Source organism: Bactrocera neohumeralis, chromosome 3 (genome assembly GCF_024586455.1).
Source record: "Bactrocera neohumeralis isolate Rockhampton chromosome 3, APGP_CSIRO_Bneo_wtdbg2-racon-allhic-juicebox.fasta_v2, whole genome shotgun sequence".
Taxonomy (NCBI): domain Eukaryota; kingdom Metazoa; phylum Arthropoda; class Insecta; order Diptera; family Tephritidae; genus Bactrocera; species Bactrocera neohumeralis.
Genome location: NC_065920.1, coordinates 57,925,871 through 57,997,959, shown reverse-complemented (window position 1 = coordinate 57,997,959; position 72,089 = coordinate 57,925,871). Strand labels below are relative to the sequence as shown.

At 37.9% G+C, this 72,089-nt stretch overlaps 2 protein-coding genes across 2 annotated transcripts in view; both read left to right on the top strand.

The window, feature by feature from the left end:
• LOC126753210 (glutamate receptor ionotropic, kainate 2) overlaps positions 1-12,978 on the top strand; it is a 15,706-nt gene extending 2,728 nt beyond the window's left edge. The window contains exons 2-14 of the mRNA XM_050464458.1: positions 1,679-1,828; positions 3,685-3,747; positions 3,978-4,184; positions 7,739-7,956; positions 8,027-8,176; positions 8,305-8,487; positions 8,558-8,820; positions 8,888-9,065; positions 9,128-9,351; positions 11,654-11,791; positions 11,853-12,283; positions 12,345-12,604; positions 12,668-12,978. Of these exons, the coding sequence (XP_050320415.1) occupies positions 1,679-1,828; positions 3,685-3,747; positions 3,978-4,184; positions 7,739-7,956; positions 8,027-8,176; positions 8,305-8,487; positions 8,558-8,820; positions 8,888-9,065; positions 9,128-9,351; positions 11,654-11,791; positions 11,853-12,283; positions 12,345-12,604; positions 12,668-12,916 (2,714 nt within the window). The 3' untranslated portion in view covers positions 12,917-12,978. The remainder of the gene's footprint in view (positions 1-1,678; positions 1,829-3,684; positions 3,748-3,977; positions 4,185-7,738; positions 7,957-8,026; positions 8,177-8,304; positions 8,488-8,557; positions 8,821-8,887; positions 9,066-9,127; positions 9,352-11,653; positions 11,792-11,852; positions 12,284-12,344; positions 12,605-12,667) is intronic.
• A 3,848-nt stretch (positions 12,979-16,826) lies between these two features.
• Positions 16,827-42,787, top strand: LOC126753217 (glutamate receptor ionotropic, kainate 2). Its single transcript, XM_050464468.1, has 14 exons — positions 16,827-16,972; positions 17,042-17,188; positions 23,744-23,806; positions 34,799-35,008; positions 35,114-35,325; positions 35,392-35,550; positions 35,723-35,881; positions 39,314-39,588; positions 39,659-39,848; positions 39,918-40,141; positions 40,213-40,350; positions 41,646-42,076; positions 42,211-42,473; positions 42,548-42,787. The coding sequence occupies exons 1-14, from the start codon at positions 16,885-16,887 to the stop codon at positions 42,740-42,742; spliced, it is 2,754 nt and encodes a 917-aa protein (XP_050320425.1). The 5' UTR covers positions 16,827-16,884; the 3' UTR covers positions 42,743-42,787.
• The last annotated feature ends 29,302 nt before the right edge of the window (positions 42,788-72,089 follow it).

Below are 72,089 nucleotides of genomic sequence, written 5' to 3'. Positions count from 1 at the left end.
GGTAGCACCATCTATGTGTGGGCCGGGGACTTTTCAGTTGACCTGTTACGATGAATCAAAAACAAACTTGTAGAGAGAGATGCTTTTACTTAGAGCGGACTATTCCCTTAAACTATTTCAGCTTTCATCTTATTTATTTTTTATAAAGATTTTGATGTAAACTATTGAAGATTTTCAATATATGGTATTGGTTAGCATATGTCCATACAGGCTTTAAAATATCCTTGTAAAGTTGAACTTAGTTCTGCAAACTAAGCTGCGTTTTTCTCTCAAGCAGCCAGTAACATTTCTTTGTTTTTATATTGAGTTTCTTTGTCAAGCTGTTAATATGATTTTTCCAAATTAATCGATTTATATCGAGTCCAAGATATTTTGCAGAATCACTATAATGAATTTGTATATTATTAAAAAAAAAATATATATATCATAAAGCCGATCCGGTTCTGTTAAAATTTGGACGGCTTTCATAATTTTCTTTCACTCTCATATATGATACCTAGTAGAAGCTGTTTTCTACTGATTCAAATCATTATTTTTGGTGGCGACACTTGCCCGCAGAATGCGGCTGGCATAGCGAGAAGACTGCAGGAAATGTTTAGGCATCAGGGAAACAAAGGAGCATCTCTTGTACAAGACTACGCTGTAAGCATCTGAGGTCACCTAATACCTAGCTCCATGTGGTATCGCAAAGGCAAGGGACCAAAACTGGGCTATGCGTGACTCATTGGCCTACCGGACTAACCTAACCTAATCTTTTATTTTTTTTGTTTTAAGTATGGTGAGGCATTGAAAGCCGGATACCTCAAGTCTCTCTTACGGAACCATCTGATTAAGTATTACTTCGTAAAAATGATAAGACACTTAAGTCCACTCTATCATACGGCCTGACGGACGCTTAATATGCTCCGTATATCTCAGTTTGGTCATGATTAACGCTGCCGCTTTACTGATGGGTTTTAATTTCTCACTGGACTTATTTATTGTCTATTCACGATCTGTCTATGGGTGAACCGTCGTTTGAGTGAGGATAGCTATAATTGTTGACACATTGTAAAGCGTTTGACTAACTCCACTTTTTTGGCTCAGGATTTTGGTCGGTTTGCCTGAAGTGTATTCTAGGTGCACCTTAAATTTGCGCCTTGAGTTTAGTATTACTATCATATTTTCTTTGTGGCTGTGAATGAATCCCAAATTCCCCTATGTTGAGAGATATTCCTTCATCTACGTTCTAGTACTAGAGCTCTGTCTTGTATTCAGCCAGTTCTAAAACATTGGCGCAGTTCGTTTATGCACTCATTGCATTAGCTCCGTAGGTCATCCAGGTGTTTATCCACTTCCACCACTATAAAGTCATGCGCATATGCGTCTAATTTCATGGCTTTTGGTTGGTGTCTTCTTAGCACCCCTCAAGCATCAGGTTGCATAGAAAAAACCTAAAAAAATTGATGTGTCTCTAGATGTACATATGTATCTGGGCAAAGAGAGACAACAAAAAAACAATCCTCTTTTTAGTAATTTTTCTTCAATACTTCTCAGAGTGATTCACCTCGGTATAAAATTGAACTATATATTTTACGATATATAATCTGTTTTTATCTGGATGTTTATTCATTTTAGTGTTTCCTCAAAGCAGAAAACCTGATATTACCTTACTCACCTCAATTTCTTGCTGTTTCAGGTGTACTCTTCTTTCGCGATGAATACGAAATTGAATTGAGCTTTGATGAGGCATTCCTTGAGATAAATAATAACAAATTGTTTGGCTTAAGTTTTCAGCTGATAAAACGTTTTGTACCCAGCGATGATAGCTTCATATTGCAGCAGTTAAGTGAGTATATTAATAAAATAATAACTAGATAATAAAAAAATTGTAGAACTAACTAAAAACCAAGATAATTACTCATAAATGTCAGTTTCGTCTAAATAAAGTACAAAAGTTTTAACTAACGTGTTATCACCTTAATAACGGGTGATTTTCTTACACGTGGTTTTCAATGAGGCAATACTCTTTTCGGAGTTGGTGTCTTTAACAGCTGTTACATGGCCCGTACTTTGTTTGGTTTGTCATATGGCAGTCTGCATAACAACCTTTGGTCGCTGTGTTCAATAAACGCCAGCAGAGTCTGTAATTCGCGTAACCATGGATCGGTTTCGTACCACGTTGACCTCGTGGATAATGTACAACGTCAGAGAAGCCGTACAATGCGCACCATTGCTGCTGTGGAGTAGAGTATCGAAAAATATCCAAATAGCCATCCATTTATGAAAAAACTGCGGATGGATCTTGGTTTGCAAGCTTACAAAATCCAGCTCGTGACAGCATTGAAGTCTAACGACCATCAAGCTCGTCGCACGTTTAGTGAATGGACCTTAAACGAAATGGCCACCAAACACGATTTTCACAAGAAATTTTTATTCAGCAATAAATGGTTGAATGGATACTTTAATAAACAAAATTGTCGCATTTAGAAGGATGATAAATTTATTGGAAAAAACTGCATTATTTTTTGTAAGATTATGCCAAGACAAGTCTACGTAGATTAACCTGAGACGATTGACGCCTCCGCGTAGACTTTAGACTTTACATATCCCCACAGGAGAAAGTCTAATGGTGTGTTATCACACGATCTCGGCCAATCGACCGGCCCAAAACGTGAAATTTCTTACTTCTGCTCACAGAAGTCTTCTCTCAATAAATACTTTGGTTGATACGATGTGTGGGAAGTGGCTTCAATTTCAAGCATCAAAAACCATAATTTTTGAAGAAATGTTGACCGATGATTCCACCGGCCCACAAACCACACCAAACCGTTGTTTTTTTAATGAAATGACAGCTCTTGAATCTCTTCAGGTTTTCTTCGTCCCAAAGGCGGCAATTTTGCTTGTTTACATACCTATTGAGCCAGAAATGTGCCTCATGGTTGAACAAGATTTGGCTTGAAAACGTCGAATCTTTTTTCAAGAGTCCATAGAGGAAGCGATATCGCTTGGGAAGGTCGACCGGCTTCAGTTCTTGCACAAGCTGTATTTTGTATGCTTTTTAAGATCTCGACGTAAAATGCACCAAATCGTTCCATAAGTCAGTCCAAGTTACAGCGCCGAAACGACTCTCCATGATCTTCGTGTCTACTCTCAGCTACGGCTACTACATTTTCTTCACTGTGTGCGGAACGTGATCTATTCGATTGAACATTATCAAATAATGAATGCTGGGTCTTAAGATGGGTGTTGGTGTTGCGAATAGTACGCTCAGTAGGCCGATTATGTTGACCATAAGTTGAGCGAAACGCGAGTTGCGTCGTCAGATGACAGAAAACGTAACTCGGCGAAACACATTCTTTACAGAACGTGAGTTTTCGTAATAAAGTTGAACGATATGAAAACGTTGTTCAGGCGTAAGTCTTTCCATGATGAAATGTCAAACAATACTGAACGAAAATTAAATGACAACTTTACATGACTCAAGCGAGATCTGTCAAAAAAAGCTTTTGAAAAAAGTACCTCAGATACCTTTCATATTTAGATGTTTATTTAATATTTTAAAAAACCCAGATTTATTTCATTATTAGAGGCAACAATTTTAGTTGAAATGTTCTCAGAGCATTTTTATTAAAATTCCGTTTTTTTTTTAATTTCACATAAAATTAAAATCACTGACATATGTGTCTCTTCCAAATATTTCAGCATGTGAACTGATTTCAGATGGCGTTGTTGCTATTTTCGGACCAAGTTCAAAGACGTCTACTGGTGAGTGTTGTAAAATACGACGAAAAATATGATAAATTTACATACCACACATACATACATACACAATGGAGGACTTGCGAGCAACCTCAGCAATAAAATTGCGTCTAGTTTGTTGCAGTGCATTTTGGAAAGATAATTAAATTGCTTGTGTACAATAATCAGAAACTGGCTGAAATTAAGTAATTTCCGAGTGAATTCGCTTATTTACAAAATTTTCGTCCATCTCCTAGATATCGTTGCGGTTATAGCCAACGCCACCGGTATACCGCACATGAAATTCGACTGGAGAATAGAGTCGCCAACTCAAGATCGCCTTAATAACCGAATGACCATCAATGTGGCACCGTCAGTATCGATGATCTCAAAGGCTTACTACAGCATAATTAAATACAATTATGAGTGGCAGCAATTTACGCTTGTTTATGAAACGAAGATTGGTGAGTGAACTCAAATAACAGAACTCAATATTCAAAAAGGAACATCATTTAGGTTATTTCATAATTGAATGTAAAAAAAGCGATATAAATATGGAAAAATTACTAATTGACTAAATTAAGAATTATTAATAATATCGCTAACTAACTAAAATGAGCGCCAATAGGCTGTTAATTACTAACTAATGAAAAGAACTGCGCTGGCTTGACGATCTTGGCCAATCAAGCTCTGTTCTGATGTGAACCGTATTTCAGTGAGCACGTTCTGCATCGAACGACACAAATGTGAGTTAGAAGGGAGATTTGGGATGTTGTGTAGTTGGTAGGGTTTGCCATTCTTTACTTCTTATCTCACTAAAGACTGAGCATTGCCTTGACGTCATGCATATGTGGGTTTACCGTTGATTTACCTGAGTGGTGAGATTTCTCATATGATTTTTTTATCAGTAGTCACAAATCGATGCAAAATATATTAGGTTGTCAAATATCTCCCTTCCGCCTTTTTGTCTTTTGAATTTCGCGGCTATGTATCAAGCTCTACAGAGCTCGTATCTATCAATACTATACATCTTTGAAAGGTCTTGACAAAACCTACAAAACGACGCTATGCATGATTAGTTTGGATATTGCGTTCAACAGTAATAGACGTGTAAACATGGAGTTCACTAACGCCGAAATTCGCGCTATTCTAAAGTTTTCCTTCGTTAATGGCAAATCAGCTAGAGAAACGTTCCGTGAGATTAATAGTGTTTTGGGGGATGGTACTCTTTCACTTCGAACTGCGGAATGGTTTCGACGATTCAGAGCGGGTGAAAACGACACCATGGATTAGTCAGCCGACGAATACCGATCAAATCATGGAAAACATCGAGTTAAATCGGCATGTGGCATCTCGTGACATCGCCCAGAATATGGGAGTTAGTCACCAAACCATTTTAAACCATCTGCAGAAAGCTGGATACACAAACAAGCTTGACTTTTGGATATCGCATGATTTGACGCAAAATAACCTTCTGCACCGAAACAAAGCCTGCGATATGCTAATTGAAACGGAACGAACTCGACCCATTTTTGAAGCGGATGATAACTGGCGACGAAAAATGGATTACATACGATAACATCAAGCGAAAACGATCGTGGTCGAAGGCCGGTGAATCGTCCCAAACAGTAGCCAAGCCGGGATTGACGGCCAGGAAGGTTTTGCTGTGTGTTTGGTGGGATTGAACTCGTCAGAAGCTACCGGAGCTCGGAAGGGAGGTTTTATCGCATCCACCATATAGCCCGGACATAGTGAGTGATGATTACCAAGTGATTACCACTTGTTCCTGTCCATGGTTGAACATCAAAAGAGGCTTGTGAAAAGTGGCTGTCTTCGCAAATAAGGAGGCAGGCTTCTACGAGGGGGGTATTATGAAGTTGTCGTCTAGATCACCGTAACACTTTTTATAAATCATTGAATAAAGAGCAAAAAAGTGGAAGCGAGATATTAAATTACGTTTTTAAATCAGTATTTCTTACATGCGAAATCGTCTTTCAACGTATCTTGGCTTCAATTCATATGGCGCCTGATTTCATTGTTTTGACATGAATGCGGCTGCTTTTTAACGCTCTGAAATGGTTGCGTGTCTCTCAAATATTCTGAGAGCCCTTTTTGCGTGTTGCCAATAATCTTCATCGAGTAATGCCACCAGTTCCTCATTTTCGATGACTTTCGGAAGAGGTTTACTTTATACTAAAGGTGTGAAGAAAAACACGCTTTTAAGTGGTACAAGAAGCTCAAAGCATGCCGAGACGTGCTAAAAACGTGCCATCAACCTCTATTGAGAAATTGGCACCAAAGTTCGCCAATTTTATGCGATCACCTCTTCATTCGACAAAATTGTTACAAAACGATGGAAAACCTCTTCCCGAATATCTCCAAAAACTGGTCCGAATAATCAACAACCACGTTTTTTTAGGTCAAAACTGAGCTCGCGCGGCAAAGTCACAGCAACGGTATCTAAGGAACCGTCAACCACCCTGGATCCGCGTTTGCATTACTTCAGGGCGGCGTTTCAATTTTCTTTTCCAGAGATTTACATTTGCGCAACTGAGACCAGGTCCCGCTTTTGTTGCGCATTTCTGGATAGTTCTTTAGTTTGCTTTACTCTACAGCATGACATTGATTAAATTTATTTGGCCAACCAGGTTTTCAAATAATGTGTGTTCAGCGTTGTCTTCTTTCCAATCGTTGTGTAGGTATGACAGCTCTTCGACGTTTACCATTCTGTGAGGTACTTTTTAAAGTTTCCGTGAACGGGTAATAGCTGAGTTGTGTAAAAGTCGACTTCTCCGAAGTTACGGCTAGTCTATAAGTTCAGGTCTTCATTAGTCAGGTCGTCCATCTGCCGTGACTCTCTATCTCCCATCTTCCTTGCCACGTTGTTATTGTATCTTTCTTTATTTGTTCTTTTGCGCTCTTGTTATTTTCGGATGTTTTCTTTAGATCCCGCAGCTTTTTTCTCACCGCCACTTGGCCACTATCTCTTGCCGGTTTTCCTTTTTAAGTATATCTGCCTAGACCTCAGCTCCTTTTAATATTCCGCTGATTATGGTTGGCATTAGAAGCTTTCTCTTTCCTGCGGCGTGCTGGACTTGTGCTAGCGCGTCTTTTGTGTTTCGTACTGTAAGTACTGCTGCAATGTTGTCCGCGGAGCCGATTAAGTACGAATCGTCCGTTCAAGTTTAAGTATAGCGTCGTAGCTGATGTTCACAAATCTGCGCCTAGAATGGATTCTTGTGCTGCACCCGACGTGACCGCTATCTGTCCTGATGTTTGGTACAGCAGTTTTCTATTACTAAAGTTGTTCCACAGCTCTGAGATTGTAGGGGATTTTTCAGATTTTTTCGAGAGCCTCGATTATATCCACCCATCTAGCGATGCTGAAGGCTTTTCGGGCATTTAAAGTCACCAGCAACACTATTTTTTTGTATTTATGCCATCTACGCTGTGCGGCTTCTACACTTTCTCTGACACATTTTATAGCTAACAGAGTTGATCTGCCGGGTTTAAAGCCGTGTTGTCTAGCTGTGGCTAATTGAATTTTATTTGATAATCGGTTGTCAAAAAAAGTCTTGCAGTATTTTCGCTAGTTGGCGCTGAAAGCATGTAGTTCTAGTTTTATTCGTCGCATCGGGTCATGCTATAACTTTTCGGAAAGCTCATTTCACGCACAACGATGGTTTCAACGTTTTCGTTCTGGTGTAGAAGTGGTCGAAGATGCGTTTTCCATTTCCACCGCAACGATGGTTTTCAACGTTTTATTTCGAAGATGCGCCACGCTCGGAAGGCCTGTCGTCGAAAATTGCGATAAAATCGCTGAATTGGTCGAAAGAGACCGGCATAGTAGCAGCCGTAGCATCGGTCAAGAGCTGGGCATGAGTCATCAAAAATTCATTTCAATTTCAATAAAAAAAAAAAATCAATAAAAATACCGCAAGACTTTTTTGACAACCCATTATAAGCACATTTTTACATATGAATACTTATTAGAAAGCTTACCATCACTTATTTCTAGGACTCGCTCGCCTACAAGATCTCATGAATATCAATCCCTTGGATAGTGAACAAATAAAGATTCGTTACATTGAGGATTATAAAAGTGATTTACGTGTACTTTGGAAAGAGATTAGTGAGACCTTACATGAAAATAAAATCATACTCGATTGCGAGGCGGATTCGCTGAAAGACTTGGTGTTGATTGCAAAGGAATTCAAGATGTTGGGTTCGTTTAAGGTATACTTCCGTATACATATATGTATTCATAACTGAACCTTATGTTTCATTACATTTTTTTGTTTTTTAGTACTTGTTTTTGTCTCACTTAAATACGCACAACTCGCCATTGCAAAGCCTGTATGATTCCAGTTACAGGGCGAATATAACCTCTGTGAGATTAAAATTAGTCGATGAGAATCCTTTTCGGCGAAAGAAGATGCGCTTACGGCCAATCGATGTGAGCATGTTTAAATATATTAGCTCAGTACTTAAGTACCTTGATACTGAGTTCTGATCTCAATTGAAAGTATTTAAGAATAGAATGCGGAAAATATAACCTTAAAAATTTTCAAAAAATATTTACAGAAAATCTTTCAAAATCAAATCTTATTACCGGTATTAATGTACGACGCTGTCGTGTTATTTGCGAATGCCGCTAGAAATGTAATTACCAAAGCAAGGTCATATGCGGAACCACAAAGGCGTTGCGAGTTTGAGTTCGGTCGGCCCTGGTATATTGGTCGCCAAATTGTGCGCGAAATGAAGTCTGTAAGTCGAGGTTATTTTTAATTGATTTTTTCATATTTATACATACACATATCTCTTAATTTGTTTACAGATCTCCGAAGATGACGTTGAACCGCCTTTTAAAACGGAAAATCTTAAAATCGACGAAAACGGTCAACGCACACAATTCAACTTGGAGATCTACAAACCCACCACCAATGAAATCTTAGCTGTTTGGAAGTCGGATGGCACAATCTCACCGCCAACTTCGATTCAATTTGGCACCGGTAGTTCTTCAAATACGCCCGATTTCTCATTAGAGCGTAAAAAGTTTATAGTGACGACACGCTTCGAGGCGCCCTATTTCATGTTGAAGTGAGTTTTGTCCGATCGACTGCATTGTTGCATCGAAAAAAAATATTGTTTCCGAATAACTTTTTAGAGAGGATTATGAAAATTTGCGTGGTATGGAGCGATACGAAGGCTATGCAGTGGATTTGATACAAAAACTCGCAGATATAATGGATTTCGAATATGAATTCTTAATTGAAAGTCGTACAGGAAAGCTGAATCCGGATACAGGCGAGTGGGATGGCATGATACGGCGTTTAATTGATCATGTAATGAGTTCTTTTGTTTTTGTAATTATGAGATGCAATAAATAAATTTTTTCGATTTTCAGCAAGCACAAATTGCTATCTCTGATATAACAATTACTCAGGCACGTCGGCAGGTAGTGGATTTTACGGTGCCTTTCATGCAATTGGGTATTAGCATACTGTATTATAAAAGACCACCGGCAGCTAAGAATGAATTTGCATTTTTGGAACCCTTCGCCGAAGAGGTGTGGTACTATTTGATGTTGACACAGCTGATTATGACGTTGCTGTTTGTAATATTAGCGCGGTAAGTTCTAGTGCTAAAGAGAAACTTGTGAGTTCCGTTGCAGGCAGTAAAGCTAAACTTCAAAATTTACGCGTAACTCTTTTCCAAAAAATCCCTTAATCGTAATAATTCTTCAAAACGTTTCGAGGATAGGTACCGACAACAGCAAATAACGAACGCCTTACAAAGTGGCGTTAAATGATTAGAAAATCCTTTAAGAGCTCCACAAAAACCCTTGATCATTAGTCATAAGTTAGGTTAGATGGCTGATAAAAGATCGCACGTGCACTACTATACGTAGTCCTTTGTGAGCCCATAGAAAAGAAGAACTGCTGTGTTCGAACTTATAAACTTGTAAAACGCTTCGTAGAAAATAAACATATGCACAGGCGTTTAATTTCCATTCCCGCCAGTTCCGTGGTATGTCTGCGCTCCCAAGTGTCTCAAGTCTTGACCTCCCAAACGCGAGTTGATCAAGAAGGCCGCTTAAGTTGTTTTCACAGCTTCTGCATGTGACGTCTGGTAGGATTCTTAGCCTTACTGTGTGGACGCCAAAGCTAGGGAGTGGCTAGCCTTACAGAGAGCAAAGAGATCAGCAGATCTCTTGCGATCGATTTTGGGCCAAAAGGCTTTTGCGATAGCACATGTACCAATGGTGAGGTGCCCTTTCTTGCTAGCTTTACAGTCTCCTGCGATTCTGCTGTGGTCTGGCACTCATACCAATCTTATTACAAATACACTCGATGCTATTGATAGCGAGGTTAGGCACTCTTTGACCAGCCCTGAATGCACTGTTAATGAGTTCAAGGCTAGATGGCCGCTCTTCTATCTGAGTGGATGATCATTTCTCTGAAGGAGGCTGCACTCCGCCCCAGTAAATCTACTGCTATTTTAATGACTGCAACCTCGGCTTGAAAGACACTGCTGGAAGCTGGAGTTGATAGAGAGCTCCTAACAGTAAACCTCTCCACCAACTCTCCCACCAAGCTTTGACTCATCCGTAAAGAAGCTCGCTGCCCCTCTCCTCCAACGGCTTCTTCACACCCACAACTCCCTTGCCAGTATATGGGTAGAGATGGAGCCGCCTGAGTTCGGTTTGGCGACTCCATGATCCAGATGTTCCGGTAAGAAGTCAAAGTGAATGAGGATTGGAAAGCGAGTGTTCAGACACGTGTTCTTGTAGGAACCCAGACTCTCTGAGTCTGAAAACAACTTTCGCAGCCATAAACTCTCCAACGATGTCTACGGTCAATATGTGCAAGATGGTGTTAACTGCCATGGTTGGAGTGGACATTGGTGCACCACACATGCTGACGAGCGCCGCCCGTTAAACGTCGTCGAGTTTTTTTGCAAGTATGGTCTTTTCTAGAGCCCTTCCCCACATAAAGATGCCTTAGAAAATAATGGGCTTGGCTGTGGTGTCGTGGAGCCAGAGTACCCCTTTCAGTGAGAGCACCCACCGTTTTGCGAATTGCTTCTCTACAGCAGCGCACGGCAATCGATGCCTTTTTTGTTTTTTTTTTTTGATATTCGGCTTAGTCATAAGTTAGACCAATGACTTATTAAGTCTTAAATCCGACAAGGTTCCTCATAATTCTATTTCTTTCAAAAGTTGCGTTGAAAATATGCTCTTTACCCATTTCCTCCAGATCGAAATATATTGCTGCAATGACCCATTAAGATTCCTATAGCAGTCAAAAATAAATGAAAACTTGGAGCAATACGATTCTTTCTATCAGTCAGAATAGAACTCGCTGAATTAAGTTTTTAGTAGTTGCAGGTCGACTCGTCAGCGACGTGCCCTCGAACAATCCACGAAAACTACTAATTCATTTTCGAAATTATCACACAAGCCACAAGGTTACAAGTACATTTTTCATAGCATAAAAGGGTATTCAAAGATCTTAAACTCGATTTTGGTCTGTAAGTCTCGATTTTGGTCTGTAAGTTTATATGCCAACTATATGCTAGAACGGTCCGATTCGAACAAAATATTCGGAGACTGTAGCGATGCCTAAGATAATGATCTATGACGAATTTCGTGACGATACTTTGTCAAATAAAAAAGTTGAAAGCCTACAAGGGCTGGAGTTGGATCGGTCAGTTGGTATGGCAGTTGTATGCTATAGTAGTCTGGCATTTCAATTTTAAATCTAAAGTTGACTCTGGTACCGTTCCTGACATCACCGCTATTTATCGTGATATCTGTCTATTGTGATAAAACAGTTTTCTGTTATTAAGCATATAATTAAAGGAAGATAACTTTGGAGCTTTGGAGCAACATTTCTTATTTAAATGTTCCAATTGCAATGTATTTTTCTAGTTTCTCACATCATGAGTGGACGAATCCGAATCCAGCTGATTCCGATCCCGAAGAACTCGAAAATATATGGAATAATTCAAACTCTTTTTGGTTGATGATTGGTTCTATTATGCAACAAGGTTGCGACATACTACCGAAGTAAGTAACACACATTAAATTCCAAAAAAATAGTACTCAAAAATAGTTTTGCTCTCTACAGAGGCCCACCGATGCGCATACTCAGCAGTATGTGGTGGTTCTTCACATTGATGATGGTCAATGCTTATATCGCCAATTTGGCTGCGTCGCTAACAAACAATAAGCTGCCGAGCGAATTTGACAGTCTTGAGAGTCTTATCGATCAGGATAAGGTTAAGTATGGCACTTTAGCTGGTGGCAGTACATCGGTTTTCTTTTCCGAATCGAATGAGACTGAATACAAAAGAGCATGGAATCAAATGATCAGCTTCAAGCCATCAGCCTTCACATCGAGTAATAAGGAAGGTGTCGACCGTGTACGTAAAGGTAATGGCAGTTATGCTTTTCTCATGGAAACGACAACATTGTCGTACAATATTGAACGGGATTGTCATCTAAAACAAGTTGGTAGTCAATTTAGTGAGAAGCATTACGCTTTAGCGGTACCATTAGGTAATGTAACCAATGAATTTTTGATATTGATTGATTCAGTTGCGCAACTTTATACCAACAGGTGCTGAGTATCGTTCCAATTTGAGCGTTTCTTTGCTGCAACTCAGCGAGAAGGGTGAACTTTACAATTTAAAGCATCGCTGGTGGACTCCGACCGTTAAACCCGAATGTCCAAGTGAAGATGAAGCCGATGGTGATGAGCTCTCTATTATCGAATTGAGTGGTGTGTTTCTGGTGCTCGGCGCCGGTGTGGTGGTCTCTTTCATTATAGGATGCTGCGAGTTTTTGTGGAATGTGCAAACGGTTGCCGTGAATGAAAAGGTAGCAGCGTAGACATACACAACCATTGTGATTAATGAAATTAATGAAATATTTTTCTCCCAGACTACACCATGGCAAGCTTTTAAGGCCGAACTGTGCTTTGTGTTAAAGTTTTGGATAACCAAAAAGCCTGCGATTATTTCGGAGAGTACAAAGTCTTCAATTTCATCGAATTCCTCTTCGAAACGTTCGTTTGATCGTTCACACTCTCGTTCTCACAGTCGTGTGAGTGGTCGCTCACGGCGTACTAAATCGAAGACACGTGAACGTGAGCGTGAACGCAGTGTACTCAGTCGCCGTTACTATGACTAATATTTGAAGTATTTTTGAATACATTTGATTATTTTCCGATTTGGTTTTTCTCTTCACTTAATTTAAAATAAGTACTTAATTTTTTCTAAGTTAAATATACAATTTTAGTAAATTTGCGTAAAGTTCTTTTATATATTGGGTCTATAACTACTATATGCGTACATAGTATTATCATTCTTGAATTTGTGGATTCCATTATCAAAGGACAGTTAACTTAAAAACAACTGCGTCGGCTTGACGGCTTAGAATAAATGAAACCAATTTTGAATACCCTGTTTTGATGTGAACCGTGCTTTAATAAGGGTCTTCTGCAGCGACCGGAACAAGTGGTAGTCAGCAGTGGTAAGGTCTAGGTTGAAAGGCGTGCGAGGCAAAACTTTCCAGCCGCTGTTTTCCAAATAATTTTTACCTATCTTGCAACATGAAGCCGATCGTTTTCATGCTGGAAAATTATTGTCTCGTGTCTAGTGTAAATTCAGTGAGTTTATCGTCAATCGCTCGCTTTGCGGAGTTGTTGCATGTAGCATTCCCCATCAATAATTTCACCCGGTTTTAGGAACTCATAATACAGCATGCTCTTCTTATCTCACCAAAATAAATTGGCTGGTTTGCAGGTTTCAAATACATATAATTTTGCGTATTTAGGGTTATCGTAATCGATCTCCGAACACTCTGTGAGCTTTTCTTGTGTTTGGCAACAATATTCATTAAGTATTACGGAGGCTGCTAAATATATTTCTGTCCTAGGCAACACTAAGTGTGCACCATGACAATGCGAGCTCTCACACATCGGCTCAAACCAACGCCTTTTTGACCGGCCAAAACGTCGAATTGATGGGTCATCCGCCGTACAGCCCTGACTTGGCACTCACTGACTTCTTTTTATTCCCACACATCAATAAAATAATGCGTGGTCAATGATTTTCGTCGCCAGAAGATGCTGTTGAAGCATTCAAAAACCATGTTTTGGAGGTGTCTCAATCGGAGTGGAAAAAGTGCTTCGAAAATTGGTTTGAGCACATGCAAAAGTGTATAAATCTTGATGGAGAATATTTTGAAAAACAATAAAAACCATTTTCGTTGATAAATATTCCTATTTTCACTATTAGGCCAGAAATATATATAGCAGCCCTCGTATATCTAGCTCTTCGTCTTTCGAATCGTATTTTTCTGCCTCATTTTTATATGGTTCTTAATTATAGGGATGACATGTCTTCTCTAGAATAAAACTGAACTTATGAACTGTAAAGAAGGGAGGTCACAATAGTACGGAGATTAGTGTAAACCATATTAATCCATAGAATATCTTTCAATGCCTTTACAGCTGTAATGCCATCGGCCTGCTTCAGTTATAGGAACCGGATGGAAATATAATCAAATAAAAGTTGATGCTTAAAAGAGAACATTTTTTATTGCGGGTTCCTAAGCATGCAAAATTGTCTACCATCTCAAAGCTAAAACTATCATTAGGAAATGGAAACTTCTTTATTACTAGACCAGTTGTTACCGTTCTAGTATATACATACATACATAGATTGAGAATCCTTAGCGAAACAAATAGTCAAGGCATGTTCGAAACGTGAAAACCTTAAGCCGTTGGAACATTACTAAACCTTTTAAAAATTGATGAAAAATGTGAATTATCGTATTCGTAGATCATAAATTGTATAACTTGGAATATTTAACAGTTATTCAATAATTGTTTTTTATTCCAAGAAAGCTCAAAATTGATGAAATTAAACTCAACCCTACAAATGCTTCACAACTACAACTATATATAAGATATTTCCAACAATACTTCTACGCTTACATATACATATATGTACAATGTACATACTATAGACGAGTGCGGTCGGATAAATACATACGCATATACTTAGGTAGACTTCAAAAGAAAACAGTAAATTTTGAAACGCTGCTGTTTTTTTGTCAACATAATCGCCTTCTGGTATTTGACTCAGTGTGGTTTATCCTTCTATAACTCCGAATTTCTTTAACCCTGTCTGAAAAATATGTTTTCATTAGAAAATAGGCCTCTATTGCAGCGATAACATCTTCATTCGACTAAAATTTCTACTTGGCGAGTATAGTAGATGGCGAACAGATACGTTCGTGGATTATTTCGACAAACTTGGCCATGACGAAGGGGGAGATGAGAGTCAGTGCAATATCAGGATAGAAGAAAACGATATTATTTGTTTTTTTTTCAGAGACTTTCCTCATGTTATCCTCCATGGTAGCCATTTTTATGGTATATGGGTTTGGTTTATCAAAAACCAATGTGTAATATTAAATCTCTTTAGAAAAATTTTTGGACGATCGCCCACGAAAGAGTAGAGTCGCAGTCATCTAGAGACATCCATTGAGATACTTGCCTTTTATATATTGCTCTTTTTATATTGCTCTTTTTCTATTTTTATAATATAAACAGTCTGTATTAAGTTTGCCACAAATGGAAACTTCTGAGACTCGTTTAGTTGAATGGTTTTAGCCACATTCCAGCTGGATTGTATGGGAATTAGCTGGACTGATTGACGTTTACATATTAGCGGTGTGATGTCCACTAGTCGAAATGCCTTACAGTTAGGGTCGTTTTTGAAACTTGACTGGTAGTAGTTTCGGGAGCAGAAGCTCTTGGAGTTCTTTCCAACCTGCTCATGCGGACTGGCACCTCGAGAGTATCGTGGTGGTTGTGGTTAAAACCCAAATGCGGGAAGAACTAACACATTGACAGTTGAATGTGCATTGCAACCGGGTGCCTGACCCAAAGTACCGCAGAGGTTTTAGATGGGCCTCGAACCCTATCAATGTGGTTAGAGTGCCCATTCCACCCTGCCAATTGGTACTGAAAATCTGGCTGTCGTCAGCAGGTACACACCGGACGTTGTCTGCATATACACGAGAAATCAACTGCTTGCATAGAAAGCTTTTGCATTTGACCAAATATCTTGAGTTATTGTCCAAGCCAACGGAGCAGTCTTCGTACCCGCCTACGAGATTTGATTGTATTTTAGTAAATTTCTCTTGCTGAAGTGGCGTCGGGGCTGTGAAATTAAGTACTTATCGGACTGAACTCGTATATAGATACAAGTAAAAGCATAGCACTCAAGCGGAAGGCAATTTGGTAGAGACTTACGGTGCGACGAAGTAGGGCAGCTGCATGAACACGACACGGCTAATGACGATCGCGACGAATTTTCCAAAAAAATATGTGCACATACATACATATGTACTATGTTGTGTTGATTTCATCTTTTTGTGGGATTTCTGTCTATTTGTATTTTTGGCTACACATTTTGACTGCCAAACAAACACCTACGAAGACTTCGCGTAGACAAAACAGACGCTGACGTTGGCTAGCGCTAGCGCCGTTACGTCCACCTTCTGGACTGTATACTTATAGATTGACTTGTGATTTGGCCGCGCCGGTATACAAAATATTGTATTGGCCTCTTTCATTTTTTAAAAGAAGGAAAATTTCGATTTCATTCTCATTTTAAAATGCGAACGCGTCGGTTGGCTTGGATTTTCCGCAGATAAGTGGCGACGGCGCGGGATTTTAAATATTTATATACATAGTATATTCATAAAATTATCGAAACAACAACAACGAAATATGTGAAATAAAAGCAGAGTATATATAAATATAAAAAAATAGCAACAACAAGAAGTCGATGCTCGCGGTTCGCCTAACTATTAGTTAACACGAACTAATTGCGCCATAAAAAGTGATATTTATATAAGTTCTACCTCAAGTGGTTACTATAAAGAAGTGTGGAGTTGTGAATACTATATTTATTAAATTTATTCTTTAATGTTTTGCCAGAAAAATCTGGAAGGAAAGATGGCAAAATTATTCAAAAATTGAAAAAAAATCTTTCCTGTTTCATCGAACAAAAAAATGCGTGCCTCTAAGTGCTGATCTTTATGCATAAAATTTTTGAGGTTAGGTTGCGCGCGTAGTGAAAATGAGAGTGTCACTTTATGTTTTACTTCCTTTTGTGTTTTTCACACAAACTGCGCAGTTCACTAAGGATTTTCAAGTTGTGAAAGTTGGTATGTTTTTGTTGTGTAAATTCTTGTGTTTTTCTATAATATTATATACATACATGTACATATGTATAGGTGTGATATTTTTCAACAATGAACTGGAGTTGGTGCGCGCTTTCGAAACGGCCATACGTGATATTAATACACTTGAGCTGGATGTACGCTTAGAGCCATTAAAGCATTTTGTAAGCGAGGACGATAGTCTTACATTGCAGGAGTTTGGTAAGTGGATATGACAAAGTTTTGATGAGATAAAGAAAAACGTTAAATTCGGTTGCACCGAAGCTATAATACTCTTCTCAAATACAAAATATTTCTTATAAGAAATTTGGTTGATTGACCAGACATCGTCAAATGAAAAAGTGTTCCATAAAAGCACTTGATTCTGGTGATCCAAGCATAGGTACTTTTTCAATAGCCTTTTTTTGGCGGATCACGTGTGAATCGTGTCAAGCTGTCATGTTATTTTTGTTCAGTATTGTCTGGAATTTCATCATGGAAAGAGACTTACGCCTGAACAACGTTAAAAATCGTATAACTTTATTTTGAAAATTCACGTTCTGATAATCGGTCTACTAAGCGTATTATTCGCAACACGGGACGTGGTCTATGGGTGACCCAGCATTCAGTTTGGCATAATATTCGACCGAATAGCCCACGTCCAGTATGCAGTGAAGAAAATATAGCAGCCGTAGCTGAGAGTGAGCCGGAAGTTGGTGGAGAGTCGGCTCGGCGCCATTCGCAGCAACTCGAACTGACGTATTGAACAACTTGGTACATCGGTATCTTAAATTGAAAGCTTACAAAATACAGCTTGTGCAAGAACTGAAGCCGCTCAACCTTCCCAAACGATATTGCTTCCTCTCTGGGCTCTTGAAAAGTTCTAGGAAGGTCCGACGTTTTCGAACCAAATTTTGTTAGGCGAAGAGGCCTATTTTTAGCTGAATGGGTATGTAAACAAGCAAAATTGCCGCATGGGATGAGGAGAAACCTGAAGAGATTCAAGACTACCATTTCATACAGAAAGAACAACGGTTTGATCATCGGTCCTTCGTTCATATTTCTACGAAAATGATGTCGGTGAGAACGTAAACTTCTATCCCGATCGTTAGCGCGCTATGATAACAGACTATTTGTTGCCTGAAATTGAAGCTTATGATCGATTGGCCGATATCGTGTGATATCACACCATTAGGCTTTTCCTGTCGGGAGATGTAAAGTCTAAAGTCTATGCGAACAAAACATCATGCGTGTCATTCGCCAATTACCAGTCAAAATGCTCGAACGAGTCAATCGGAAATTGGACTTAGTCGCGGCCAATATTTGAAAGAGATAATCTTCAAAAACTACATACCAAAAAATGTTCTTTCGAATGATAAAAAACAATCTCGTATGCAAAATTTTAGAGCGATATCTTAGAAACCGTGGTACTAGTTTAACCACATATAAATAGACGGGTATGATTAAATCAACTCAGGTCATCGCGCTGATCTACTATATGTGGTCTATTTAATAGCATCTCTGACATTTCCTTCTGGGTGTTACAAACCCCTGTTCAGGATGTAGATATATGTATATATAATATTTTTGGATGAAAGTCGTTCTTATTTAATTAATTGTAAAAATTTTTGGATCAGAGAAAATATTTTTTCATACCCTTTGGATTTGGATGTCTACATAACATGGTTCAGAGAGAATCTTTTCTACAAATACTCCGCAGTTTTGTCGTTTAGTTTTCATTGGTACTGTTTTTTACGTGGCGAGTCCCAAACCCAGCGCATAACCCTGTGGAGGGGATGTTTAGCCTTTTCACTTTAGTTCGCCTTCAAACGGATTTGTTAGGCTACCCTAATGTCAAAGAAAGTTTTAGTGAATTTAGACAAAATCGTTTCTGGCATATAATTTAATGTTCAAAGAACATTTTCCTATGAACATTAATTTAGTAATACTAATTTTTCCAACATAATGGCATATTATAATAGAGATATAATATGCCATTATGTTGGCAAAAGTACTTCGGAAAAATGACCGTCGTGACTGTTCGAGTAAATTCCTACCGAGAGGCTCAATTTTCGACCACTACTTGTAGCCGAACGTCAGCAAAAACCCGCCGAATATTTCCTTCCAACCTCATGCTTATCTGCGTAGACACACGACTTCACATAACCCCACAACAAATAGTTCAGTGGTATTAAAGCAATATTGGGGATCACAGGGCCAAGACGTGAGATAATGTGCTCACCAAAACTTTCCTTAAATAGATTGATTGTTGGAACCAAAGGTGGTCCTCATTAAAATTCTACAACATACCAAAAGTGACCTTCATCGGTGAACAAAATTTTATTGTGAAAATCGGAATCGTAGGTCATTCATCGAACGTGCGACGCTCTTGTTGATTGTTTGGCTTCAATTCTTGCATGGGTTGGAGTTTGTAAGCCCGTAAACCAAGCTCTTTCCGCAAAATCTTCCATAAAGTACATGGGAAAAGTTTTTGCGGACGTGAAGACTCTTATCATCGTCTTCGGTGCGCATTTTATGGCGTCTATGAGGATTCCCATTATCCACCAGAGTAAACATGTATATAAAGCGTTCCATTGTAGCTCGAATTACCGACTCTGTCGCTCGATTATGTCGACTGAATATTGAACGCGATGCATCGTTTCGGAGTAAGTCAATTATGAAATGAGGGGCTGAGTATAAATAATGTAACCGCTATGAAAAAGACCAATTCCGAAAAAGTTCTTGCCTCAGTTAAAGTCGTCCGTCTAAGAAAACACTCATCATAATCGATAGCAGCGGCTGTGCCTTGGATAGTTTGAGTACTCTAAGAAGCGGTATAGGTATATTACATTCTTTTTGTCAGTTCCTTATGGAATTTTAGGAGGTGAAGAAATTAGTTGCTAATCTTAAAATAGTATATAAACTGAGTTTTGTCATGTGGCATGTTGGCATGTACATTGTCTTTGACAATATATCTAATTTTAACTTTACATAAATCTCCTAGCTGAGAACTGTGTGTGTTTCCAATCGAAATAGAACACAAGTCAATCAGATAGGTTTTCATAGGTTTGTTATAAGGTTAAAATTTTGTTTTCTCCGTTTTGTCTTACCTTTGATATTTACTAGATTGTTGGAAACTTTTAACGTCATATTCATAAACCCAAAATTAGTCACCAGTAACGATGCATTTGAAAAAAGTAGAGTCCTCATTTGCATTGTCAAGGATCTCTTTTGCGACTTCTACTCAACATTGAGTTTACAAAATATTTCAAACTTTTGGTACGAATCAAGCATTGACATGCTTCACATCTAAAAAATGTGACCAAAATAAGTTGAGTTGATGCACGACCTTCACTGAAGGTTTTATGCCACTCAAATATGTATAAATCTTTTTTATATTTTGTAACGAAACTCACCATACTTCATTTGGTTCTTACAATTCATTTATACTATTTTTGAATGCAACAGGAATGTAGCCGAATTTATATGAAGCTCACAGCAAAAAGAGGTATTTCGCTAAATCGTCTGAATGGTAGAGTGATGATTTTGGACGAATGTTCGTTTTGAGCTCGTTCATTGCTGGTATACACTTTGCCGTTAATACATTTATATTCGGTATAGGGTGTATAAATTTTACGACGAAGTTTGTAACATCAAAAGGGATGCCGGAGACCCCAAAACATACACGCCATATAAAGGGTGATCCATTTCGTGGTTCCCTACTTTTTTTTTAAGAAAAAACAAAGAATCTTCAAATTTAATGGAGATTGTTTATTTTCATTCGAAAGTGCATTCTTCGACATTTACTTTTTGAATATTATCTCTTTCAAATGTTGACGGCGGCTACGTCTCAGATGGTCCATCCAATGAGTTCAATTTTCTGTGACCCGTTCGAGCATTTCGACTGATAACTGTCGAATGACGCGTGTGGTGTTCTGCTCCAAGGCCTGAATCAAGCCTGAATCGAAGTGGGATTGTTCGCATAGACTTTATACTTTACATATCCCCGACCGACCCAAAACATGAAATTATCTGCTCACCGAAGTATTCTCTTAAAAAATACATTGATTGATGCGATGTGTGCGAAGTGGCGTTTTAATAGTCGGTTATTATGGTGCGGTAATGGTCGCCATTGACGGCTATGTTTTCACCTTCGTAATGTTTGAAGAAATATGTTTCGATTATTCCACTGGCCCACAACTCAAACCAAATCGTTATTTTTATTGCTTCTGGATGAAATCGCAGCTCATGAATTCCTTCTGGTTACTCTTCGTCCCCAATGTGATAATTTTGCTTCTTTACATACCCATTGAGCCATTATTTGGTAGTCGGATTTTCTTGGAACTTTTCAAGAGCTCATAAAGCGAAGTAATGTCGAAGATGTCAATGTAAAATGCGCCAAGTTGTTATATACGTCAGTCTGAGTTGGTGCGAACGGCGCCGAACCGATTCTCCACGGTCTTCGTGTACACTCTCAGCTGCGACTTCGATTTTCTTCACTGCTTGGACTTGGTTTATTTGGTCGAATATTATCCAAGAATGAATACTGAGTTTCAAACTGGGTGATGGTGTTGCCAATAGTACGCTCAGTAGGCCAATTATGTTGAACATAAGTTGAGTGAAGCGCGTGAAATACATTCTTTACATAATGTGAATTTTCGTAGCGAAATTGAACGATTTGTAAACGTTGTTCAAGTGTAAGTCTTCGACCTTGGATCACCCGTTATATGAAACAAGTAAGGAAGGGCTAAGTTCGGGTGTCACCGAAAATTTTATACTCTCGCATGATAAAGTGATAATCGAGATTTCATTATACGTCATTTACATATTTTTCAAATACCGTATTTTTGTAAAGTTTTATTCCGCTATCATCATTGGTTCCTAATGTATATACTCGTATTATACAGAAAAGGCATCAGATGGAATTCAAAATAGCGTTATATTGGAAGAAGGCGTGGTTGTGAACCGATTTCACCCATATTTCGCACATGTCATCAGGGTGTTAAGAAAATATTATATACCGAATTTCATTGAAATCGGTCTAGCAGTTCCTGAGATATGGTTTTTGGTCCATAAGTGGGCGAGGCCACGCCCATATATATATATATTTTATATATATAGCCTGGGTCTCCACTTTGCAAATTTCTTCTCGGTTAACGCACTTTTAGTGATTTTCAACATAACCTTTGTATGGGAGGTGGGCGTGGTTATTATCCGATTTCTTCCATTTTTGAACTGTATATGGAAAAACATGAAGAAAACGATCTGTAGAGTTCTCTTGAAATACATTGATTAGTAGTTTCCGAGATATGTACTTAAAAACTTAGTATGGGCCATTGGGCCACGTTTTCCCTTCATAATGTTTGAAAAAATTGCGTCCGAATATTCCCCTGGCCCTAATGCGATCCTTTATGGTAAATTTCACTTTAATATCTTTATTTATGGCTTAGTTATGACACTTTATAGGTTTTTCGGTTTCCGCCATTTTGTGGGCGTGGCAGTGGGCCGATTTTGCGTATCTTCGAACTTAACCTTCTTATGGAGCCAAGCGTGTACCAAGTTTCATCATGATATCTCAAGTTTTACTCAAGTTACAGCTTGCACGGACGGACGGACAGACGGACGGACGGACGGACGGACAGACGGACGGACGGACAGACGACATCCGGATTTCGACTTACTCGTCACCCTGATCACTTTGGTATATATAACCCTATATCTGACTCTTTTAGTTTTAGGACTTACAAACAACCGTTATGTGAACATAACTATAATACTCTCCTTAGCAACTTTGTTGCGAGAGTATAAAAAGGAGAGAATTATTAAAGGGTACAGCTGTTTCTTTCGATGATCGAGGTAACTTGCTAAAAGCTTCTTAAACAGTTTATAACTCCTTAACTCAATTTTGGTTGATAATTATTTCGTTTGTGTGTTATAGTCATCACATAACATACGAGTATAATTAACTCGTTCTGCTGTTTGCAACAATTTAGGTGAAACTTTATTTAGTTTACGTATGACGATTATAAAATAATGTATGCGAACTATTTCGCACTAAAAAGCTATCCGCTAGGTGGTGCTCTGATCGTATTTGACTCGTTTTCAAAATATACATCCATTGAACTGGGGGAAAGATTACGAAATTCCTTTCTTTAATAATAATGGGCTGTCAAAAAAGTCTTGCGGTATTTTTATTGAATTTTTTTTTTTTTTTTTTGAAATTGAAATTAATTTTTGATGACTCATGCCCAGCTCTTGACCGATGCTACGGCTGCTACATTGCCGGTGTCTTTCGACCAATTCAGCGATTTTATCGCAATTTTCGACGACAGGCCTTCCGGAGCGTGGCGCATCTTCGACCACCTCTTCACCAGAACGAAAACGTTGAAACCATCGTTGTGCGGTGAAAATGGAAACTGTATCGGGTCCATAAACTGCACAAATTTTATTGGCGGCTTGAGATGCATTTTTGCCTTTATCGTAGTAGTACTGTAAAATATGCCGTATTTTCTCTTTACTTTGCTCCATGTTTGCGACGCTATAACTCACGAACGACTTAAAAGAAACGACAATCAATCAAACACGTGTTAGCGCGTGAAATGAGCTTTCCAAAAAGGTATAGCATGACCCGATGCGACGAATAAAACTAGAACTACGCGCTTTCAGCGCCAACTAGCGAAAATACCGCAAGACTTTTTTGACAACCTATTATATAAAATATCTTTAGAAAATTTTTTACATTTCCGTAGTATATTAAATCTTGTCATTTCTTTCCAGCATGCGAGTTGATCGACAATGGCGTCGCCGCTATATTTGGCCCAAGTGCGAAGGCGAGTAGTGGTAAGTGTTGACTTTGACAGAAACATTGGTTTTCTGCGAAACAGGCCTGCATAAGTATTTTTAAAAATATCACAAAAGTTTCCTATGCATACATAATCCATTACATGTGTATCGCCATTTCATGCTTTTGTGTCGTCATAATAATTGATTTGCTTTTACTTTGTTTCAAAAATTCGTTTCATTAACATAACTAATATATTTGAAATACGAAGGCTCCAAAAGTTTGTAAAATATTTTTCCTTATTTATTTGCACTTTTTTGTTATTTGTGGGAATTTTCCGTTCACGCTTTTTGTTTGGTTTATTTTTAATCTCCACTAATAAGCGACACGTGTGTGGCTTTGTTGTGTGTACTAAAAATATTGTAAATGCTAAGAATATAGTTTGAAAGTTTTTAGTTTCCATGCTAGCTAAGTTTTATTAATAGATAAACAAATATGAACTATCTGACGTCTCTTCGTATTATTTCACTTTCAATAAAAGCTTATTATGCCACTTAATATCACTAAAGTAAACACAATTAATGCTTGTGTTTATGAATGTTTTGCATTTCTTACTTTGAAACATTTACTATTTTACGTTCAAATAAAATGGGTGGTTCTAAAGTAAAAAAAAAACAATTATGAATAAATGTGTATAGCCTAAAACAAGTTTACAAGTATTAAGGGTTCACATGGGTTTCCTCGGGTAAAAAAACAGAATTATTAAATTTTTTTTATTGTTACAAACATACACTATTAAAAAAGAAATTCTGAAAGTTTTAGAAAAAATATTTTAAACTCGTACACTGCGACGCCATTTTCGGTATTCCCTCGCAAAACAAATTGCGCACGCGTTGGTAAGATAACTCCTTACAGCTTCAGCTAAAATGAAAAAATGCGTATTTTAGTTAAAAACCTTAAAATAGAACTTAGAACATTTTTACAAAAACACTGAAAATTTCAGTTAAAATTTCGCTATATTTGTTTTGTCAAGTAGTAATGGAAAAAATCCTGCGTCCAAGTCTTTAAGAATTGTATCTCAAAGAGCTGGGTAAAATTTTATGAAGATCGGTTGAGCAGTTCCCGAGAAATCTTGCCAATCAACCAATCAAAAACACAGTTTGGAGAAAAACGTGTTTGAAGAAGGCGTCCTTAGCCTAGCTAACTTCTAGTGCACAAGTTCTCAAAGCTGTATCTCTGAAAGTATTACTCGGATTAAATGGAAAATTTAGGTTAATATTCTTGAGATGTTGTAGTATTTAATAAGGAAATAAAAAATGTCGATTTTAGAAACCCGTAAACTCATGTAACCCTTAAGCTGGCCGTCAAGTCTGTAACTCCTGTCGGAAACCTAAAATATAAAATTTTTGGTATACAGCTTGACGACATAACTCGATATAGCCATGCACATCGGTTCGTCGACAGATATTTTACATACGTCCTTTTTTACCCAAAAGCGATTGACTTGTTGGAACCACCAATTTCGCACCACTTTAGCATATTACACATTTTTTTGGCAAAACAATTTTTTTCATTCAGCATAGTTCCCTTCAAGGGTGATATAGCGACCCTTTAACTTTTGGTACCATTTTGGTGGAATGATTTGTCCTGTGCTTCAAAAGAGGCTTCTGTTTCGGCGATCGCTTTTTCATTCGAAGAAAATTACATCCAAGTGAGCATTATTTTCAGATCTGAGAACAAGAAACAGTCGCTGGGGGCCACATCTGGAGAATATAATGGATGCGAAAGTAATTCAAAGCCCAATTCATGGATTTTTGCCAATACTTTCACTGTCTTGTAACACGGTGCATTGTCTTGGTGAAGCAGCACTTCCTTTGCCTTCAAATGCGGTCGATTTTCGGGGATTTCATCCTTCACACGGTCCAATAACACTATGTAACAGACGTTCCCGTTTTTAGCTTCATTTTTCAAGCTAGTCAATAAAAATCATTCCATTTGCATCCGAAATACAGAACTTACTAGCTGACTGTTGCGTTTTTCTACGCATTTGGAGCGGGTTCGTCTTGTGGCGTCCACTCGTATGACTGTCGATTGGACTTCTGTAAGTTATGACTAACTAAAAATCATATAGATTTAATTCTAGTAGCGCCATCTATGTATCAGGCAGGGGACTTTTTAATTGATCTCTTACCTATCGGACTGAATTTCTTATTAAGAGGGGAGCAGTACGTGTAAAATAAGGCACATTTTTATAATTTTTTTTATGAAAAAGTTGAAATATATTTTTAAAGATCAATGATGATTATAGTATGATAATTGAAGAATTTTCGGTTAAATTTTCATTAAGAAATATTAAAAGATGTGGCCGCAGCAGCAATTACTCTGAATCGTCCCGGAAGAAAGTTTTTCACAGTGCTTATTTTAACGGTGCTGAAGCAACTGAAAAAAAGGTTAACTTCGGTTGCTCTGAAGCCATAATACCCTTCACAAATAAAAAGGTTTCCGTACAAGAACTGGATATTGATCGATTTATTTGCATCACACAATATTCTTGATATATTATGCATTAATTTAAGAGACACAGGGATAAAAAAGTCTATATCTTTCTTAATTAAATTAGCTAAACAAGGCTTAAATAGTTTTTTTGTCTTCAGATATTTTCCTAAAGTACAGATACCGAAAATCCCCTCGCTCTTGAATAATAGGTTGTCAAATATCTCCCTTCCGCTTTTTTGCTCTTTATTCAATGCTTTATAAAAAGTGTTCGGATCAGTGATCAGATTTAATTCAAATCTCTCTTTTGAGTTCAACTTTACACCAACAAGGGCGTTCGCCATGGTCAGGAAGAGGTGGTAATCACTTGACACTATGTCCGGGCTATATGCTGGATGCGATAAAACCTCCCATCCGAGCTTCCGCAGCTTCTGACGAGTCATCAACGAAATGTGTGGTTTGGCGTTGTCTTGGTGCAACACTACACCCTTCCTGTTGGCCAATTCTGGACGCTTCTGGTCGATTGCTGTTTCAAGCGATCCAGTTGTTCGCAGTAGATGGTGGAATTAAGCGTCTGGCCATATGGGAGCAGCTCATAGTGGATGAATCCCACCAAACACACAGCAAAACCTTCCTGGCCGTCAATCCCGTCTTGGCCACTGTTTGGGACGATTCACCGGTCTACGACCACGACAATTTAGGCTTGATATTGTCGTATGAGATCCATTTTTCATCGCCAGTCACCATCCGCTTCAAAAATGGGTCGAGTTCGTTCCGTTTCAGTAGCATATCGCAGGCGTTGATTCATTGCAGAAGGTTTTTTTGCGTCAAATCATGCGGTATCCAAACGTCAAGCTTTTTTGTGTATCCAGCCTTCTGCAAATGGTTTAAATGGTTTGGTGACTAACTCCCATATTCTGGGCGATGTCACGAGACTCCACATGCCGGTTTAACTCGATGTTTTCTATGATTTGATCGGTATTCGTCGGCTGGCTTATCCATGGTGTCGGTTTCACCCGCTCTGAATCGTCGAAACCATTCCTCCGCAGTTCGAAGTGATAGAGTACCATCCCCCAAAACACCATTAATCTCACGGAACGAAGGAAAACTTTAAAATAGCGCGAATTTCGGCGTTAGTGAACTCCATGTTTGCACGTCTATAAATGTTGAACGCAATATCCAAACTAATCATGCATAGCGTCGTTTTATAGGTTATGTGAAGACCTTTCAAAGATGTATAGTATTGATAGATACGAGCTCTGAGCTTGATACATAGCCGCGAAATTCAAAAGACAAAAAGGCGGATGGGAGATATTTGACAATCTAATACATTATTTTCATTTCGTATGAAATTACCATGTAAGTCAATTAATAGCTTCTAAATTGAAACTAAGATCAAATTTCTCATGAGGTAGTAATTTAAAATTCTAATTTGAGTGTATATGGTGCATAGGGGGAGTATTTACCCAATTCTATATTTTCAGCTTAAAGTCAGCCATAGGCTCTGTGGTCCACCGATCGAGGGCTTTGGAAATTTTTGGTTCGATTGGGAATACCTAGAAGGACTAGGCCTAGCCAAAGAACGGTGCGGAGGTGTTGCACGTCAACCCCTTGAAGACGACCGTCGTCCCGTTTACGAGACGCAGGTCTCTGCCTGGCCTCAGGAACATAATCTTTGTGGGCAGAGAGATAGAGATGACTAATATGATCAAATATCTTGGTCTCACACTGGATTCCACTTGGTGGAAGCAACAACAGCACTTATGTTGTAACGACTCGCTAGAGTCTGCGTGTCTTTCTGAATCTGCTGCACCTAGTAATCGGTCAGGTTACCAAACACACAGTGCTCTAAATGACAATAGAAGGGTTCGGCAGAGGTAAAGTAATCTCTTCCCAACGCATGAGGGACCTAAGTGGAGAAATTTCACTAGCACTTCTCCCAAGTGATAGTGATACCAAAAGTGTAAACTTCACTAGGAAGTTCAAGGTTACCCTCAGCAGTAAGCCTGAATGGAACGGTTCTGCTCTCGAGCTACTTCTCACGCACCAAACTCTCCATACCTTTGAGTAGTTTTCTGAACATAATCCAAGCTAAGGTCTTTGCTATAAGTCGGTGCGTAGAGATAAACCTCTAACACAATTATCGCTACAAACGTATGGTTATATTAAGCGGTAGTCAAAACGATCTTTGCGTACGATATCAAAACGCTATTGGTACAGGAGTGTATAAACCGACCGAACAAACTATCAGATCGTAACGTAGTGCACCTTATTTGGCTGCCAGGTCACAAAGTTATAGCCGGGAATGAACTGGCTGATGAGCTTGCACGGTCCGCAGCATCATCCAATATGGTAAGACCCGAACTTTTCATTGCGGTGGTTTCTCATCCCATAGAGAAGCTGCAAGGAAGAGGCAATAGGTAGGGAAAGGTATTGGCAACAACTGCTAAGTATGCGCATATCCTAGTTTCTAATGGTTGGCTACAATCTTAAAAGGTTTAACTATGTAATCAACCTCCCAAGGGTTAATTCAGACCACTTGTCGCCATCTACACTGGCCATTGTAAGCTCCGGAAGCAGTTATATAACATGAGCCTAGCTTTTTGTGCGAATTGCCAATTCTGTGACTTCCATAACACCTGCTGATTGATTGCACAGCAGTCTGTAGGCGCAGGAAAAAGGCCTTTGGATCACATCGCCTCACTAGCACTGAGCAGTATATTGGAATTTATCAATTTGCTGGTGCTAGGTGAGTCGTTCTGACTTGAGAGAGGGCATAACAGAATTTAGATCGCGGTGCAATCTTTATTTATTAATCTAATCTAGGCGTGTTTGTGGTTTGATTGCGCTCATATTGACAATAGAAGAAAAATATAAGAATAATGTGTTGTACTCTGTTGCGAGAGTTTATTCTCCACTCTGAAAAGTACATTTTTTTATGAATGATCGGTATGACCCAGCATCATCATCAAGGAGTTAAAGTAATGCTTTGTTTGAAGGCGAATATCACGCTGTGAAAATTAAACTTTTTTTCTTTACATCATACGATAATCCAAATACTTTCATTTTCTAAAACTGCAAAAATTAAGAATTCAAAAGATATTTGTCTACGAACCACCCTGTACCTTGCCTATATTTGTGTATTATATTTTTGTGCACATTCACTTGTTAGTTCATAAACAAAAGTCATCGCATTTTATGGCTCGTCTTATGGTTCGATTGCCTCATTTGCTGTATTTATTCATGGAGAATATGAAAACATGAATATTCAATAAGCTCATTTGTAATTTTTTTATGAGCGATGTTTAAACTTGTTGTTGCATAACGGACATGGAAAACAATATTGATGTTATTTTAGTTTTCGGTCATGCTTAGCTATTGAATATTTGGGTGAAATATGCGTGTGTGCGCATAAAACATACATATATACATATGTATATTAAGTATATGAAATATGTTTTTTGTGTGTTAGATTGTTTAATTTTTGATTTATAAATACAGTGATCTATGGTGGCAGCAAGAAATTAATCAGATTAATGAGTTTTGATTAAGAAATAAATTGTGTGTGGATTTGTAGGGCATAGATAAGAGATTTATAAAATACGTTATATATAAAAAAATTCTAAAAGTAAATGTAAACTACAATTTATTTAGTTTTAGTTTTTTCTGAGTTATATTGCATCTAAACTAGTAGCTGAAAGTAAATTTATTCACAGACGTCATGGCGTATGAGTAACATTTATGTGATTGCATATGCTTCAATATTTGTATTCAAAAATTATAATGAAATCATTTAATAAGCAAAACAAGAAAAAACGTAAGCTTCGCCGCATCGAAGCTATAATGTCATTTATAGCTGTAAGTGCAGGTTGTAAAAATATCGTGATAGTGTCTATTGTGGTCGGTCAGTTTGCATGGCAGCTATAGGTTATAGTTGTCCGATCTGAACAATTTCTTGGAAAATTATAGCCGTTTTTGAAACAATAACCTATGCCAAATTTTGTGAAGATAGTTTATAAAACAACAAAGGTTTTTATACAAGAGCTTGATTTTGTTCGATGAGTTTGTATGGCAGCTATATGTTATAGTGATCCGATCTAAACATTTTTTTTGGAAAATTGTAGCCGTGTCTCGAATAATAATCTATGCAAAATTTCGTCAAGATATTTTTACAAATTAAAAAGTTTTCTATACAAGAGTTTGATTTTGTTCGATGAGTTTGTATGGCAGCTATATGTTATTGTGATCCGATCTGTATAATTTCTTGGAAAATTGTAGCCGTTTTTGAAACAATAATCTACGCAAAATTTTGTGAAGATATCTTTTCAAATAAAAAAGTTTTCCCTACCAGGACTTGATTTCGATAGGACAGTTTGCACGACAGCTATATGCTATAGTGATCCAATCTGAACAATTTCCAGAAAAATTATAGCTGTGTATTGAATAATAATCTATGCAAAATTTCGTCAATATCTTTACAAATTAAAAAGTTTTCTATACAAGAACTTGATTTTGATTTGAGTTTGTATGGCAGCTATATGTTATAGTGATCCGAACTGTATAATTTCTTGGAAAATTATAGCCGTGTCTAGAGCAATAATCTATGCCAAATTTTGTGCAGCTAATTTCTCAAACAAAAAAGTTTGCTATACAAAAGCTTGATTTTGTTCGTTGAGTTTGTATGACAGCTATATGCTGTAGTAGCCCGATATCGCCGGTTCCAATACATAAATAGCTTTTTGGTGCGAAACGCACATTTGCATAATTTCAGATTAATTTACCGAATTTTTGTATGTTAATACCACTACAATACTAATTAATTTAGTCAGAGACGTCAAGGCGTATGAGTAACATATATGTAGGTGATAGCATTCGATTCATAGTTTATTCGTAAAAATTATTATTGTAAATTATTATAATAAACCAAAAATTATATGAAAATCAAGTGCTTGTGAAAATCCGTTTTATTAGCAAACCGCCATAAGGCCATGAGATTTCAATTAACCAAAGAATGCTGGTGTTGCCTATAACAAATTGCATAATAATAAACTTGTAAATACATTTGAATAATAAACAAAAGTAATTTGCGTAACCTTACATTAAGGTCAGCTACTTTAAATTAATGAAAATAACACTATCGCACATCCATCACCGATTGTTGAGACGTTCGATCAAATGCGACTGACAGAACAATACGTTCCTGATGACGTCTGAATATTTGCACTTACAATTAATTAACATATCCCACATAAGTGCATATGTATGTGTCTAGCTGAGGTACGACTTTGTAATTGAAAATAACACTTAACAATTTTAGTGAATTTATTTTGGTGAAATGTTTTGCCAAGCTATTTAATTTTATTTTGAGAGGATATTTGGATTATTTTAATAAATTGAAAATATTTCTGATATTACGATTTTTCACTTTTTATCGAGAAATTTAGAATTAAATCCTTATGATTTTTAGTAAGCCTTAACCTTCCCAAGGCGCATGTATAAGTTTGACATGAACCGCGCCTATTAAATAGCGCTATTGGACCGTTCATTTGAAGAAAAAGGTAGTGCTGTTTCACCAAGACATTGCACCGTGTCACAAGTGAGTGAAAACGGAGGAAAAATCCATGAATTGGGCTTTAAATTGTTTTCACATCCACCGTATTCTCCAGATCTGGCCACCAGCGACTATTTCCTGTTATCAGATATCAATAGAATAATTGCTGGGAAGAAATTTTCGTGGAATGAAGATGTGATTGCCGAAGCTGAGGCTTATTATTACTACACAAGTGGTATCGCAAAGTTGGAGGATCGCTATAAACTGTGTCTTGTTTTTACAAATAGTTGTAATCGAAAAAATCCTACGTCCAAGTCTTTAGGAATTGTATCTCAAAGACCTATTGTTGTCTTTGAAATTTCGGAGATTGTCAAGCCTAGTGTTGCAACCTGGATCTCTCAACTTAGAAAGTTTGACATTTTTGTTGGTATACATATGTACTCATACGAGCGCTATTTGTGTTGTTAACGATAACTTAAAATATTCTTTTCGACTTTAAAATAGCATTAAATCGCGTCGATTTTCGCGTGATTATTTTTCACAACTTTCGACGTGGATAAAGCTCCATCAAGTACCAGTGCTTATTGATAGCACGGTGAATTTATTCGAGGTCGTAGATCCCTCCAATAGGAATTACATGAAGGTTATCCAAAATCCGTTATTGTTCCAGAAACTATTGATGCTGTGCACAAATTGATATTGCAAGACCATGTGACCTATCGTTAGATGAAGAGAACTATAGGCATTAGTGGGAGCATATATACAATATTGCATGAATATTTTATTGTTTTGTTTTTTTTTCACGTTGGATCCCACACAATTTGTCGATCACTCAAAAAAGGCTCGATACGATTGATCGAGAGAGCCCTTTCAAGCAAATGACTGCCTGTGTTTTTTTAAGTGTATAACTCCAAGCTTATATTGTATTGCGTTTTAAAATATTTAGTCTGTAGGAATTATTTTGTTGTTTCTTAAGTTAGGTTAGTCTGGTAAGCCAATGAGCCAAGCATAGACCAGTTTTAGTCCTTTGCGTCTCCATCTGGTATGGAGTTTAGTTACTAGGTCTACGAGGGGTAGTCATCCGTTAAGATGCCTATACTTGACGGGAATTTTAACAGACTCTGCGGCCTCACTATCGATTGTTCTTCCAGTGTATCATACCGTGGTGACCCCAGATGCTTACAGCGTAGTCTTGCCAATGCGGCATAAGTGCACCTTATGTCTTGCTGCAATGAGGTCCGCATATGTCACTATCTTAGGAGCTTTGCCGCCCAAGTTTCTTAGCAGCAAATTCACCACTAATATTCATAAAAGCGGAGATACCAGAATTCCTTGGTCATTCTAGCGTAATTCCATTCTGCTCTTATCCTTCTAGAGATCAAGAGGTCTCTGATTCAACGTTGCGATTAGCTTCTAGGCACTGCGGCCCTAATGTGCACGTCCATGATTTTCTCTAGCATTTTCAGCAGGAAGAAAGTTAAGCTTATGGGACTAAACTCTTTCGAGTTAATTGGGTTGGGTTTCTACCTGCACCCGTTATGAAAACTTATCTAGCCTCTCTCCATGAGTGTGGCACAAAGCTGAACTTCACGCATTCCCTAAAAATCGCCTTTAGTCACGGCACGGATTGACAGAGCGCATTCTCTAGCATTGCTGGAATGACTCCGTCCGTACCGAAAGATTTGTATGAGTGGAATGATCGGATTGCACATTCTTTTTTATTCTCCGTAAATTACACACTGACTAAGTCTTCTAATGAGTCCAGGCAGTTGACCGTCCACTCTCCTCTACGTTTGCGAATTAGACCGGTGGGGGAGGAGCTTTTGGATAATAGTTTCTTAAGTATCGCTCCCTCGTTGGTCTTTTCAAAGCCACTACAAAAGTTCTTTCGGGATTCTCGCTTTGTCCTGCACACTAACCTCTTGTAGTCCCTCAAAAGATCTTTATCGTCGTTCCAACAGTTCTCGCTTTCTGCCAGCTTGGCTCGGTTGAAGCATTCCCGTACTTTGCATCTGCAAGACCCAAGCTCCTTGTTCCACTAACATTTTGTGCTTCAGTCGCCCCTTTCGAGCTGTTCATGTGAGTTATACACGCAAGATCTAAGTCTCTTGTCTAATAGTATCTGCCTATAGAGATTCCAGTTTGTATTCCTGAGATTTCTTCTAACCTCTTGCCTGATCTTTGCTTCTGATCTAATGAAGAAATAGATATACCTATGAGCAGAGAACGACGGTGTGCTTAACACCCAACAGTTTTCTACCAATGTATCTCTACTTGTGTATAGTGTTATGTCTAAAACGTTTTGTAGGTTATAAATGAATAAATCATTAGCTCGTATTAAAATGTTCTAATTGGAATATATACTATTAGGAATCCATGTGTGCAACAGTACTTACTTTAGTAGTCTTTACACATACAAGTATGTATATATGTACAATATTTATGTCATATAGTAAGTATACTATATATTTCTTAAGTTGTTTTCCTATTGGGATATTAACTTTGTACCACAATAAAAGAGCACTAAAAGTATGGAATTTCGATTTCTAAATTTAATCAGAGAGGATATAATTCTCTTTGTATTTTCCTCTTCCCACTCTTTTTCTAAATAAGAAAACACATTGTTAGTATTTTCGAAATGGCAGAGGTTTGCAAAAAGTGTGACTATGCTGTAGCCAATGGCGCTTGCGCAATGAAATGCCAAAATTTTTCGAATACTCTCATCAGTTTTATTTTGATCTGAGGATTCGTAATAGAAAGTACGAGTCAACGACACTTAGTGTTTGTAAATAAAAACGTGTATATATGATACATACATTTGTCTATGAATGAAATCAAGAATGAATGAGAAGTGATATGCTCATTAGATGTGCTCTCTGTATTTGCTGCTCTCTATATACTATACTTTCTATTTTATTTCATCATTGTTTTTTGTTTGTATTTTTCTAAACATTGCATGCTTTTTTACCTTTTTCTAAACATTGCATGTTTTCTTTTCGTTTCGCAGATATCGTTGAGGTCATTTGTAATACCACGGGCATTCCACATTTACAGTTCGATTGGCATGAAGAGAACTTCTATATACATGCACGTAATCACAAGTTGACAGTTAATGTGGCACCTGCCGAAAATATGCTGGCTACGGCATTTTTAGATATTTTACACATGAAACAATTGGACTGGAAGTCCTTTACGATCGTTTATGAGAATAGTCGAAGTGAGTGAGATCGTACCAGTGAACTTCAGCCCTTTCACAATTTTGCGCTGGCTATCAGTTAGTCAAATAACAGTACTTAAATATTGATCTATTGCCGATTTATAGGTTTGGGCCGCATGGAACTGATATTCGGCTGGCGGCAAGTGCATAAAGCTGGCATAAAACTGTGGCGTTTCAATCGTGGTGATGATTATCGTGTACTCTGGAAACTCGTGAGTAGTACGCGTGAGAAAAATGTCGTGTTGGATTGCCCGGCCGATATAATTACCGAAGTGCTTAACGCATCGATATATTATAACATGACTGGACAATTTAATGTGAGTCTAAAAGAAATAGAAAGATGATTAAATATTTTATATAAAAGCATTTTCATACTATCTTAGCAATGGTTTCTGACTAGTTTGGATACACACACCAGCACTATACGAAGTTTAAATTCTCGGAAATTTATTGCAAAAATGGTGGCGGTACGCGTACGTGCCTATATGCCGCCGCCGGTGCATGACGAGGCGGATGTTTTCGAGGACGTAGAAAGAGATCCGGTAAAATATGCTTTCATAAAGCTTTTAGCTTTAAGTTAATGCGAACCGAACGGAAGATTTCACTTCTCTATATATGTGCATATACGATGTTCGGTTTTCATTTAATTTAATAGATACTTCAGTGCTCTGAAATTTAATATTTTAAATTCTTGTAATCTATTTCCAATTTTAGATCATTACTGTCCGCGCTAGATTACTTTACGATGCTGTGGTGTTATTTTTCAACGCTATACGAAATCAAATCCGCAGCTCACCTTATCAAGAGCCTAGAGTACGTTGTGAGCGTGGCTTTTGGCGTTTCGGAGTGAAAATTTTAGATCAGATGAAACTTGTGAGTATAGTGAATTGACAGCAAATATGAAGCTTTCGGTTTAAAAAGCGTTAAATATAATTTCGAGAGAAAGCTTTCACAGTCAAACTTGTAAGTTTGATAAATTGGCAGAAAGAAAGCCTTATACTTCATTACGGTTGCAAGCATCTACGACGTATGTCGTGATTATGTTAAATTAGCATTAATTATAAAGCTTTCATTTAAATAAAAGCATCGAAATTGATTTTGGGTAAATACTTCCAACATCAACCTTGAAATATAAAGCTTTCCTTTCAAAAAGCTTGATACTTCATTTCGGTTTAAAGCTTTCTCGAAAAACTTGTGAGGATATTACAATGAAACTTGTGAGCTTCATAGGTACACTATCGTAGGACCTTATAATTTTGCTATCAATGGATGCTTTAAGCTTTTTCTAATCGAGGTTTAGTACTTGATGGGTTCAAAATATTTTGTGTCGGGCTATCTAAGCAATCTCAGAGAAAGTAGAAACCGTTTCTTTATTTCCTAATGGCTTACAGCTGCTAATACAAGGTGCGTTCCAAAGTAAACAGGACGTTTTGAATCTAGCGCCCCCTGGTGGCGCTATCTATATGTCGACTGGTGCGTTATTGTAGCAGAAGGAGACTGTTTTGAATAAAATAAATTGAATTTGCCGATTCTGCTTTTTTTAAGGTCCTGTTTACTTTGGAACGCCCCTTGTATATGTTTGCTTTCTGTATCCTCCCATAATAATTCAATAGAAGTTCACAGGCATTCTCTATATCTAGAATTTCCGCTTGGAAAATGCTGGCCAAACTCGGTAGGCAAATTGAAAGACAGAGATGGCAAGATCGTTGGAGTATACCTTTATTTCTACTCCGCAGTCCATTTTGGAACTGTCGGTATAGATTGAGGTTGAATTCTCCTCCCCTACTAAACGACTTCCTCTGATTTGTGTGTACCTCGATTTGGCGCTACGCCCTTTTGGAATATCCGCTTTACTGGTTACTATTTGTAAATCTTGAGAGAGAACCTGGTGGTACGTTCTAGTCGTGCGCCATGTAAGAAGAAACTGGACAAAGTTACCTGTTTATTCTTCCACCCTTGCCACGTAGGAATATGCGGTGATGTAAGTGGAACAAGGGAACCTAAATGTTGTAACTACTGCTTTTTAACCCTTTGGTCGTGTTTTATTTCACTCAGGGCTCTTGGATTAAGCTTATGTCGATGCGACTTTCATATAAGAGGATTGTCCGATTCGCTGTTGCAATTTTGGAATACTTTAGAATAATCTGCCCGCATCTAAGCTTGTAGAACATCTTCTTGTTCTTCTATTGCGACATCCCTCAGTAACTGGCTAGCGTGGTCGATCTCTTCGTCGTCTTCGTCAGCCGCTTTACGGCCTTAAATTATCTTTATCCTAGCTTTGCGAATACCGAAGCTTATTTTGTAATCAGCTTTCGTTAGAGCCTTTATCGATTCCTCGCATATGGCTACTAATATTGATTTGTTGGCTTCATTGGGTTTCTCCTGCTTTATCAGCTTCCCGTTAACTGTACCAGGAATAGCTCTATTTTGCAGTTTGATTCACCTTATAAGTTTTTTTTGGGGTCTCCTTGGAATATCCTTGGCGGGTGTCAGCTTCAATTTGAGGTCTCGAAAGTGCCACAATAGACGTAGTAAAAGCCTCGGGGAGTTTTCGAAGAGTCAAACTCCGGATGGATATCCGCCGGATTGTCGAGTATATAGATTAGAACTAGACTCGACAATTTGATATCGATTTGTATCCATCTCGCATGTCTCTGGCTACATCACTGAATTGACTTGCTGTTTTTGTATTGTTCTGCTCTGTTTCTTGTCTCGATGTATTGGATAGGATTGCCGTCACTTTATTTTGTGAACGACTTCCTTTCTGTTAACTTGCCTGCTTACTCCGCTGTTTCCACCGGTGTAATATGGCTAGGCATATTGAGAAGGCATTTGATACCTTCGACTTCGTTCGCCACTGAACATTCAGACATCAGACCGTTCCGTTTATTCAGGGTCGCATTCAATAGGTCTGTTCGGATCGTATTGCCCGCAATTCGCCTACAAGTAGAATTTTCTTTATACATGCTTGTACTCTTCCGAAATGCGCACGTGACCCTAATAGTATTGAGCCGCATTACAAATTTCGCTTTCTTAGCATACGTCTTTTATGGATGCCGCCTACCTCAGAATTGATTGGCTCACCTTGGCTAATCGCGCACGCCATTATCCTTTCCAGAGCCGCCATTACACGTGCTGCTTTCTCACTTACCTTTTCGATCTATGCCTTGTAGCTGAGTCTATTATCTATCAGTATTCCTAGGTACTTCAGCGACTTCTGGGTCATGATAATATGACCGTCGATGTTTAGTTTGATGTCTTCGAACTTTTTCCTACTTGTGATCAGCAGAGCTTCTGTTTTTTACCCAGCGAGTTGTAGGTTTGTTGCCTTGAGCCATTCATTGATCGATGCCGGCGCATGATTGCAGAGCTTCACGTTTTTCCTCCACAAGCCCACATGGCAGCTTAATTCGTATTATTATATTGTTCATTGAGTATAGCTACATCGACCTTTTCCTCATAAACCGTCTGCTTAAGAAGATCTTGTGGAGCCTCACAGTGATTCAGGTTGAGTTGCATGATTCTCATTTGTTGATGCTTTCACATGCTTCTTAATAGAGGGGACACTTTTTACCATCGCTGAAGGCGTGAGGATGGTAATACTCGTACATAGTTTGCACTTTACATTTCAAGATTTGCCAACAGTAGTGTTGTAATCTAACTAATCGAAGTCGTAGATCACCTCAATACGAATTTCTTGAAGGTCGTACCAAATCAGCTGTTTAATATTGTGGTTTTTTTTTAGAAATTAAGGAAACCCATCGCCGAAGACGAATCACACATCAACTGCAGTTTTGAACACTCAAAACGTTGACTTGATGAGTCGTCCATCGCGTAGTTTCCACTTGGCACCGAACAATTTCTCTTTATGTCCGTACTTAAAAAATAAACTAAGAGGTCAACGTTTTTCGACACCTGAAGAGGCGGTTGATGCATTCCAAAGGCATGTTTGGAGATACCTCAAACAGAATGGCGAAGTTGCTTCGATAATTGGTTCAAATGGATGTAAAAGTGTATAGCAGACCTCAATGGAGAATATTTTGAAAAACTATAAAGCAATTATTTAAGTTTGATTTTGTTCTCGAATTCTGAAATATAAAAAGTAACCAACGTATACAAAATGATTTCATTTTGCAAAAAGCACGCGAGTACATTTCAGCCAAAGCTTTCACGAGGAATCTTGGGTATAATAAATGTATGACTGAAAATAAATTTATTTTCAAAGCTCAGATTTCTTTCAGTGCTTTCACTTCATTTAAAATATAATTATTAATTAATATTACTTTAAATATTAATTTCTTTAAGCTTACGGCACGTAACGTGACACCACCCTATAAAACACAAAAGATGCAAATAAATGCTTACCGAAGACGTGATGAATTCAATTTAGAAGTTTACAATCCAATGCTGGAACGTATTACACACATTTGGAACAAAAATCAAAGTTTGGTTTCTTACGAAAAATTGGTCGAGGCAAAGGCAATAAAAGAACAAAAATACAATGAGGGAGACGATTTTACGCCAAAGCGTGTAAAATACACAGTGTCGACGCGTGTCGGCGAACCTTACTTTATGTGGCGGTAAGTACACCACTTAAACAAATATTATTTTCAATTGAACATGAATCCATTTCCGCATCAATTTTTATAGAAAAGAGCCCGAGGGGGTGCATTATGAGGGCAATGAACGCTTTGAAGGTTACGCCGTAGATTTGATATACGCATTGGCCGAAGAGTGTAATTTTGATTTCGTATTCCAACCAGTGCCCGATAATAATTACGGCAGCTACGATAAGAGGACTGATGAATGGAATGGTATTATACGACAATTAATGGATAATGTAAGTAATCGATTCATATATAATATAATAAAAAAAAAATATTGTTTAATATACCTATTTATTTGACAGAATGCTCAAATCGGTATTTGTGACTTAACAATTACGCAGGCGCGTCGAACTGTGGTGGATTTTACAGTGCCTTTCATGCAACTAGGCGTTAGTATTTTATTCTACAAAGAACCACCACCACCTAAAAAGCTTTTTGGGTTTTTCGCGCCATTTTCTTTGACGGTATGGATCTATCTGGTGGTTACTTTAATGGTAACAGCCTTAGCTCTAGTGGTTCTAGGACGGTAAGTGCGGTGAATATGCTTTATGGTTGAACCAACTGGAATTTAATGTTTTTTATACGTTTCTTTAAAAGATTTTCTCAACCAGATTGGATAAGTGCTATTGCGCATGAGCCCAATCCTAGTGAATTGGAGAATATTTGGAATTTGAGTAATTCTCTTTGGTTGAATGTTGGTTCGATATTAACTCAAGGTTGTGATTTGCTACCGAGGTGAGTTGTATACGAAATGGCAATATAAAGCTTTTAAGGTTTGAAAGCTCATGCGAGCTTTCATAATGTTTGTGTGACGTCATGCTAGCAATGTTTTGTGAGATAAATTTATAAAAACTTCCAAACTGGTATCTTTAGTAAATTAGCAAGAAAAAGTAAACTATACACCCTTCGCTGGATCAGGGGGTTCAGACTACCCTCCAAAAGCGCTAGTTAAGCGCCCAAATCATATTAGACCCGCATCTTCTCGAGTGGTCGTCATAGACTGCAGACGAATTCGTCAATGGACGAATCGCCCCCAAAACTCGATATGAACGATAGCACCGCGTCGTTATCCATGCTTGTTTGATCATCTCCTCCGGAACTATCCGCCGCATCTGGAGGATGAGCGCATCTGTTGGGAGGATCCTGATAACCAAATTTTCGAACCCATAACTCCCAAAGTCGCCTCCTGATAGCGCCTCAAGCCCTGGAGCGCAGTGAAATATTTACTTTTTACGTAGCTTTCTGTAGGGCTCCCTGCATTACCTCTCTCACTCGAGAGACTATCGCCTTATAGAAGTGTAGCATTTTCAAGAAAACTGCGGAAAAGCCGTCACTGCTCACTTCCATTCTTCTAGTGCGATTGCACCATTCTTCTTGCTTATATATCTCTTCAGCATACTTATCACCGTAGTCTTTCACGAGTTTGGCTACCTAGCTGCAATTCGCGCTCTTGCTATGGTATTCCACTGTAGAACCTTATAGACTCATGGTCACAGGTTTCTTTGCTAGTGTTAGCGATTTCGCCGCATATGAATGCTCTATCCATGTGGCTTTTTAGCAGATTTCCACCATATTCTCCCTACATATTGTCCCTAGAAAGGGCCAACGCCGAATTTTTACGACTATGGTTCTATCAGTGGCTCTTTCACTCCTTCATGTTAGCAACGGTTTCGTCGCCCTAAGAGCAGTACTCCCATTCGATCTCCACTCAGAGCTGCTATTCGCGAATACTTAGTCTCTTTAAATGGTCGAGATGTTGTCTAAGTAAGGAGGGATGACACATGCCCTTGTGATCCAAGCGCTCAGACTTGTCTAACGCTAAGAAAAAAATCGCCTCGCAAGAAACTATCTTGCAGATTGTACCGTTGCGTAGAGCTCTATGCACCTTGGGACTAAAGAATCTCCTGTCTTGCTAAAGTGCTGTCAGAAGGACAGAGCTTACTAGTGCTTTTTATATTCGCTAACTAACATATTTCTTTCTACTTAAAACTTTCACCATTATCTCTCTTTTTCTTTCATTTACATTCTAGAGGTCCAGCTATGCGTATGTTTACCGCATTTTGGTGGATTTTTTCACTGCTATTCTCTCAGACCTATATCGCTAAGTTGGCTGCCTTCATTACCGCCTCCAAATTGGAGAGTTCGGTATCGAGTTTACACGATCTCGTCGGTCAGAATAAAATACAATTCGGTATGCTAAAAGGTGGAAGCACATCATTTCTGTTTTCGGATTCGAATGAGTCTGATTTTCGCGTCGCTTGGAATAAGATGGTCGCTATGAAACCAGATGCTTTTACTGCCAGCAATAAAGAGGGCGTGGAACGTGTAAAACGTAGTGGTGGTCGTTATGCTTATCTTTTGGAGACTACTGCGCTACAATATTATTTGAATCGGAATTGTGAGTTGAAGCAGATTGGTGAACCCTTCAATGAGAAGCATTACGCCATTGCAGTACCATTAAGTAAGTGAGAAGGAGAGACAAATTTGGTATATACATATGTATACTTTGAGTCGTATCTCAACATTTTTCTACTTAATTTTTCGATCTCACTTTCTCGCTCATGCTAAACCTCTCTATTTTTCATATTTCCGTAGATGCACCATTTCGTTCTAACCTCAGTGTAGGCATATTAAAGCTAAGCGAAAAGGGTATGTTATATAAAATAAAAAGTAAATGGTTTAATACAAACGAGACGAATTGCAATGCGGATCCTAACGCTGCTGCAGAAGTTTCACAATATACGATGGAATCGGTCGGTGGTTTGTTTATAGTATTAGTCGGTGGCGTTTTGGTCTCTATGCTAATAGGCATATTAGAATTTCTATGGAACGTAGAACAGATTATAGTGCGAGAAAATGTAATGTTATTTCATATTCGATTTTATATTGTTTCTTTATTTTTATATAATTTACTTTTATAAATATCATACAGGTACCACCAATGGTTGTGCTGAAGGCAGAGCTGAAGTTTTTTCTACGTTTCTGGCAGACACGTAAACCCTTGCGCACTTATGCGGAGAGACGTGGCTCAACTTCGACAGGTTACTCATCATTTGATCAAGCCGCAAGTACTTCAACTGTAAAAAAGAAGAAGAAGAAAAAGAAATCTAAGAAAAGTATCGACTGACTGTGGTTGATAGTGGGTATCTCGAATGGGGGGTTGTCTATAATTAGTTGCGGATATATTTTGTCTATATAATATACTTTGTATATATGTATAATAAAATACTTTTTCTATTTCTAAGCCGACGTTTTTTGATTTAAAATTTATATGGCGAAAATTATTTCAACTCAATAGGCTATTATATTACATGACTAATTCCTCAACATGGCGGCGAGTTCGCACTGAGACTTATATATACATTCCTTTTTGAAATCAGATGAAAAATATACTCTTGAAGTTGGTATAGTTTAACTTATCGGCAAAGCGGACTGAACCTCTCACAAATCCGCTTTGATGCCTTATTTCTATAACCGCTATTTCACCTGAATATCCAAAAGTATGAGATCCGTGGAGTTTTCGCCTTGATCTGGCAAAGGTGAGACATTCGAGGGGAAGTGTTGAGAGGATTCTATCTCATGCAACTGATATCTGGTATTTTGTTGCATGAGTCTCGATCGCAATTAGAGTTCTTATAACCATTGGAAGGTGCGCTAGGTTGAGAGCTTACGATTTATCGATTTATCCTGCACCTGAAGGACCTTGTGACTTAACGGTTGCAAATAATTGCTCAACGCTTGCTGAGATGATCTGAGGCTCAATAGTCCAGTAGTGAACCATATGAAGTCGATGGTTTAATATTCCTAAGACTAAGAACAGTACAGGTGGACTTTGTTGAGAGCGATGATTTCACTATATTTCATACGATCTACCATTTAAAAAAAGAACTTTCGACTTAATTGTTGCTAATAGTTGACCAATCCCTGCTAAGTTTGCCTAAGACCCAAGAATCCAGTAGCGAACTACAAGACGACAAAGTAGCTCCTACCCGTTCCCATTCCTATCTATCCTAGTAAGCTTATCAGCCTTGCAGTTTCCTGCAATTCCACTGTGGTCAAGCACCCACACGAGTGCAATCATGTTGTAACTCTATGCTAAAGACTTACTAGTATTGAGCTCACAGCTTTTAGTATGTTATTCGCTTCGATGGCTGATCCTGAGATTAGGAGTACTATAAGCAGTCCTTTGTGAAGCAATACAAATTGAACTCCTATGTTCAATCTGCAAAGTGTGTAATCCCAATAAAGATGTGCAAAAACAGTGTTGAGATATTTCCACTTCGTTTTCTTCCATACGGCTTTTGCAGCTGTCATCCGGTTAGATTCCCAAATTTACAGCATGGACGACTATAGAGCAATTGCCTGGTAGACCCCTACAATTAGGGAGACTCTGGCCTTACTGAGGGTAAATAGCTAATTAGATCATCTTGGATCAAAATGATCTTGCGACATCGCGTACACTTATGGTAGTCCAGCTCTGGCAAAACCCCCGTGAAGCCCAGCTATCAAGTAGTAGTATCGATCCCATTCTACTGATAGCGGGGCTAAGCTGCTTTTCTAGCAAGCAAATTAAATTTAACTGTGGCCTGGGACCCATATTCGTTTTTTCACAAAATGACTCGATTTCATTGATAACGAGGTTAGGGATTCCTTAACCAGTCCTGAACGCAAGGTTACTGAGCTTAAGCACGTACCGCTGCTCTGCTATCAGAGTTGATAGTGACTGTTCCAAAGAAGGCTGCGCTCCGAAGTAGTAAATCTACTGTTAACTTAATGACAGCAACCTCGGCATATTGCAAAGGCTATGTTTATCAAGGTAAATTAACTTTTAGAAAAATTGTTTTCCAAAGCTTTACGCTTTTCTTTCATAATTTAGAGACTTTATCAGTGCTTAGCTTAGGTTACGAAGTTGATATTTTTGAAGCCATTTATTCAGCTAGAAACGTTGCTTCGTTATGATGCCTAGAACGCCTAAGTATGGATCCCGACATATTGGCAAATCGTTTGGCACAAATTTATTGAGACTTTTGGGCTCGTAGAACGAATAATTACCGAGGTGCTGCAACTTTGGTTTAATAAAAGCTAGATAATGCAAAGCAAACTGTCTAGGTGTTCTCACCTCAACTCCTTCCTTCAACTTTTACAATTAGCGTCCTCAAAAATCTTTAGTCCCACTGCATGAGTACCAAGAATGAGTACCAAGAATAGATCTTCTATCGTTGCCGCGGTGAGTTTTTTAATTCATTGAAAATCAACGTTTATTGGACTTACATGAGATCCAGTGAGTAGCCCTGTCTCTTTTTGCGAGGAGATCAGCTTTGAAGTTCCTAATCCATACGGGTCTTCAACGATGTTACTTAATGATATTGCTAGTGAGGTCAGACACTTTTTTTTATTAATTTGAGCGACATTCCATTCAATGGCTCTGCTATTTGTGGGAATGTATACTTCTCTGAATGATTCTACACCTTGTAGCTTTGCATCTACTACCGCTTAAATCGCAGTCGCTTCTAGTATATTCGTCGGGTAGCCTAAACTATAGTTCATGTAGATCTTACGACAGAAAACTTCCCTCCAACATTCCACTCGACACTTGAACTCATCAGTGAGTCTAACTCACTGCGTCTTTTTTCTCGAGACTTCGCGCCACCCATATGCTTGTACATATCTTTTGTGGGTATGTACGCAGAGAATAAACCACCAAGTGAAGATTGTCCAGGTTATCAGAGGTGAGTCTATCACTATTAGACATAGATCCCAACTCTTCCTGATAGGTCCTCTGCATCAGTATAAGACAACTGTTGCCTTTCTCATTGTGCCCTCAATATTAGGACTCAGCGTTTTGAAAGTCAATATTGAAAGTTGTTAAATTTGTTCTCATTTTTAACATGTTCTTCAAATGGTCAATTCCAAGTTTATATACGAATATACTTTTCCTGGACTTGTTTTATAAGACATTGATGTGCTTTGCCCAATTCACAAAATGGAGACCCCAAAACCAGTACCAACTATGGTGGGATAAACCTCCTCAAAATCGCTTATAAGGTTCTATCGAGTGTACTGTGTGAAAGGTTAAAGGTCACCGTCTACAAACTGATTGGGCCTTATCAGTGCGGCTTTAGGCTTAGAAACCATGTGCCAAATGTTGCAAAAGTCCTATGAAAGGAAGATCGACACACGACACCTTTTGTGGATTTTAAAGCTGCTTCCGACAGCACGAAAAGGAACTGCCGCTATGCCTGAACTTGGTAACCCAGCAAAGCTAAAATGGCTGTGTAAGCTGACGTTGAGCAACACCAAAAGCTCCGACAGGATCGGGAAGGACCTCTCCGAGCCATCCGATACCAAGCAAGGTTTCAGATAAGGAGACTCCGCATCCTGTGGCTTCTTTAATCTATTGCTAGAGAAAATAATACGAGCTGCAGAGCTAAATAGAGAACGTACAATCTTCTATAAGAGTGCACAGCTGGGGGCGTACAACGATGATAAACAGCGAAAAAGAAGAACGACTGGCGCGCTGTTGTAAACTCGGCTATAACCGCATAAGCGGTGTCTACGCCAATAAAGAAGACGAAGGAGTTGATCTTCCAGTAAGCCTTAAGCCTTCCGACATTTGTTCACTACGCTGGAATTAATCATTGACGACGACAAGGCTAGCAGTGCCGCTGGTTATCTGTGTATATGGTCTCATCGTGGCCGTTTACATAGGGACCTAAATTGAGTAGTGGTTCAAAGCTCTGAAAGCTCTACGAAATGCAAAAATGCTTGACGATTTCCAAGAAATTCTGGCAATATGCATTTAAAGTTTCTCTAAGTCCTTTAATATTTAATGTCAAAATTAAATTAGACAAACACCTGTGCCCAGCCACCCAAGAAAAGTTCTTACTTTAAAGCTTAAGCGATTCAACGCTAGCGGCATTCGGCTACCGTAAGACCAATGCGTATTTAGGAACCCACAAATGAAATGGGTGCAGAAAATTTAAATCACGTATCAGCAATGGCACAGCCAACTAGCGAAACTCCTCGAACTTCCCCACAGGTTCAGCTATGCTTAGGAGCTTAACAAGGATATTTTTACAACCCATTGCACCCACTGTGTCGTCACACCGGGCAAACTCAAATAGCAGCTAATAAAAACTTCAAAAATCATTGCTAACCGAAATGATGAGAGAAACCACCGACGAAAAAATGAAGTAAGAAATAAACCATTAAAGAAGAAATAAAAGAAAATGGCAAAAAGTGAATGTAAAACCTTTGGATAAAAACGACAAGTAAAAACCATTTGGCCCAAAGTCATAAACACATTTTTGCTGTTAAACCATAGAACAACAGCAACAACCACAGAACACACATATGCAACGCACACACAAATTGAAAATTACAAAAACAATTACGAAAACCAGCAAACTGCAGCAAAGTGGCTTATACGCCATGACATACCGACACCCAGTTATGTGATGACCACCACAACAACAGCCACTGCCCAACCAAGCTAGCAACCAACGCACCAGTTGTACGAGCTGTGTGAGTCGGCAAAGTGTGTGGTGTGTGTGGTGGGTGAAAGCAAAACATTTTTAGAAAAATGTCGAAGGAAAAAAGGTCAAGTGTCTGCGGCTAAATTGGCCATTGCGGTGTGGATTGACTGATATGTGGATTATGCAAGTTAAGCTGCTTGCGGGATTTCACAGTTCGTACTCGTAAAATTTGTTTTCTTCACTTCTCTTTTTCGTGTTAATTTCATATAGTCGGTGCGCACTGGGTCCCTTCTGTTTTATTAGCAATTTCATTGCATTAGTTTTTTCTGCTTGAAATAGCACGGATTTGTTTTGTCGGAATGCCAAATGGAGTGTCAATTGAATTGTATTTGGCATTTGGCATTTAGCAATCGGTGTTGAGTAGTCTAACCGCCGAGTGTCCAAAAAAAAGTCCGTCAAATCCAGTTGATTGTGGTACATAGAGGAAAGGCGGGCGACAACAAAAAGCGCAAAGAGAGAGAGAGAGAATAGAGGGAGACATAATAAAAGTAAAATTAATGTTTGTAAAGGGTGATGCAATCCGAGGTTCCCCACCAAATATCAAAATTTCCATACCTCTGCGAAGTTTTTCAACCATTTTCCAAGCAGAAGTCTTTGCTATAGGTGGTATTTCGAGATAAAGCTCCAACGGAATTATCATGCACAAGCTTATTATTGGTCAATTGATTCGTGAGATATTGTATTTTAGTTGAAGCCAGTTTTGGTACTTTGTGAAAATATACAAAAATTCATATAAAATCCTCTGTTAATGAGATATTAGTTATATAACTTGAATCCTCGCAGATTATATGAAGGATATATATCAACAGGACCAGCTGATTCGATTAAGCCATGCCCGTCTGTAAGTAGGTAAATTAGTAACTCAGGTTTTGAACTACTTTCTTCATTCCCCAAAAAGCTGCACATTTATCGAAACCGCCGTTATGGGACCACTATAAAATATATCTGCCATACGAACGATCTTCTATTCAAATTTTGTACTTGTATCAGTCGAAGCAGTCATTCGTATTTGGTGTGTTAATTCCGAAAAGGTGCAGTACCGAAGTCAATGAACCCAGTCGATATTTAAAAACGTATTTTTGACAAATTGTTGATGTCCATTGTGGTAAGTACAGCTCTACGAATATACCGTGAGAATTAGCGATCAAGATGTGTTATTTATCGAATAGAAACGTTTGCAAAATCGAATTATTTTGGATGGCCGTATTCTCTGGATCTGGTTCTCAGTAGCTTCTTTTGTCTTTAGCAAGAGAATGCTTACTGTAAAGAAATTGGAGACTGAGTACCTCGCACTCCATAGTTGCTATCGTATAATATCATCACAGATTGTCACAGAAAATGTGAGTTTTATACATCGAATGTACTTTTGTTTTGTGCGATGGAGATTTGAGTAAGGAATAAGTTCGTTGTCCACTACGAATGTAAATTTTTTGTACCGATCTTTCACTAACTAAGGTTAACCTTTCTATCCTGTTTAATATCGGTAGGTGGTCTCTCAACGTTCGTAGTATATATCTATATATATCTTTCAAGTATAAGATATAACGAACTTCATAGACGATTAGTAAATTTCTTAATTTAAGTTATAATATAACGTGCCGACTTCCAGATACATTACAAATTACCGCTTTGCCGAAACTTTTGCACTTATTTATGTTAACAGCCACATATATTGATAAATAGATGCTACCCCCTTTCTACGACGAATCTACGAACTGAATGCTACTTTTCTTCCACTTTTTAATACAGCTTTTCATCACAGACCCTATCCCTATACTGTTGGTGTTAATACTGGTTCCAAGATAGATGGAATTATCACCTACTTAAAGCTGTGACTGTCAACAATGTCGTGGGAGCCAAGTCGCAAATGCGACGACTGTTTGCTTGATGATAGGAGTACCGGATTTTTCAATGTGGACGCTTTAACCCTTTCACTACCATGGGGATCATGCATCCCAAGAGAAATTTAAAAAATCGTCAAAAATACAATTCAAGCTCAATTTAGATAGGAAAAGGTCCCATTGGTAGTTTACAGTATTTTTCGTTCAATATCAGCTGATTTGGTTTCGTTCAATAACTGTACTGCCTTTTATTGCAATTAACCGACAGCAACCTTCAGTGAATGTGCACGTGTTTGCCTATTTGTAAATGTATAAAAGTGTTTCTGTTTACTAAATTAATTTGAGTGAATAAAATAAGTGTTTTTCAATATAATAAGGTGAGTTCGCAACAAAATGTTGTAAATAAATTCGTTTATTTGGGGTTTTGTCCAGTTGGGATATATGATCCCATTGGAATTGTATAATTTAAATAAGCGGGACACATAATCCCATTGGTATACATTTCCGAAATGGAAATATTCATAGAATTTATATCTTTCAATTTTACAGAATGAATAATAGAAAAAAATCTGCCAGAAATATGAGGGAAGACGACATTTTGGCGATTATCAATTCCAGCGACTCTGACGTAAGTGATTTTAGTGCTTCTGACTCAGAGTATATTCCGGATTCCGAGAACGAAGTAGACGAGTCTCCGAGCGAGGATGATGAAGTAACGGATATTGATAATGCAATAGTGTTATCCAGTGAAAGTTCCAATCTTCCAGTAGTATGGGGAGAACCATCAGTTTTATTTCGTCCTCGCTTTTCTATCACTGAAGACGTTGAGCCCATTCTGTTGGCTCAAATTTCAAGGAATGCAACTGAGTTCGAAGTCTTCAAATGCATTTTTCCAGAATCATTATTTATTTTTATCGCGCAGTGCACAAATGAACGATTGAGCATTCTAAAAAAACAAAAAAGTTATAATATTGCACCAACTGATGCATCAGAAATTAAAATTTTGTTGGGCATTACGCTTATAATGGGTTATAATCAACTTCCAGAGATTTCTGATTACTGGTCCCAAAATGAATCCATGGGAAATGAGTACATAAAAAAGGCGATGTCGCGAACTCGTTTTCAGACCTTAATGTCAAAATTATATTTTAACTTCCCTGAGAAACCTGAAGCAGCATCTAAGCTTTATTATATAGAAGAAGTTACCAATTGTTTGAAATATACGTTTGTCAAAACTCGTACCGATAGTTTGCGTCAAAGCATCGATGAGTCCATGGCAAAATTTAAAGGTCGATCTTCTCTAAAGCAATATCTTCCGATGAAGCCGACTAAACGTGGCATAAAAATTTGGCAAAGGTGTGATTCTAAAACTGGTTATACATATGATTTTAATATTTATGCGGGTAAAGAGGAATGCTCAACATTATCAGGAACTTTAGGGGAGAGAGTCGTTTTTAAATTGTGCAAAACTATTCGAAATCCAGATACTGTGTTGGTTTTTGACCGTTTTTTCACCTCATATAATCTGATGAAAACTTTGCCATTTGCTTGCGTAGGAACATGTATTCAAAATAGAAAGAACTTGCCAACCATTAGTGACCGTTTGAAGAAAGGTGAATGTAAATTTTGCATTAGCGAAACCGGTATAATGGTAGCAAAATGGCAGGACTCACGTGAAGTTATTGTTATGAGTAACTGTCATAGTCCTACAATGTCCGCAGTCTTCAGAAAGCGAAAAGATGGTTCAAGGGTTGTTACTAACTGTCCTAAAGCATTGGCTTTCTATAATGAGAACATGGGAGGAGTTGACATATCTGATCAAAAGGTTAAAACTTATGAACAGAACAGAAAATCAAGCAAATGGTGGCGTAAAGTATTTTTCAAGCTTCTCATGACATCTATTGTAAATGCCCATATTGTTTATCAGGAAAATATCCACAAAAAGTTTCAACTGAAAAATTTTATTGTTCCACTCGCAGAACAGCTCATTGCGCAAGGAAGAGTTGGGACAAAAGTCAAAAGGACATCTACAACAAAAGGACCCAGGTCAAAAAGAGCAAAAAAAATGTTAAACGTGGGAGATCATATGCCAGTAAAAGGTGATCGCCGCAGACGCTGTGTTTTATGCACCTCAATAAAAAAAGAAAAACGCACGTATTACATTTGTTCAATGTGCAAAGAGCCCTTATGCTTTGAATGTTTTGGCATGTTCCATAAATAAATAAAACTTAAATTGAGTTACAAATAAAAACTAAATTTTATTATTCTCAAAAAATTATACCAATGGGATATATAGTCCCAATTAATACCGCGTAAATATACCAGTGGGACATATTATCCCAGGACATATCTTCCTTCTGAAGAATACGAAAAAAAAAATTGTTTTATTTTTCTCTTTTAGAAGATTATATCCATCCGAAAAAACGACCTAAATTTTTTTAACATCGCTGCGTATAGTAGGGTAGTGAAAGGGTTAAGTGAAAAAATTTGAATCCATAAGAATAGTACAAAATGTTCCCGTGCCAGTGAGACAAAGAAGTGCCCGTAGTGTCGCGAATATTGCTGCCGCTGGTGCATCAATTGAAGAAGACTTAAATCAGTCTCTCACACATCGTTCTTAAGCGTTGGGCATCTCTGTGACGTCGTTGTGGCGAATTTTGCAACAAGATCTTAGCCTACATCCTTATAACATCAAAATGACGGAAGAACTGAAGCCGCTTGGGGAACAGAATTGTCCTATATTCGTGAATTGGGCTGAGCAACAACTTGAAAATGATCCGGATTTTCATCGAAAAGTCATCTTCTGGCTTCGTCAATAAGCAAAAACCATTATTGGGCCGTACTTCTTCCATGATTATCAAGACCGATTGTGAATGGAAATCTCTACCGTTCTATGATAACCGAATATTTTTGCCCCGAATTGGATGATATGGACTTGGACCATATATGGTTCCAACAGGACGGCGCCACAAGCCACACAGCGGATGTCACAATCGATTTATTGAAAACCAAGTTTGGTGAACGTGCTATATCCGAAATGGCTTAGTTTAGTTAGACTATTTCCTGTGGGGCTACGTCAAGTTTATGGTCTATGCCAACAAGTTAGATACGTTTGATGAACTTCGTACGAATATCGAACGTAAAATTGCAGCAGTTTCGGCCGATTCATACTTGCGAACAGCTCTATAAAAGAGATATTGGGGAAGATAAGTACAAATCTAGGCTACATACAAGGTGTGTTCCAAAGTAAACAGGACTTAAAAAAAAAACAGAACAAATGGTTTTTTTCGGCAAAATCAATTTATTTTATTCGAAATATTCTCCTTCTGCTTCAATACATCTTTTTGCACGGTCCAAAAGCATGTCGAATGAGTATTTTAGCTCGTTGGCCGGTATGGCAGCCAGTATGCCGGTGCAAGCCTTTTGAATGGCCTCTCCGTCTGCATAAAGTTTTCCTTTCATGGGCAAATGCATTTTCCCGAAAAGGAATAAGTTTTTGGTCAAATAATCGTCCTTTGAATGTTGGATTCCGAGCAATTTTTGCTCGTCAGTCAATTTGTGCGGAACAAACCGTGCACACAACTTTCGTAAGCCCAAATGTTCGGTCAGAATGCGATAAATTTCATTTCCATAAATTTCAATGATGATTTCGGCTGATTTTTGATGAATTCACGCACAGTTTCGATGGAATTTCCGTTTATCTCGGATTTTGATTGGCCCACATGTTGATCGTCATTTATGTCTCACGACCACTTTGAAAACGTTGAAACCACTCGTGCACTCTGCTGAGAGATAGATAATCATCGCCATAAACTTGTTTCATCAATTGAAGCGTTTCGATAAAAGTTTTACCAATTTTAAAACAAAATTTAATGTTGGCTCTTTGTTCGAAGCTCATTTTCTCACCGATAACTCAAACATACTGACACTTAAAACGCAATAACTTCACTTCCAATCAATGAAATGTCATGAAATACTCACTGGACAATCGATAAAGATAGCAGATTCTAATGGACCAGTCGACATATACATAGTTGGCACCACCAGGGGGCGCTAGCTTCAAAAAATTCCTGTTTACTTTGGAACACACCTTATATTTGACTTATAAGGCATTATTTTACTGTAATTATTCTAAACAAAGTTTTCGTTTTAATGCAAAATATTGGAGTTCCTTTTACTAGACTGTATACGTCGAGAACGATCAGCTAGCCTCTGAGGCTAACAACTTTTGCATATATGTATTGTAAAATATATGACAAAGTTATGTTGTGAACTTGGGAACTCTGGTAAAACTGCATTCCGGTTAATCGTCTTACCTTTTTAATTTTGCTTATCACTATTCGGAGATCGCACGACTTTTTTTCGAATTAAGTGTTTCTCGGCCAAACGTTTGTTAATCTCTCAACCCAAACTATTTAATTTACTGCTTAAATTGCTCAAAACCCTAAATCTGCTCACGTTAATTGCCCACATTTCTCATTATGCTAATAATGAAATGTGCCAACCGAAATTCTTAAAAAACATTTTATTATTGCCTTTGTAATTTCTAGGGCTCTAAAGTGTCTACATATATTTTGGTGCCGAAAATAATTAACCCTTATTTGTCCATTTTATTGTTGCTGGCGCCATAAAACTGTCATCAAATTACGAACGTCCAGCGAAATGCTCGTAAAGACTGCTAACAACAGGAAGAAAATGGCCAAAGGACTTGGCATAAGCGCTAAGCCTTGAAGCGGAAGCAACAAACACAGCCATAGACATACACACATACACAAATATATTTGTATAGGTACGCATACTTGTAGTATATCCTCACTTGTATCTATTATGTTGCCTTGAGCCTTTGTAAGGCGACCAGCATATTTGTGCGGCTTGGAAACGAGCAACGAGTACACTGCAGTGAGACGCTATGTCAAGGGAAGCGCAAAGAACTGTTATGCAAATGGCGGTATGGGTAGACTATAAGTATGTACATATGTTTGTATAGGTATATGTATGTATGTGTATATATGGATGTGGAGTATATGTGTATGTGTACGTATATTTGCTTGTTTGTGCGCCTCCAAATAACCGACACACTGTGCCGGAAGTCGCCGAAAAAACGGCCGTATAAATTACCCGCACTAGGCTGCTTCACAATTGCCCCCCTCCCCCCCCACACATATATATATATACGCTCATTCGCAAATTCTGCATTGCATTCCAACGTACTCACCTCCAACGTCAACGCCTAACTTTGGCTCAAATGCGTCAACGTCTTGTTGCGGCTTGCCAAGCTCTAAGCATGCGCCACCTTTCGGTCAACTCTTTGCCATACTGAATTGCCTCTAAATACCAGGCGTTTAGGCCGTTTGTTTGTTTGTCTGCTGTGCTTCGTTTAAATGCCTCACCGGTTTACGGGTGCAACAAGGTCATAAACATTTTCAAGACATTAAGTACAATTGTTTAGACATTTTATTGCTTTTTTCTATGCTGCCACCATTGTAGTCGCAACGCTACAGCGGTGGCAGGCGTGTGCGTTTGTGCACCCCTGCATGTGGCTTCGATTTCAGTGAAGAGCTTGGCATTTTATCGAAATCAGTGTTGATTGTATTTTTAGCCTGCTGGTGACTGTTGCTAGTGCAATGCAAATGAATATTAAGGCAATACTTTAACTACGAAAGGCAGTTTGAAATTTTTCGGATTCATGGGAATTTTGAAGAATTTAAAATTTCTCAGAATTTGTGGGAGTCTTGTAGAAAATTTAAAATATTTAGTACTTTAAAACAATTAATTTTGGTACTCGAGCAATAATATAAAGTCAACATTCCTAAATATTCACAGAACCATAAAGGATGAAATAGGAAAAGGATCCTGAAGTCATCATTTATTCATTTGTGGCCATGAAACCATAAAAAGGAGATCAATAAAGAACTAAACACAAAATTTATTCCCTTTTAAAAAAATAATGTTTACGCTTTTCCATTGGTAGCGTTTTTTACGTGGCGGATCCCATACTCAGCGCACAAACCCCTGGAGGGGATGTTTCGCCTTTTCACTTTAGCTCGCCTTCAAACGGATGTTTTCTGGTTACCCAGAGGATATTTGGTCGAAGACCGGAAGTCGTGAACTGCTCGAGCCTTATGTGAAAGAATCGTTTCTGGCCACTCCCAAGTGAATGTCAAACAAAGAACTTTCCTCACTTGCGTGAACTTCTACACATGACACCATCTTCTAACACCCGCGCCGTTAGGCAAGACGAAATATCTTCTGTCATCAAACAAACAGTCGTCGCACTCGCGACTAAGCACCCATGTCACTGTCACAGTCATAACTTCGAAGTTGTAGGTAATTTCGTCTATCTTGGAACCAGCGTCAACACCAACAACAATGCCAGCCTGGAAATCCAACGCAGAATAAATCTTGCCAACAGGTGCTTCTTCGGAGTGAGTAGGCAATTAAGTAGTAAAGTCCTCTCTCGATGAACAAAAACAAAACTCTATAAGTCACTCATTAATCTCGTCCTGCTATATGGTGCAGAGGCATGACAACATCTGATGAGTCGGCCTTAGGAATTTTCGAGAGAAAGGTTCTGCGAAAGATTAATGGTCCTTTGCGCATTGGCCACGGCGAATATCGCATTCGATGGAACGATGAGCTGTATGAGATATACGACGACATTGGCATAGTCATGTTGTCCGAATGAACGAAAACACTCCGGGTCTGAAAGTATTCGACGCAATACCCGCCGGGGGAATCAGAGGAAGTGGAAGACCTCCACTCCACATTACTAGACTCTTAGTAAGTAACACGTTTAACATCAGCTGGTTATACTTGCATATTAGTCATATAGTAAAAGGAGAAAAGAAAAGACAGAGCTGCAACTGCAATGGTGCAGGTTTGGAATCAAGTTACTGGAGCGCAATTGCTGAAACCAAGATAGATAAGACAAATTCTGCTGGTGATGGGAAATTTTTAGCCATCATAGTTTGGAAAGCATTAACTGCTTTTAAAGTCTCTAACATATGGGAACGGTTTTTTTCCATTTGACATACCACAGTGAGTTTCTTTAGATATAGTTATCAATGGCGGATTCAGAGGTTGGAACGATCTGGGAAAGGCATTAAATATGATAGGTACGCTGCTTGTAACGTTCCGAAATCGAAGACCAAAAGCTGAGGAACATTTTCGATCCATTTACTGAGACACCACAAAATAGGCAGCAGAACTGAAAGTTGGTGAAGAGAAACCAAAAATCTGCGGTCGACGAACAAAAAACGAAAATTTCTGCATGAGAACTTGTGAAGAATACTACAGGGTTTCAGTCTACATTTCTCTGTTGGATACAATCGGCGAAAATTGGAAGACGTGCTTTTCTAGAGAAGTATTGGTTGGATTTCAGCTGAGTTTGCTGCCTCCAGAAAAGGTATGTGTTTTGAAAACAAAAGAAATGGAAAATCTTATTTACTGATTAATAAATAGATTCAAAGGTCTTTTGGATAATGACAACGTTGTGCAACGCCTGAAGCTCAGAGGTGAACTTTATCATTGGCAGTGCCATAGTCGGCAGATGCAAAAGTCCAAAGACAAAGTTACCGACTAATGCATTGGAAACATTGAAGAATTGCGACGTAGACCTATACTCCATAATTCATAGTTTTCTTCGCTTATTCTGCACACTTCCTGTGACGAACGCGAGCTCTGAATGCTCTTTTTCGACACTTCGCCGCATAAAAACGTGGCTGAGGACGAAAAAGGGATTACGACATTGAAGTTACTGCAGAAGAAGTTCTCGAAATATTCTCAAAAACTTGGCCGTTTTGTTTTGTGAAATTTCTCTATTCAATAACGAACTGACTAATATAATAATCTTCAAGTGTCAAGTAAATGTTTATTTCCACCGTCAAAAAACTATTTCTGGATCTGTCCCTGTATTTATGTATAATTAATCATCAGGGCTGATGGTGTGGGCGCCGGATCTATTACGCGAAGCTAGATCTCGGGCGATCCTTCAGGCGAAATACAATACTCAAGTATATTCCAGGCGGAAGCTTTTGTGGTCAAAAAACTGCTGAGATTGTTAATAACGCAGGAAACGGAAAAAATAACTTCAACCTATAGTCAATAATCTCATATCATATTGCTTCAGATAATGTAAAGCAGGGAAGCAATAGATATGGTAGCTGCCGGAGAACGGCTGCGTATATACTGGGTTCCGGACTAGAGGGGAATTCCACGAGCGAAATAACTGATGAGATTGCCAAAAGCGCCATCTGCTTAGCCACTAAACTATGACTGACAAGGTGGGATGAAATTCCTAAAGGACATGCAAGATTTACAAGGAAGGGTTCGGAAGGAAAACACGCAATTTACTCACACGGTTTCGAAAAAATTGAAAGCTTAGTCACAGGCCTCAATGTACTGGCATCACATGCAATAGTAACAACGACACATTTAAGTAGTCCGGGAAGATACCTAGGAGCTTCGCAGTTCAAGTTATTTAATGATGTATCATAATTAGATATACAGGCTCTTTTAACTTTGCAAGAAGTGCTGACTTCCTGTACGACGTAAACTTCAGTTTGTATTAAACTGACTCTCCATTTGGCATTATTAGACCTATGTATGATGTGAAAGCCTGCCAGTTTAATCAAACCTAAACTAATTAATTATGCCTAAATTAAGCACGGAATAAATTTCCATACCTCAGAAAATCTAAAGCAACCTCTACAATGATACTGAGCAAATCATAAATCAAAACTGAACCACCTAAAGATTTCTCATCCGTTTGACGTAACCAAAATAAACTCGAAAATTTGTTGTTTTAAATTTTAGATAAACATAATTACTCAACAAGTAACTTAAAATAGAGTCATCATCATTTCCTACTTCCATAATTTGTTTACTCACTGGCGGCGTATAAGTGCTTAAAAAAGGAAGGAATCCGTTATTATGCCTAAAAGCGTACTAAAGTTTTTGGTAAACAATAAATAGCGGCTGTTGTTGATTTTATTTATTTACGCTGGAGAGAATTCTCGTATACAAAACAAAAATTTTTAAGTAAATAAATATTTGCAGCTTTGCAGACGAAGTAATTGTTAGACTGATTACTTATTTAGCATTATTTGTTTGGGAGTAATAGAGGCGGCTTCGGGGTATTATGAATGAGTAAAGAAGAATCGTCTATGTAGTTTTGGGGAAGTGCTTATTGTTTCAAAGTTTGATTTTAAATAATTATGAAGGAGCGATGGAATTTATTAGATAATTGTATTGGTATACTTATTTGTAATATTATTGTAATGATTATTGCAAAGTTAATCTAAAATAAAATAGTACTTGTGTGCATTTTTTGAAATGGTAATGGTAGTTAATGTTTAGGATAATGGTAATGTTAATGATAATGATAATTATAATGATAATGATAATGATAATGATAATGGTAATGGTAATGATAATGATAATTGTAGTAATGATATTCATAACCATATTGTGCTATAACAATCTAATGGTTGGCCATATGAATAATTGCGGCTATGGTAATGTTTAAACGATGCTCTTGGCAATGGAATCAGTAATGGTAGTTATGATTACAGTAACAATGTTTAAAACTATAAAACTGATTACTTGAACAACTAGAGCCCTATAGTAAATATTGATGAAATTAAATAAAAGGGTATGGCAATAAGAAGATGATTATATGGGATAAAAACTGGGATCGTATAGTTGGAGATCGGAGAATTAAGATTACAAAATAATGGGGTGTAGTTATTCTTCTGAGTTACAGTTGTATGACTACGCTCAATTCCCACTCTTGCGTCCTCGCCGCACACCCTGGAAACGTGAGTATCCGTATATAAGATGAGGTAGCCAACCCGTGTTGAACCTGGGGTCAGGGCTATAGGAGAGAAAGCGTCAGCGGAGCCACTCCGATATATTCGGTTTAAGGTTTCGATAAAGTCTGATTGCAGCGTCTGTTTACCAGAGGTGCGGCTGTGAGCGGGCGTCGGTCCTTAAACAAGCGGCTCGCTATATAAATGTATATAAAGCTTTATACTATTCACCTAGAAAGGTTATGCGCTGGGTTTGGGACCCACCCCGAAGTAACCGCTCCCAATAAAATGAAAACAATAGCTCTGGATGAAAGACCCCGCCTTTGATGACGACCACAGCAAACGGAATGAGAGAAGAATGATTCAAGGACATGTCATTGGAATGATTGGTCGCTAAATCGGGAATGTGCCGAAGCCCAGCAGCTGCCCAGGGAAAAAAGGTGTGTTTGGAATAACGGTCGGTAAATTCAGACTTCATGATGAAATTTCCTAAAATGGTTTGAGGTGGACGGACTTCGCCAAGGACCCAAATATGGTTATTTGTAGTACTAGACTCCAGCATAGGAAAATTCACACTACCTGTCTGTCTCCGAATCGAAAAGCCACCAATCAGATCGATCATGTTGTGATAGACGGAAGACACGTCTCCAGTGTTCTAGACGTGCGTACGCTCCGAGGTCCTAACATCGACTAGAACCACTATCCAAGATACGCACCCGCCTCTGGGCAGCAAAAAACGCACGTCAACAAACACAAGGAAGGTTCGACGTCGAGAAGCTGCAATCACAACAGACAGCCGAACGATTTTCTACGCGGCTTGCACTCCTGTTATCTGAAAGCACTCGTCAACAACTCGGTATAAGGGAACTGTGGGTTGGCATTTTAGCCTTCTTACGTACAGCTGCAATCGAAACCATTGGTTTTCGTAATGGTCGAATGAACAGCTGGTACGATAAGGACTGTCTTGTCGCAGTGGAGAGAAAGCAAACAGCCTACTACCAAATGTTGCGCTCGACCACAAGATCGGCGACTAACGGAATGTTTCAAGACCAAAGCTTATTCTTGTAGGATTCAAACTGGTGATCTAGTGTCTGATGTTCAAAGCATCCTGAAGTTATGGAGGGGTGCTCCCTCTAATATAATTAGTATAATGAAAATATTTGAAAATAAAATGAAAGTAATTATGGTAATAAATACTGTAATGAATATAGTAATCATAATGGTAATCGTAATTATAATAATGAAAATACTTGCATAATGAAAGTAGTTATGGTAGTAAATACTGTAATGAATATAGTAATCATAATGGTAATCGTAATTAGAATAATGAAAATGTTTGCAAAATGAAAGTAATTATGGTAATAAATACTGTAATGAATATAGTAAACACAATGGTAATTGTAATTAGTATAATGAAAATATTTGTAAAATGAAAATAATTATGGTAATTAATATTGTAATGAATATAGTAATCATAATGGTAATCGTAATTATAATAATGAAAAATTTGTAAAATGAAAGTAGTTATGGTAATAATACTGTAATGAGTATAGTAATCACATAGGTAATCGTAATTATAATAATGCAAATATTTGCAAAATGAAAGTAATTATTGTAATAAATACTGTAATGAATAGTTATCATAATGGTAATCGTAATTATAATAATGAAAATACTTGCATAATCATAATGGTAATAAATACTGTAATGAGTATAGTAATCACATTGGTAATCGTAATTAGTATAATGAAAATATTTGCAAAATTAAAGTAATTATGGTAATATAGTAATCATAATGGTAGTTGTAATTCGAGTAATGAAAATACTTGCATAATGAAAGTAGTTATGGTAGTAAATACTGTAATGAATATAGTAATCATAATGGTAATCGTAATTAGAATAATGAAAATGTTTGCAAAATGAAAGTAATTATGGTAATAAATACTGTAATGAATATAGTAAACACAATGGCAATTGTAATTAGTATAATGAAAATATTTGTAAAATGAAAGTAATTATGGTAATTAATATTGTAATGAATATAGTAATCATAATGGTAATCGTAATTAGTACAATGAAAAAACTTGCAAAATGAAAGTAGTTATGGTAATTAATACTGTAATGAATATAGTAATCACAGTAATTAGTATGTCTGGGTTATATATTCACCTTTCCCTTTTTACAGAGTACTGTAGGCATAGTCATGACATGTATTTAAGTAATGCTATTATACTTAGTAATAACAGTGGGGCGTTTGTAGTGCACTTTTGTGATTGATTTGTTAGAGTGACTTTATATAATATTACAATATTAAATAAAATTTTCAAATTTAGATATTTTATTTGCATTACAATTTATTACACCTCATTAAAATGCTTTCTAAAAATTGCGTAGGTTTTGTTTCAATCATCAAATGGCCAATCAATTTCACAAGCCTGACTAAGCCGCCAAAAAGTAAAGAATTCTGAAAAATTACTGTAGGCAATAAAAAAATATACAGACAGCCCGCAAATACTAAAAAAACGAACAAATTGAGCAAAAAAATCTACTTAGTAAAATAAAAATGCTCGTAAAAAACTGTTTACAACATGCCGACAACATCATTATCCCTTGTCAGTACAAATCACGGCTACCAGCCGGTAAACGCACACACTTACTAATACCCTTTCTTACACCACTTTTTCATGGCCGCCTAGTCAATCCTTTTCACGCCCACTCACCAGCGCTAATAGTCCAATGCAGTTCAGATCAACCCATTCACGTACACTCCTCACTAACGCAATCATAACAATTTGTTGTTTATGTTTTCCTCATTCTCAACCCTCTCAAATTATTATTCCACTCAAACGCTGCACTCACCATTTGCTTCAACTCTGACGTCCATAAAAATGACGCACTTCATTGCCGATGCGTTCGAGCGGAAACAATTGACTATAGTATTACAATAAGGTAAAGTAACAGTATTAATTTACAAGTAACAACAACAAAAACAAAGAGTACATATGAAAACGAAACGTACAAGATAAGAAGAGACAACAACGGCGGTTAGTGGGAGGCTATGGCACGCGGTGAGTGAGGTTTATGGCGTGAATTGTTTGTTTGCCGGCTATTGGAGGCACGTGCTCGTCATTGTAAAACAGATTCAACTTTGCGGGTCCTTTTTCAAATTTGCCACGCTGCGCTTTTTTCAATCGGATGGTTAGTTGTTGTTGGTTTAATATTTTTCATATCTCTTACAACTTCTTTTATTTTGTTCACATGTTTGTTACTTTCACGGATTGTAGTTTAATATAGCCATTATATAGATAGCTAGATAGGACTCTTAAATTACCCAGCAGCGAAATGCAACAAGAGGAGTCATAACTTCAGCTTATCTTCTTATTAATACAAAAAAAAATGTTGAGGACAAGTTTGTTGATTTCTCTTTTTGGAAATATCAGGGGTGAACCCTCGACACTTGACCCTGACACCTCTGTCCGAAGTCCGTTATTTTGGTCCAAAGGGAATTCAGTTAGGATTTTGGTGGCATTCCCACGAGAATGGAGACGATTATGAGGTTGGTAAACATGTTTGCCGAATCTGGAAGTATCGCAAAAAGACCGTACCACCGAGATCCGTATGTTCGTGTTCAAGAAACAACCGCGGCTGTTGCATCGTTAACTCAGGCAAAATGAAGAGTTTCAACTCGCAACTTATCGACGCAACTGTTCGATGATATTTTTATCTACACGAAACTTAAGCAATCAAAATTGTCATGACTCAAATCCAGAGATAATCCACCAGACGGAACTTCATACAGAAGGAGCCACTGTGGGCTGCTCAGTTTCATCGAGCTGTATTTTCAGGCCTTACCTCTTTGAAGAAAATGGTGTAACGGTAACTGTCAATGCGCTTGTTATTTAAAGACTTTGAAAGAGATTTTTTTACCTAGAACTGCGTCGAAGACTCCAATAGCGACGTTCAATAGCGTTTGGTTCCAGCAAGATGGAGCAACTGCACCCTCAGCCAGATCGGTTATTGCGGAGCTCCAACGAAAATTTGAAAACAAATTAATACCAAGAAATTCGACTTACTGCTGGCCCCTAAGGTCACCTGACCTGACGGCACCAGGCTTTGTTTTGTGGGGTTATATCAAGCAAAACAAAAGCCGGAAATCTGTTTGAATTGAAGCATATATGTGGCTGAGCATGGAGGTCATTTTTGGTCTATAAATTTTAAAAATAGTTGATTATATAAAATGAAATAAAATTTGCTCTTCAATAAAAAAATGTAATGCATTGATCTAAAAAATAGTTATTGGTTTGGAACACATTATATTTTCTAACTACTTTAGATTTTAATTTTAAAAGGTATTCATATAGAACTTTCAGTTTTTATGAAGGAATCGCATTGTCTGAATATTTTTTACGAAAGTTACATTTAATTTGTAAACATTTTGGGAAAATAATATCTAATATTTTCTTACATATTTTCTCACACAAAAACCAGACTCGGTTACAAAAAAACCAGTTACACGGTAGTTACAAACATACCAATTTCTGTCAAGTTAGTTCTGGTGCATAATCATTTTAATAATACATAATTCATGCTTTCTAAAACGCACAAAAACATTTCCATTTCCAACTCTTCTGTAAGCATCATAAACAAATATTTATGCTATTTTTCAATATCGGAATTGATATACAAGTATGTATTTACTTACATAAATCCATATTGCCTCCAACTAGTGAGAGTTTTCAAAAGCCACTATACAAATTCCTATCCGATAAGCAGCGTTGCATATGAGCAGCTTTCAATTTACTTCCGGGCGATTGAGTGGATAAACCAATGCTTTACGGTTATGTGTGTGTATGTATATGCAGTTTGTTACATTCAGGTATGAATGAGCTTAGAAAAAGATAAATGCGTTTATGTAACTCTTTTGCATTTTGGGCATTTTGATTTAATAAGTGCTGACTGATTTTATGTATAGACGGCGGTGGAGATGGATGAGCACAAAATTTTTATCACTTAATTTGATTTAAGTTTATGTGCCTTTTTCCAATTTGTTACACTTTCTATCCTATGACGTATTAGTTTAACGGGCTTATGGTTTTGTTTCCATATTGAAGATGTGTCAATTTTAATGAGGGATGATTTGGTGTTATTCTATTATATTAATCCTAAATTGCTACGGGGATATATTTATCATTGCTAAAGTGGAGCAAAAGTGGTATATGTATGCTTTCGAGGATAAACTTGCTTCAGAAGCCTACAGGATATTTCGAAAGTTTTATCAGTTGATATATACATTTAATAATAAGCTTGGTAAATAGTTGTATTGACTTTAAGAAAGACGTCTTTTTGAGAACAGATAACAAAATGAGGTTGAAAGTTCTCATTTCTATAGGCCAATATGCGTAGATGCAAGACTGCTGACGCTCTACTCTCTCTGATGATGATACAGAACCTCTACGATCTGATTTTTCCTAAGCGAGCAATATAAAAAAAAGAGAGCGAAACCTGGCTTCAAGATAGCAGCTCAACCGCCGCTATATGGCTAGCTCCAAGAAGTAATGCCATCATTACAGATAAAAGGAATAGGAACGGTTTCGTATTAACCAGATGCGATCTTTTCTCAATGATTTGACGCCTTTTTGCCGCCAAAGTGACAGCATACAAGAATTTCAAGAAAAGCTCGTCTTCATAAAAGATATAGGCATGACTGTAGAAGGTCAAATTATTATCGTCGGAGACCTAAATTCGAAAGCTACAGAGTGGGACATGAAATAGTGCTCAATACGGGGAACGCAACCATTTTCAGAAGATCAGGATGCGAGGAAACTACACCCGACGTTACCTTAGCATCAGAAAGCATTGCAAACTCAATAAAGAGATAGACAGTCCTAGAAGACCACAAAGGCAGCAATTATCACTATATATCCTTCATGATCGACAACGGAACAAATGTCACACAGAAAAGGAAAAATATGGAAATACGAAAATGGAACGTTTCGAAATTAAACACTCCGAAGTTAATTTTGGAAATAGACGAGCACACCCCGTTTAGTAGCTCTCCCAAAGCTGTCAAGAAAATTGTAGAGTACACTATGCTTAACATAACGTGAGCCTGCCACAAATGAATGCCCAAGACTTCATACAGAAAACATAAAGCAGTAGTTTATTGGTAGACAGAAAATATCGCTTAACTTAGACGCACATGTCTTCATCTTCGCAGATCATACACGACATCTAGGAAAGGAGCACCAAAAAGGGGACTCGGTTAAAAAGAAAAATGAAGACACTTGGAGGTCGAACTAAGCCACCTGACTTAAACGTTGTCAAAAAAGATGGCATCGATAACGCACACTTTCCCACGCACGAAAAAAGAGTCATTGAATCACAACAGGCTATAAAACTCTCGGAAATCCCAGAAAACCGAAAGTGAAAATGTTCACTTTTTCCGTGCTTTTTCATACATTTTTTAAATTCTTTTCTTTTTTTGTTGCTTTAGACGAATTAATTCAGCTAATTTGAAAAAAAAAACAAGTAAGGAAGGGCTAAGTTCGGGTGTCACCGAACATTTTATACTCTCGCACGATAAAGTGATAATCGAGATTTCATTATCCGTCATTTACATATTTTTCAAATACCGTATTTGTGTAAAGTTTTATTCCGCTATCATCATTGGTTCCTAATGTATATATTATTATTCAGAAAAGGCATCAGATGGAATTCAAAATAGCATTATATTGGAAGAAGGCGTGGTTGTGAACCGATTTCACCCATATTTCGTACATGTCATCAGGGTGTTAAGAAAATATTACGTACCGAATTTCATTGAAATCGGTATGGTAGTTCCTGAGATATGGTTTTTGTTCCATAAGTGGGCGACGCCACACCCATTTTCAATTTTTAAAAAAGCCTGGGTGCAGCTTCCTTCTGCCATTTCTTCCGTAAAATTTAGAGTTTCTGACGTTTTTTGTTAGTCGGTTAACGCACTCTTAGTGATATTCAACATAACCTTTGTATGGGAGGTGAGCGTGGTTATTATCCGATTTCTTCCATTTTTGAACTGTATATGGAAATGCCTGAAAAAAACGGCTCTGTAGAGTTTGGTTGACATAGCTATAGTAGTTTCTGAGATATGTACAAAAAACTTAGTAGGGGGCGGGGCCACGTCCACTTTTCCAAAACAATTGCGTCCAAATATGCCCCTCCCTAATGCGATCCTTTGTGCCAAATTTCACTTTAATATCTTTATTTATGGCTTAGTTATGACACTTATAGGTTTTCGGTTTTCGCCATTTTGTGGGCGTGGTGGTGGGTTTGCCGATTTTGCCCATCTTCGAACTTAACCTTCTTATGGAGCCAAGAAATACGTGTACCAAGTTTCATCATGATATCTCAATTTTTACTCAAGTTACAGCTTGCACGGACGGACGGACGGACAGACGGACGGACAGACGGACGGACGGACAGACGGACGGACGGACAGACGGACGGACGGACAGACATACGGATTTCAACTCTACTCGTCACCCTGATCACTTTGGTATATATAACCCTATATCTGACTCTTTTAGTTTTAGAACTTACAAACAACCGTTATGTGAACAAAACTATAATACTCTCCTTAGCAACTTTGTTGCGAGAGTATAAAAATAAATAAAAGATGTTAAGGAAAAAACTTAGTGATAAGAGATAAATGAAACTTTGAGACAAGGCTTACATTCTTTCTAGTAGTTGTGATGAAGAGTCAGATGTAGAAGTTGTTCCGTCCACTTCAACGAGTGTGGACCAAATAATAGGTTGGCAAAAAAGTCTTGCGGTATTTTTATTGAATTTTTTTATACCCTGAACAGGATATATTAAGTTTGTCACGAAGTTTGTAACACCCAGAAGGAATCGTCGAAGACCCTATAAAGTATATATATAAATGATCAGTATGTCGAGCTGAGTCGATTTAGCCATGCCCGTCTGTCTGCCCGTCCGTCTGTCTGTCTGAATATATACGAACTAGTCCTTCAGTTTTTAAGATATCGTTTAGAAATTTTGCAAACATCATTTTCTCTTCAAGAAGCTGCTCATTTGTCGGAACGGCCGATATCGGACCACTATAACATATAGCTGCCATACAAACTGAACGATCGGAATCAAATGCTTGTATGGGAAACTTTCACATTTGACAAGATATATTCACGAAATTTGGTATATATTATTTCCTAAAGCAATACCGTAATCTCCGAAGAAATTGATCCGATCGGTTAACTATAGCATATAGCTGCCATACAAACTGAACACATAGTTACTAACAGAAATGCACCTGTGAAAGGTATTTAGCTTCGGTGCAACCGAAGTTTACGTTTTTTCTTGTTTTTTATTGAAATTGAAATGAATTTTTGATGACTCATGCCCAGCTGTTGACCGATGCTACGGCTGCTACTATGCCGGTCTCTTTCGACCAATTCAGCGATTTTATCGCAATTTTCGACGACGGGCCTTCCGGAGCGTGGCGCATCTTCGACCACCTCTACACCAGAACGAAAACGTTGAAACCATCGTTGTGCGATGAAAATGGAAACTGTATCGGGTCCATAAACTGCACAAATTTTTTTGGCGGCTTGAGATGCATTTTTGCCTTTATCGTAGTAGTACTGTAAAATATGCCGTATTTTCTCTTCATTTTGCTCCATGTTTGCGACGCTATAACTCAGGAACGACTTAAACACGTGTTAGCGCGTGAAATGAGCTTTCCAAAAAGGTATAGCATGACCCGATGCGACGAATAAAACTAGAACTACGCGCTTTCACCGCCAACTAGCGAAAACACCGCAAGACTTTTTTGACAACCTATTAATATGCATCACTGTACCACCTCCGTCTACGTATGACAATTCTCAAGAAATGCTAGACAATCTAGTAACAGATAGAAAATCCTCACGTTCTGATTAACCATTAACATATCGTTCACCTAGCATCCCTTTACCAGATTTCAACTCAAGACCGTAAACATCTCGCTCATTCAACGTCCTTCTACCAGATTTTAGATCAACGCCATCAACATCTTGTGTCCTTGAGGAGCAAGTAGATGACCGGACAATATTTTTGAGGAAAATAATATAAATCCGGATGTATCAGAAACAGTTTTTGAGTCAATATGGCAGTCAGTAGAACGGGAAGGAACGACATTTCCAGACGTAGTATTTGGAAATACCGAAGTTCCACCTGATATCTACACAAAATTACATCAAAAACGGCCCATTGAATGTTTCAATTATTTATTGGATGATGAAATAATTGGTCTATTGGTTATTGAAACCAACAGATTTGCTAACTCCCTAACGCTAAAGTCAAAAAGTGGATTGAAAGGAGAAAATTCATTGGAATTTTATTCTGGATGTGCCTTGTACCATTACGGCATCTTCTTCAAAGAAAATATCAGACATCATACATTCCAGAAGAGGAATTCTGTATCGATGAAAGTAGTGTACCGTTTCGAGGACGACTTTAGAATACGTATCCAATCCAAGTATGGCATAATGTTATTAAAACTGTGTGTCGGTGGCGGATATAACTGAAATTTGAAAGTATATAATGTAAAAGAGAAAGTTGACGAGACAACAGTTTCTGAGAAAATTGTTATGGAATTGTTTGGAGAGCTTATAGACCATAGAAGAACCCTCTATACCGATAACTGGTACACAAGTGTAAAATTCGCTCAAATAATGGTAGAAAGAAATACTCACTTGGTTGGAACTTTGCGCAAAAATCAAAGAGGTAATCCCTGAGATGTTGTACAAACAAAATTTAAATGGGGAGAACAGAAAGTTCTGCAAAACCAACAAAAAATTGTTGTTCTCAAATGGCAAGATGAACGGGATGTGTTAATGCTGAGCACGAAACATGACGATACCATGGCGACAAAGGTAAACCGCGGTAAAGAGATCACAAAGCCAGAGGTGGTGTTTGACTATAATATAGAAAAATCGTATCTTGATATCTCTGACCAGCTCTCAGCATATTCACCATACTTGCGCCGAACTGTAAAATGGTACAAACGATTAGCTTTCCATCTAATCACTGCAACAACTGTTGTCAATGCTCTGCACCTGTACAATAAAAAAATGCTCATCAAAAAATTTGAAGAAGAACTAGTGAGAAAGCTGGTTCTAGGCCAATCTGACAAACCAGCATCTGAGATAGAAGAGGAACCAACAGATATGTACGTGGTTTCTGAGCAACAACACACACCACAGTTACCCCTTGTTACAATCAAGTATATTTTGAAAGAAGCTGAAGGACCCAAGAGGAAAACCGGAAAATGGTGTTCGGTTTGCTACAAAAATATGGCTGCAGAACATGGAACTCCTTATGCTCGAAAAAGTGCAAAAATGATTAATACCTTCTGTATCAAGTGCAATATGCCCATCTGTACGAGTATCAAGTTCTTTGAACAACACTCTGCTTAGGTCATCTACAGATTACATTTTAAAATTTTCAGACTGAAATTCCTTTTTTTCCTAATACATAAATTTGAAAAATAAAAAAAAAATGGATTTAATATTCAAACTCATTGTTTTTGTATGGTAAAAATTGTTTATTTCGATATAAGAAGAAAAAAAAATACTATTACAAAAAACCATCCACCTGTTCTCATTGAACCAAATAGCCCTATATTTTGTCCGCCCCTGACACATTATGGATATGCAAACTGCTCGGATCAAGCACAATTTCACATTCTCCTGGGATTACAGATTCATTCCAGGTATATAAACATCAAGGTTGCGTGTGAAAATCTGAACACGCGGCTCAAACGAGTAGTATTTCTTGCGATTTGTAAGAAACAACGACTTGTCCTAATCAGCAAGGGAAAAGGGGATTCCAGCTTGCATACCGCCCCACTATGCATGCTCGACAAAACGGGAAAGCTCTATGAAAGACTACTTTAACCTAGACTGGAAGTGGCTATCAATGAAGCTGGTGGTGTCTTTCCCATACAGCACGGTTTTATACCCAAAAGGTCAACTCTAAGCGCTATTCTAAGCATCATTTGAAAGGGTAGAAGATCATATTTAATCTTGAACAGTTTTTGTTGGATTTGGACAATTTTTAGTCATTCTTTAAAAACTTTCAAAATAAGCTCCTTCTGTGTCGATGCAGCGCTGCCAGAGCGATTTGCAAGCATTGAAGCATTCGCAAGCATTGAAGCATTCGCCAAAATAGCCTTTCATCAGCCTTTTCAGGCAAGAAAACAAAAAAGTCCGGTGGCCACATATGGAACATATAGGCTGTAGGCGGCTACGGAAGCGTTGGGATGCCGGCCTTGGTTAGGTAGCTGTTCACAAGCAAGACGGTGTGAGCCGGAGCGTTGTCGTGGTGCAACTTCCAATGTCACATGCAACGTCACAAAGTCATGAACCACAGATTTTGATAAATTTAATGTCTGGGCAATTAAATGAATACTTAGTCGACGGTGTAAGTTCAAAACTTTGCCACATGAGTCACATTGTCGGTGTTTGTCGAAGTCGCAGGTCTTCCAGCACGGTCTTCATCAGCGACCTCTTCTCGGTCCTCCAAAAAGCCTGGTGCCACCGAAACACACCACTTCGTGCTGAAGAAATATCTGGGTAAGCCTGCTTGATCATATCAAATGTCTCTGTAGCAGATTTAGCAAGTTTCACAAAGAATTTAATCGCGTACCTCTGCTCTAACGAACGCTGCTTTTTCGGCTTGCTCCACTCATAGAAACACGTCGCGCAAAAATGTTTATCCTGACTCTCCAGGTTCTCGGAGACAACTGATCAGCCGCTCGTTCGTTAGCTACGAACGCCCTCTACCGAATCCAGTCGGTGCGTATACGCTCCGAAGTACAGTCGCGGTGGAAGAAAATCAGTCCTATTACACTCTGGACAAACCTTGCAAAATGGCATACATACTTTAAACAAATTATTGGTGAAAAATTTTATTCCGTTGTAGTAATTACTTCTTGATTTGTGTGAAAGCATTTAATGGCATTTAAAATTATGTTATATGGGAAGTAGGCGTGGTTGTAGTCCGATTTTCATTTTCACAACGTGATATAGGAATATAAAAAAAAATCCACATACGAAATTTTGTCGAAATCGGTTGGTCGGGTCCCGAGATATGGGAATTCACCAAAAAGAGGGCGGTACTACGCCCATCGTCCAATTTTCACACCGGCTCTCATAAATCTGTCGTGTACCAACTTGGAGGTAACATTTATTGTCTCTGGCGTATTTTATTGTTGATATATCGCGATTTTTGTAGTTTTAACAGTACCGTTATATTGAGGAGAGAGGTGTAAATTGAATTCTGTATGATGTTCGATTTGACGGCTAACAGAGCTGATAGAATTGTAGTAAGGAATTCACTATTCTCGCTGCTATTTAGCAGAAATGAGCAGAATGTTTTTACATTCTACATGACATTTTCATTCACATATGCGGGATTATTTGTATCACATGAAGCATTTTTTTCAGAAAAATGGTAAAATTTAAATTTTTTTACAAGTCGTGAAAAATTAGATAAAAAACAATTTAATTTTTTTTTTAATTATTTCAAAAAAATTATATTTACTTCGACTATTACAACATCGTCGCGAAAAATCGCTTGTTGGCAAAGGCATGCTCGGATAGATGTTACGGCGTCTGTTTTTATGAATGAAGCGAGGTCGCTTGTGTAATATGCGCCTGCGTTTATGAATGAAATCGTTTTTATTGTAAAATTTACTACAGTTGCGTCGGCTATTTGAGACAATTGTTCTTTTTGTAGAACAATGTTTCAATTTTTTGTTGGTGGCATATTTACATGTGTACGTATATGTATGTTTGTATGCTTGTGCATTATTTGTTCGGCAATGTATACAAATATAAGTATGTACTTATAAGTATGTATATATGTACGTATCAACACACAAATTTCCATATATATTGATAAGTAATAACATCATGACTTGAATTTCTGAACGCGCACATGCGTATACAATATATGTATGTATACATTCATATGAGCATGTGCAGAGACATACGATTAATATGATAGAAGATGTACTTATACATACATACTTATATTGTTGTGATAAATTGAATTTCTATTAGTAAGAAATATAATACAAAAATATTTATTATGATAGTATATTATGTAAAAATCAAATAAAATTATTAAATAAAATTAATTAAATATGCATTCATACAAAATTACATTTCAATATGTCTCATAAACTTTCGGCAAAACGAAATTCCTTGCATTCGTACATTGCGTATCTAAGGAATTCCCTGGTTGAAAGC

What these genes read in the sequence shown, in the direction of transcription:
- LOC126753217 (XM_050464468.1), top strand. Translation starts at nt 16,885, where the DNA reads ATGAGAGTGTCACTTTATGTTTTACTTCCTTTTGTGTTTTTCACACAA. An exon ending in AAGTGCGAAGGCGAGTAGTG is followed by an intron (nt 23,807 to 34,798) that starts GTAAGTGTTGAC and finishes TTCGTTTCGCAG; the next exon opens with ATATCGTTGAGGTCATTTGT. An exon ending in ACATGACTGGACAATTTAAT is followed by an intron (nt 35,326 to 35,391) that starts GTGAGTCTAAAA and finishes ATACTATCTTAG; the next exon opens with CAATGGTTTCTGACTAGTTT.